The 71,573-nt window shown below is 45.4% G+C and overlaps 2 protein-coding genes and 1 pseudogene across 2 annotated transcripts; all 3 read right to left on the minus strand.

Moving 5' to 3' along the window:
- Positions 1-14,517: 14,517 nt before the first annotated feature.
- On the minus strand, positions 14,518-17,238 carry LOC116568242 (annotated as a pseudogene).
- Positions 17,239-35,209: 17,971 nt separating this feature from the next.
- Positions 35,210-46,945, minus strand: C10H1orf158 (chromosome 10 C1orf158 homolog). The gene is made up of 4 exons (XM_032303465.1): positions 46,620-46,945; positions 40,075-40,188; positions 36,720-36,897; positions 35,210-35,610 (listed from the first exon to the last, which is right to left on the minus strand). The coding sequence occupies exons 1-4, from the start codon at positions 46,731-46,733 to the stop codon at positions 35,429-35,431; spliced, it is 588 nt and encodes a 195-aa protein (XP_032159356.1). The 5' UTR covers positions 46,734-46,945; the 3' UTR covers positions 35,210-35,428.
- A 10,799-nt stretch (positions 46,946-57,744) lies between these two features.
- On the minus strand, positions 57,745-69,526 carry AADACL3 (arylacetamide deacetylase like 3). The gene is made up of 6 exons (XM_032303561.1): positions 69,467-69,526; positions 67,972-68,138; positions 67,172-67,369; positions 64,023-64,239; positions 62,415-62,478; positions 57,745-60,688 (listed from the first exon to the last, which is right to left on the minus strand). Exons 3-6 carry the CDS (start codon positions 67,337-67,339, stop codon positions 59,917-59,919), a joined length of 1,221 nt encoding a protein of 406 aa, XP_032159452.1. The 5' UTR covers positions 67,340-67,369; positions 67,972-68,138; positions 69,467-69,526; the 3' UTR covers positions 57,745-59,916.
- Positions 69,527-71,573: the final 2,047 nt, after the last annotated feature.

Here is a 71,573-nt window from a genome sequence, read left to right on the forward strand (position 1 = left end):
AAAAAATAGTGATGCGGAGGAGCAGAGGTGGTCAGGGAGGGCTTCTCTGAGGAGGCAGCAGTGCAGCTGAGACTTGGAGGACAAGAAGGAGCTGTTCTAGTAAAGGGGGGTAGGGCAGGAGAGGAGAAGTCCCTGCCTGTCTCCTTCCAGCCTCCAGAGCCAAGCTGCTGCAGCCGGTTAAGGCTCCCTGTACCAACTCCTTTCCCAATCTCTGGCTGTGGGAGGTTTTACCCTGAGAGGGAAGGGTCCCCTCTGCCTTGTCTGGAGGCCAGTTAACGTCCCTGCAATGTGCTGCTACGGAAGGTGACAGCTCTTTGATTTATCTCTCGCTGACATGCCTTCCAGTCCATGAGGAAGCAGCACCTAAATGGCCCTGAGCTGCGTTCAGGCGGGTCAGCTTGCCGCTCACGTGTCTGTTCAGGAGGCGGAAACTGCTCTGGACATGGAAGAAATGATTTAATAGCAGAAAGGATGGTTGAGAAATTGCACGGGTTTGGCCAAATCCATGTGCAGAAGATTTCGGGGTGGGGGACAAGTTGCTGACTTAATTACCTTATTTTTTTTTTTTAAAGATTTTATTTATTTATTTGACAGAGAGAAATCACAAGTAGGCAGAGAGGTAGAGAGAGGAGGAAGCAGGCTCCCTGCTGAGCAGAGAGCCTGATGTGGGGCTCGATCCCAGGACCCTGGGATCATGACCTGAGCCGAAGGCAGAGGCTTAACCTACTGAGCCACCCAGGCACCTCTAATTACCTTATTTTTCACACTTACCAGATCCTGTTCAAGAAAGTCCCAGCAAATAACAATGTGGAAAATCAATTTTGAGCTCCTCTGGAGGAAAAAAAAAAACAGTACTATTAGCTGTACTCTTCTGTAACGTTTCTTGATTATGCCAGAATATAGTCATGAGCTTCCAGCAATATCTGAATTAGGCTAAAGGAAATTTTTGGTTTTTTTACAAGTCTCGTTATAAAAGCATCAAACTAACAGGTGTTTACAATTTTGATTTTTCTCTCTGACCTTGGATGTGGCATTTGATTCCTCAAAGCTAATTTTTCCCTTTAACTTCCCTACGCATACCTGGCATATAAAAACCCCTAACACCTTCTCTGTCCCTTTTTTTTGTCTCACGCAGCATCTTGAACTTAATCTTGGTGCCAAAAAGAGGCAATCACACACACACACTCACACACACACACACACACACACACACACGGGTTCAAACCAGACAAGGTGAATGTGTAGGCTATGCTCTGTTTTAACCAAACAGTGAAAAATAATGCACGTCTGCTCGCTTAAGGCAAGAACAAAGGGAGAAAGGTAGTAAATCTTCAAGACATCCTATCCTCGTGGTGTCATTTCTTTTTCCTGAGGAATAAGGGGTCTTATGAGGCTTAAGACTTTCCAGAGAAGTACGGCGGGTAGGAGCCATCATTAAAGTGAGCCTGCGACGCTGCGCTAACTTTCTTCCTCAGGGGACCAAAGAGGGATTTGAATTTTCAAGGAGGTTGAGCCCTCCGTCTGTAACCACATCAAAGTGGGTCACGGATCTGCTCTAACAGATTTCACTGTCAAACAGGAAGCTGGCGCCTGGCCCAGCCTATGATGGAAAGTTAATAGAATATCTCTCATCCTGGAGCCTTTGGATCGTGTGGAGATGTGGAGTCATGAAGGCAGGCCACCGTGTTAAGTGGAAGAAAAATGCCACATTTTGACAGCAAGTTAACTTTCAGACAACCTCTTCCAATGCCTGCTCATGAATATGTATATGTTTAAAGAGCCATTCGCGCGAGCGGCGATTAACTCCCGCACATTGCTCATTTTTCTTTAAGTGTCTTCTTGAAATTCTATCTCCCTTTTGCACTTTGCTGCTCTCTCCAATGGGCTGAGTGCCCAGGTTCTAAATTCCTGGAGAATGTTGATGATTGCCATCATCTTTTGTCCAGGAAGCCTGGTGTCTACCTCCTGGCCACTCAGCAGTGCCCATACAGCTGTCTTCTTAGCTAAGTTTGACCAGGGGTAGTGAACCTCCAGTGACCCATCCAGGACCTGGGCACACCCATCTCCAGCTGCTGTGAGTGTTGATTGCTGACAGCTCCCAGCTCCTGCTTCTTCTAGAGAACTACCCCCTGCAGAAGTAGAGTTCCTTTGTCAGTCCTGACCCAGGCACCCCACAGCCATAACTCACTGACAAAGGAAAACAAAAGGAAGCCCCCCTGTCCTCCAGTTGGGACCCACGAACGGCACATTCTACATTCCAGAGCCCACATATGGTCAGCTGGAAGCGGGCTCCAGCTGGAACCATGTCCTTAGTTGGCTCCTTCCTCTGCCCTGTCCTATGTCCTTCACAATCTTCTCCTCCGTCAACCCTGTGCATTCTCACTCCTGTAGCAGGCTCTACTTCTAGGGAACCTGACCTAAAACATTTGGATGAGCTGGGGTGGAAAAATTTTCCTCTATCATTCAAAATTCTTCTGGCTGATCTAAGAATTAAACTGACATGAGACAGATTAACTGGAGAAAATAAAAATTTAATGTTGAATATATGGAATGAACATGCAAAAGAGGTTCAGAGACAGAAAGGTAAAATGAGGAAGATATGCCATCTTAAATTAAGGAGAAGAGAGTAGGAGTCTGGAACTTTGAAGGGAAGGAAATGATTCACAGGAAGACAGAAAAATAAAGGTTTGTTAAGTAAATGTTTGCTAGTCCACACAGAAACAATGTGACACAGAGGAATTTTAGCAACCAGACTTTGCTAAATCCCTCTGTGTTTACTATCCCTGTTCACATAACAATGTATTATCAATGGTGACAGATCTCTTCCTGGAAAATGTCCTCTCTAAATTCTTTTAAGCAGTTAGGGGGAAGATCAAAGTTTCTTCCTAAATCTTTTGAGCTTGATTGATTTCAGCCCAAAATAATCTGCTTGCCCAAGTGGCACATCTGTTCTGAACACTTACAGATTTACAGGTACCTAAGAAAGAGTCACACTGACCAACACAGATAAAATTCATCTCCATTATCTTTGCAGAACTCCTTTTTCATTTGAAAGCATAGGATCTGGCAATGAATAGTTGGGGCATTTTCTCATCACATGGGGTGGGAGGGTGGTAAAAAAACAAGTTCCAATGCTGTTCACATGGGGAATGAGTGAACTTTCTCATAAGGAAGGTCTTCTTCCAGCAGTGGCCATATGATAATATGAAACTGAGTGCGTCAGGGTTGGACATCTCCAGAGAACAGTGGTAAGGGCAACCAAGAACCCAGAGACGTGAAAAAGGTCAGCCTTGAAAGTGCTGGCACACTTTAGGGAAATAGATTCAACAGTGGTCTAAGACCTCAAAATATACCCAGTCCCTGATATCTTTGTGGAAATCTCTACAGAGTTGTTGTTCACATCTCTATGTCACATGTTATATGTAAAGTAGAAATTCTGGTTTACAATAGCTTTAGGGAGATTATTTAATATCACTAGAGATATTTAGTAAATGTTAAATATTACAACTTCAGAGATGTTTTGTTAGTAAAGGGCATGTTCCAGAAACCTATAGCGCATATCATAATAACTAGTGAACCAACAGCAGCATTGTAGGCTGTGTGCTATAATATGTCTGCTAACTTTGCTATGATTCAATATTGCCCTAGGGTTCTAAGCCAATTTTATAAGAAAAGGAAAAAGAATAATAGATATAAATACTTGAAATTAATAATGAAGATGGTATGATTGTCTATACAGAAAATGCAAGAGAATCCACCAATAAACATATTTGAACTAATATGCCAGTTCTACAAAATGAGCAAGTCCAAGATTAATGCACAAAAATCAGGACTTCTCAGACTTCCAAAGAGCAAGTCCAAGATTAACGCACAGAAATCAGGACTTCTCGGACTGTCAATTCTTGCACAAATACCTAACACTAAATTTAGGAATCCTAGAAAACTATAATATACACTGCTTTTAATGCCCAGCTGAACCCATGGGGTAGGGCGGGGAAAGGAAACATTTACATGTCAGAACAAAACAGAGCTTGAAACTAGGGTAGTAAGAATGTGACCCAATGTCATGACTGCCAGAGGCAAAGGAGGATGTAGCGCAGGGGTCATTAGCAGCCCTGGTAACCTAGCAGCCTGGGTTTGGAGACCCAGTGGGGGGTGAGTAGGAAACTAGCTTGCAGAGCACAGGGAACTGGAATTAATACCGCTACCACTACATAAAGCTGGGTCATCAAGATTTACCTTCAGTGAAAGGATGGGTTCTAAAAATCCACCTGCCAGAGCAGGGATGGTTCTGGGTAGGAAAAAAATAAATTCCCTCATAAATTCAATCCTGTTCTAAGGAACAGACTGGGACTAATTTTAGAACTGGGACCAATTTTACATTCCCTGTGTGGTCCAGGAAACTCCAAGATGAGAAATAACAAAATTACAACTTGTCCCATGCCACTGATGTCACTGAGACATTTGGAAAAAGCAAGGCTGCAAACTGACCTTGGGGGGTGATCCAATAACACAAGCTAGAGGACAGTCTCACAAATGAAGCCCCGGTGAAGATGATTCCCCAAACCAAAATGATAACACTCATTCTAAAATATCACACCGAGAGCTAGGATCAACCAGCCATAATAATCAGGAGGATTAGAATCCTGGAAATTTGAGGTAATAGAACAGTCCAGAGATGACTCTAATAATAAGATGTTAGAAATGAATAAAAACACAAAAGAATCAAACTCTTAAGAAAAGAAAAAGACAAATGTTAGAAGAAGAAGAAGAAGAAGAAGAAGATGATAATGATAGAGCTCTATGAAACTCTTTATCCAAGAGATTAAAGACTATAATTTTCCCAGAATTGGTGGAAGAGGCCAAACCTCAGATTCAGAAGGCAAATAAATCATAAACAGAATATTTATTTATTTATTTATTTATTTATTTATTTATAGACAGAGAGAGAGCACAAGTGGGGAGGGGCAGAGAGACAGGGAGAGGGAGAATCCTAAGCAGACTCTGCTCAGTGCAGAGCCTGATGCAGGGCTTGATCTCAAGACCCTGAGAGAATGACCTGAGCCAAAATCAAAAGTCAGGTGCTTACCCAACTGAGCTACCTGGGTGCCCCAATAAGTCCCAAGTAGAATAAAGGAAAAGAAGTCCATACTAGACAAACTATGTGAAATCCAGAACACCAAAGACAAAAAGCTTCCGTCCAGAGTATCCAAGAGAAAAAAACAAATAACTACATGGGAATGACATTTGCCTTTACTGCTGACTTCTCAGTCCCATCAATGGAAAGTAAAAGTCCTTCAAGTAGGAACAGGATCTTAAAATCACTAAGAATATAGTTGCCATCTTAGAACTCTAAATTCAGGAAAACTTCTCTGGAAGGACGTGGAACAAAAGCCTTTTAAGATACGTATTGAGCTCTATTGAATGAAAAAATAAATCACATCTATAAAAAGATCTGATGGTAAAAGAGAAACGTAAATAAAGATTTCAGAAAACATGCTGTTAACCTAAACCAATTTAACCCTGTGAAACAGAAATAACGACAAATTTGGGGTACAAAAGAGGGGGTAATTAAGTAATTAAAATCCCACTCAATAATGTAGTATAATGTAAAGTGGGAGAGGCATGGGTGCCATTGAAGTTTCTCTATTGTTTGGCAGAATGGAGACACTGACTTTGTATTTTACATCTTTCTTCCTCTTTCTTCTTTCTCTTTTATTTGCATTTTCCGTCCTCCATCTTTCTTCCCGACTCAAAAACAGAACTGGACTCTTCTAGATTCTTCATTCATAGCTCATTGGCGTAACTGGTCCATGAGAGCCCCCTCTCTTGAAAGGGTATAATTATACATCTACTTCTATTTCCTTTTATACTCATTGCCCATGTCCACTCCCCTCCCCACCATAGATAAGCACTCTACTATTTGACCTAATCTTGAATTTGCATGTGTCTTTATAAAACATGTAGTGTCATTTTGCTTGTATATATATATATATATTTTTTTTGACTCACATAAATGGTATAGAGTATAGTTTTACAGAGTAATCCTACAATTAATTGCCCAGTCCAGGACACTTGGTGGGTGAATAGAAGTGCTGTTATTAATATTTCCAGAACTGGGATACCCTGTTGGACTTATAATCACCATAACTACAGACTCTGTTCTCTTATTTAATTAAGTGAAGCCCTGGTGAAGATGATTCACCAAACCAAAATGATAACACTCATTCTAAAATATCACACCGAGAGCTAGGGTCAGCCAGCCATAATAATCAGGAGGATTAGAATCCACTTGGCAACATCTTTTTAAGATATAATAATAATAGTAATAATATTACTTGTTACATGGTAAACACTGTCAAACTCTGTAAGGTGGATCTTGTTACTATTCCCATTTTGTGGGTGAGTGAATTGAGGCACACAGAAATTAAGCAAGTTGTGTGAGGTCACACAGCCCATTAAGATGGAACCGGTTTTGAATCTGAATTAGTCAGTCTGGCTCTGGGGTCTCTGCTACTACTCAGAACACCATAGCTGCCCCTAATCCAAAGGTCATGAGGGTCTTTGGTGGCATTGGTGTTATAGTGGTGAGCATAGTTGCCTTCTGAAGACTTTGAGGGTCCTATCTTATTTCACAGCTCACTGGGAAGGTAGTTAAAGTTTCTCCATGGCATCTGATGTTTTAATATGCCATTTTATCTTCCAGGAATTTTATTTTGTTTTTAAATTTATATATATATATATATATATATATATATATATATATATATTTTTTTTTTTTTTTTAATAAGCTCTACTCCCAACATGAAGCTTAAATTCATGACCCCGAGATCATAAATCACAGGCTCTTCCAACTGAGCCAGCTAGACATCCCTATTTTCCAAAAATTTAAAGATCATAAATAAGAGTTGATTTCTATAAAATTCTTTTCTGAATTTTTGAGGGAAGTATACTTTTCCTTCATTCATCTCTCAATGTGGTGAATTACATTGGCAGATTTTCAGAGATTGTCTCACAATCCTGGAGTAAACCTCACTTGATCATGAAGTATTACTTTTTAATACTCTGTTGGATTCAGTTAGCTGAATAAAGAATTTTTGCCAAATGGACCTATAATTTACTTTCCTTTTAATGTCCTTATTCGTTTTTGAAATATGGGTTACAGCTTGCCTCATAAAATGAATTGCTCAGCTTTCTCTGTTAGTCTATTTTCTGGAACATCTTGTTTAAGACAGGAATTACCCGAAAGTGTGAGGAAAATCACATGGAGAGTGTCTGAGCCCAGAGATTTGGGGGAGGGCTGCAGGTCTCTCTGGTTACCATTTCAATGTCTTTGATTTGTCTATTCTCGTTTCTGTTTCTTTTTTCACCAATTTTTCCATTTCATAGTTTTCCAGGAATTCGCCCTTTGGGTTTGGGTTTTCAGATTTATTAGCATATAGTTGTTGATATTTTTACTTTAAGACAGTTGTATTATGAAATATACATTAAACACAAGGCTATATGTAACCTATACACACATATAGTATGTATACAGTAATAATAAATATTGTAAATAATAATAATACAGTGAAGACCCACGCCCATTGACCTTAGGGCTACTGTGGTCCCATCCCTTGCCTCTGCCAATTCCATCCCCCTAAACCTCTTTCAGTGATTTAATAACCCAGAGACCTGTATCCCAGGAATGGGACTCCTTTCCCACTTGAAAACCACACAATATAATTAACCATATCAATGGAACAAAAGCAAAAAATCCCATAAGTTCATCTCAATAAGTACAAAAAAATCATTTGCAGAATTCAATTATCCATTCATGATTTTTTAAAAATTCTCATTAAAATAGGAATAAAAGATAATTCTTCAATAAGATAAAGGCCATTCTAAAAAAAATGTATAGCTAAATTAATTCTTAATCATGAAGGACTGAATGCTTTCTCCTTAGATCAGGCACAAAGCAAGGATGTGTACACTCACATTTTTCATTCAACATTGTTCTCGTTTTTAAATTTTTTAAATAAAAAAAAAATCTTACTTATTTGACAGAGAAAGAGCATAAGCAGGCAAAGTAGCAGGCAGAGGGAGAGGCAGAAACAGGCTCCCCGCTGAGTAGAGAGCCCAACAAAGAGCTCGATTCCAGGACCCCGGAATCATGACCTGAGCTGAAGGCAGTTGCTTAACAAACTGAGCCACCCAGGCACCCCATTCAACATTGATGGTCCTAGCACTGCAACAAGGCAATGAAATGGAATGAATGAAAAGCCATATAATGTAAAAAGAAAGAAGTAATGGTCTTCATTTCCAAAAACTATGAACATTTGTATAGAAAACCTTATGGAATCCACAACAAAACTGCTAAAACTAAGTAAATTTAGTGAAGTCATAAGCTACAAAGTCAACATATAAAAATCAATTGTATCTTTATGCTAGCTACTAGCAACAAAGAGTTGGAAATTGGAAATAGAAATCCCCTTTGCAAAAGTATCCAAAAGCAAGAAATACTTAAAGATAACTTTAATAAAATATATTTGAGATCTGTACACTGAAAACTATAATACAGTGCTGGAAGAAATGAAAGATACCCAAGTAAATGGAGGGACACAGAATATTCATGCATTAAAAGACTTAATACTATTAAGATGTCAATTCTCCCCAAATTTATAAATTCAAAGGGATCCTAATAAAAATTCTATTGGGCTTTTTAGTAGAAGTTGATAGGCTTATTCTAAGATGTATACAGATACGCGAATGACATTGCATAGCCAAAACAATTTTATAAAAGAACATTTTGGAAGACTCAGTCTACCTGATTTCAAGACTTACTATAATGCTACAGTAATCATGCCAGCATGCAGATTAAGGGAACACAACAGAGAATCCATAAATAGACCCCATATATATGGCCAGTTTGGTAAGGTGCCAAGGTGACTCGATGGGAACAGAAAAGTCTTTTCAACAAGTAGTCTGGGAACAACTGGGTATCCACATGGGAACAAAATAAATATTAAAGCTCACCCTATACCATACATAAAAATTAATCTGAAATTTACATAGATCTACATATAAAACTTCTAGAGGAAAACTTAGCATAAAATCTTTGCAACCATAAGTGACTCTTAATCTCACAAAACAAACTGAGGGTTGCTGGGGGGAGGGGGTTTGGGAGAAGGGGGTGGGATTATGGACATTGGGGAGGGTATGTGCTTTGGTGAGTGCTGTGAAGTGTGTAAACCTGGTGATTCACAGACCTGTACCCCTGGGGATAAAAATATATGTTTATAAAAAATAAAAAATTAATTAAAAAAAAATCTTTACAACCTTGGGATGAACACAGATTTTTCAAATATGGCACAAAAACACAAATGATAAAGGAGAAAATAGACAAGTTTGACTTTATTAAAATTAAAAATGTTTTGATCTTCTGAAGATACCACTGAAAAAATAAAGACAAGGTACAGACTGGAAGAAAATAGCATATATATATATATATATATATATATATATATATATATATATACACACAAGGACTTGTGTTGGGAATATATTAAAAAACTCTTATAACTCAGTAGTAATCAGACCAAAGGAATTGGGTAAAACATTTGAACAGACACTTCACAAAAGAAGATATACGAACATCAGGTAAGCAGGTGAAAAGGTGTTCAACATCATTAATTTCCAGGGAAATTAGGTTTCTTATAAAGATAAGCGCAAACTCATTGTTCAAACCTGCACTCCCTTCCCCTAGATATTTATCCAAGACAAATATGTTCACACAAAGAATTGTATATAATTCATGCAACAGCTTTTTCCATAATAGCCCCAAACTGGAAACAGCACAAGTGTCCACCAAGAGGTGAGTAGATAAACATGTGGTTTGTCCATAAAATGGACTTTATCCAGTAGTAAAGAGGAAAGAATCACCAATACACAGTGGATAACGGTCCTCAAAGGATGATGTTTAAAGAAAGTAGACACAGAAGACAAGTAGCCTTCTGATTCGATTTATAGGACATTCTGGGAAATGCATCCCTATAGTGACCCAAAAAACTCCCAAAACATCTAGATGAAAAATCTCACAGGTCAGTTGTTACCAGGGCGAGGGCGGGGGTAACTGAGAGCAAAGAGCAGTGGGAACTTTTGGGGGTGAGGGATATACGCTCTTACTGTGGTACTGGTCCCACAGATGTACACGATTGTCAAAACTTAACCAACTGTAGACTTCAAATGTGTATAGTATCTTATCCTTACATCATAGCACCATAGAACTATTTTAAAATCTACATGAGTACATATTGAAAAATCTCAAAAACAAAATCTTAACCCCCCCCAAAAGAGGTTGTAGAAAGATCAAGTATGACATTTATGGATATTTTACAGACATCTGTAACAATATCTTCTATTCATGGATACATATGTATAAAAATGTTATTAAAACATGCAGTGACCATAAACAACAAAGTTAAGCTAGTGATCAGCTCTGGGAGGGAAAGAGAGAGAGGGATTTAGGATGATGGGGGGAGCGCTCCCCAGGGAGAGTCACCTGTGACTATAATAGGCTTAAAATAGCTGTAATAGGCTTAAAAAATTTGAAGCAAGCACGGCAAACTGTGAATATTGTAACCGTAAAGCTGGGTAGAGGTACCTATGTGTTTTGTATCTTACGCTATACTTTTCCATGTATTTGGAATGTCTCATAATAAAAACGACAGCGTGTGTCTATGAAATATGAAGGCAGAGACAGGGAATGCCAAGGACTTTTTAGAGAAGTTTTGTTACAAAGGAAAAGAAATGAAACAAGAGCTGCTTCTTCTTCTTCTTCTTTAAGTGAAAAGTAATGGGCAGCTTGTTCATCAGTTGATGAAAATAATCCAGCTGAGATGTTGAAATGGGAGGTTCAGGAAAGATGGGGCTAAATGTAGGGAGAAAACATTGAGAACCCAAAGAGAAGCTTTGTGTTGTGTGCAAGGATTTTTATTGTTCTGTGGTCGGTATTAGCAAAAATAAATAAATAAATAAATAAAAATTAAAAAAAATTTGGGCGACAGAGGGGAGGACAGCCTAAATTTACATAAATAGGCAAAGGGTTAAATTGTGGACCATTCATTTTATGGAATCCTATATGCCAGATAACAAGAAGAGCAAATCTTTAAGACCTATACTTCAACGAGAAAAAGAAAGATGATCAGAATCATGCCAAGACACTATTTCTATAAGGGAAACTGAGACCAGACCTTTCTCTATGCCCATATAAGTATATAGAAAGACAGAAAAGTCTGGAAGAAGGTGCATGACACTGAACCCTCTCGAAAGGGGCCTGGGATAAAGGGATAGTGCAGGGAGATGTCTGTTCTATCTGCAATCTTACATTGAGAATGTTGCCTGTCTTAGTTGGGCAAAACCATAAAAAGGATGGAAAACAATGGAAGCCCCCCTTCGTGCACCATTTACCTGTACAAATGTAGCAACCACAGAATCCCACCTGCTCTTCCTTCCGTATCCAACTCAGTTATATTTTTGGAATCCTGCTAATGTTGGCTTTCCCCCAAATTGGCACGTTAGTGGAAAATAACATTTAGCTATAAACTGATGATAAAGATTTCCATGCACCATATGCAGTTACAAGCATTTACAACCACCTGCCAGGCTCTGTGCTCTGCTGTGGGACCACAGGGTGACAGAGACACCGTCCCTGCCCTTTATGGGGCAGTCTCTAACAGGTGCAATTGTCAAAGGGGAAAAAAAAAGAATTTAATTCATATCCTTATCATATAATGTTCCTCCTTGCCACCTATCTGTCTAAATGAGGTGAGAACTTATGTCCACACCCAAACCGACACTCAGATGCTTAGGCCAGCTTCAGTCACAATTGCAAAAATCTGGAAGCAACCAAGATATGTGTATCCCTCTGCGGGAGGAGGCTGCGCATTGTGGGGGGCAGAGTGGGGATGGGGTATGAGTTAGATGGAAACTACTCTCTACCCAATTTACTGTGAACATAAAACTGCTCTGAAAGATGAAGTCTCTTTCTAAAAATTTAACTGTAACCTTCCAGCTCTAAAATTTTATGATTCTAGACATTTTTTTAACAGAGAAAACAATTCCTTGTTCTTTGATTTCTAAGCTGTTCTAAAGTCTCATTTGTTTACAGGCATCAGACGAAATTAAATATTTTTTAAATTACCTGGATGCGTCCTTTAAAAACATCGAATCACCTTTTATGATCTTTAAAAGCAATTTATATCTTCGATATTTATATATATCACAACACAAATATTTATATTTAAATAGTTCATGACAGGTTTCTTAAAATAGTCAACGACACTGTCCAGCTTGTATCACCCGGATCTACCAGCAGGTGGCGGACAAGTCCCGAGGCTTGGAAACGTCTACCTGAGCATCTCTAGAGGTAAATCCAGTCATTCCGAAGCCCTCCCTCTCCCTGCGCCTGCGCCTGCGGCTGAAGCTGCCTGCGTGGACCATGATTCCCTGGTGGCCACGTATGAAAGCTGAATCCTATGGCATGCCCTGTGCCCTGCTCTCCTGCAGTCAAAAGCAGAAAGGAAGATTGAAGAGTGAAGGGAAAGCCCCATTTATTGAGCTTACTGTACGCCAAGCCCTCCTCGGGGGTCATCTCGTTGGCCCCTACGAGAACTGGATAAGGTGGTTGGGTATGCATCATTATGCAGGGAAATCCCCATTTACAGGGAAACGGAGGCTCTTGCCTAAGGACCTCCCACCAGCAACACCAGCCCCTGAATCCTTCATTTGGGTGCCCTTGTTTGAGTCACTGTGATAATTTTTTGGGTTCACCTTGAGTAAGGGATGCCCAGGTAGCTGGTAAAACCTTAATCCTGGGTTATGTTGGTAAGGATGTTTCTGGAAGAGATCAGCGTTTAAATCAGTAGTCTGAGGTTAGAGATTCTTGGCGTCATTCAACCCGTTGGGAATCAGAATGGAACACAAAAGGGAAGAAAGGGCAAATTCTGTCTCTGCTTGCCCATGAACTCCCAGAGCTCCTGGCTCCAAAGTCTCCAGACTCTCCGGTTCTCAGGTCTTTGGCCTCCGACGAGGTGTTACACCATCTGCTTTTCCGGGTTTCAGGCCTTCAGTCTTGGGCTGAGACCTCCCACTGGCTTTGCTGGTCCTCCAGCTCACAGAAGACAGAGAGTGGGACTTCTGCCATGATCACGTGAGCCATTTCTAATGGGTCTGTATACATTCTATTGGTTAGTCAAGAAAACTAGGCCAAGACATTGTCTTAACCCAGGCAAGGAATTCACTCATTTGCCTACAGGTATTTTGTTACACATTGCAATATACTAATTTCAAACCATGTCATTCTGTTCTTTCCTGAGGCTTGTGTGTATGTGTGTGTGTGTGTGTGTGTGTGTGTGTGTGTGTGTGTAAAGAGAGATGTTAGGAGAATAAAGTCAGTCTCTTATTGACATGACCTAGCCCCGGAATATTTTTTTTTTTAACATGGTGTAGAAATACTAAGTTTCCATGCCTGTAGGATTTTAATACTTTTGCTGAAAGGAACTTGCATGTCTCTACTGTTGAATTCAAGGACTACCCACCCATGATAGACATGGTCTGGTGAGGTCCAGAGGCTCCAACTAATCTGTAGGGTGAACAACTCCTTCCAGGTTTGGCCTGCCTTGTGCAGTGAGGTCCTTTCTCAATACAAAGGCTGGGAACTGAGGTCCTGGGGTCCACCTGGAGAATGTGGGGAGGGTTCATGTCCAGGGTCATGGCATTGGGTCACCAGTGAGCATCCCAAGAGCCCTACATTCCAATGGCTCATCGGCCACTTAGTGTGTCCCAATTGTTGTATTAAACCACCAAATAGCCCCTGAAACAAGGAGTTAAGAGATGCCCCAGAGAGATTAAAGAACTGGAGGAAATCACAAATATACAGTGAGTTCCTGGGGCCTAATCCTACCACAGCAGTTTCTGTTCATGGACAGCTCAGTAGGGCTCTTCTCCATCAGTAACTGGGGCTTCCCGGAGCGTAACTTGAAAAAACCAGTTAACAGATCAGGACGAGCACCAGAGAGCTTACACTGGGTTTCTTTATTTCCTACCCTTTCTTTACAAGGGTCCACACAGAGATAACTCGCACATGTGAGTCTCAAGCTCAAATCCCCCTGCAGAAATTCAGATTCGTATTTCTGACTATAGGACACATGTCCCTGAAGGCCCCAGCAAGTCCCTGAGTCAAGGCTTCTATCTGTGATCCTGCCTTCCCTCTGGGTCACCTCCCCTCTCCCGTTCACACTGAACAGACATCTGAAACTGTGGGTCTGTGTTCCCCTTTTGCGTGATGTTCCCATGTCCTAGATTTCAGTCTCCAGATGCCCAGAAGACAGTTGTTGAGAGATGCACCCAACTAGGCAGGCATATAACAGGGGCATATAATGGGCTCTGAATCATAGAGCATCTTGCCGCCATAGCGAGGACGGGGCTGGTGCTAAGCCAGATGGTCCTGGGCCAATCCTACGTCCCTCAGGGTCTCTGTCAGCTCAGCCCAAACCTGGGCAGATCTCCCCAAATGGAGAGCTCCCTGAGGGCTATCACTGTCCAGAGGGACAAGAGAGACAGCTCCAGGTGCAGATGGCACAGCCGGGCGGTGTGACCCCACAGCCTCCCCATGATGGCCATGGAGAGGAGGTTCCCACAGACACTGAAGGTCCAGAGCTGGTGACAGCGGCTCAGGGTGGGCAGGATGGCCTCAAGGTGGGCTTTTGTGAGTCCACACAGATCTAAGTCCAGGTCCTGGAGGGGGGCTGCCACCTTCTCTAGCAGAACCTAGAGGGGCTCAAGGCTAAAACAGATCAGGCTGATGTCACTGAGATCCAGGTCCTTCCACTGGCTGATGTTCGGGCACTGGGAGAGGCGGGCCAAGTCCGATTCTGTGAGCTGACGGTTCGTTATGGAGAGATCTTCATTATGAAGATCCAAAGGGGTCTTCAGGCACTTGGGGGAAACCAAGCAGTTAGGCCTGAGGGAGTGGGGGTGTGGGTGGCCTTAAAGGGGAGGCAAATGACTTGCCCAAGTCCAATATGGCAATGACCATTTGATGAAGGTCTATCCCAGGATCCCAGACTCATTTTAGACTGGGGCCTTCCACCTGTCCTTGTGGGACTGGGTCAGGTTCACAAAATCTTTAAAGCTCCTTTTCTTTACCCGTCAGGCAGAGTACAACATACTCCAACTTTTGGAAATGAATGAAGGTTAACAGAATGCTCTAGAATAGGATCAGTCTGACACAGAGTCTCGATCAAGGGTAGGCATCACTGAATCTTAATATTGGGACATAAGACAAGAAATGCTGTCAGTCCAGGCTTCCTTTGGGCCATTGCTCAGGCCTTCGGCACCTGCATCTCTGGTGGGTGACAAAGGCTAGTGGGAGACAGAGAACAAATCTGGTCAAGATCCCCCAGCACCAGCGGGGAGTGCCAGTGTGCAGGGGCCCACTTAGAGCCCCGTAACCTCAGCACACTTTCTACCATTGTTCATGATTCTTTCTGCTCCCACTCCCTTACCTCCAGAATCATGCACCCCCCATATGCATTCCCGGACCTGGAGCACAAAACTTTTTACAGACAGGGGATCGAGACAGACTCGTGCATGTTCACGGAGCTGCTGAGGGCAGAGCTTCTCTTTGGAGAAGCTCAGATCTGCTGTGGATTCCTTCTCCCCTTTCTTATTTCCCTGAGTCATTTTAACTTGGACATCTCTTCCTAAGGAAGAATTCACAAACCCAGCCTCACTCTATCTGACCCCCCCGTGTGTCGCCTCCTGGCAAGGTGTCTCTTTCCATAGCCAACCTTGACGTGGGTGGTTGTGTGACAGCACACTCGGGAGAGAGCAACTCATGAGACAGTGCGCCTGACATCCCAGTCTCCCATTCACTGTGACACCATCCGGGGAGTGGAGGGACGCCTCTCACCTGAGCATCTGGTCCAGGCGGCCCTCGAGGAAGGAGGGACATTCCATAGAGAACTTCTGTAAACAGCACGGCCAGGGGAACGGAGAAATGAATCGGGTGACTTGCTGCTTCTCCTCCTTGGAGGGGGTCACGTGGACATGGGAGGGCCGGAGTCTCTGCACGTTACTCGTCCGGCCCAGGTAAGGTGTAAACATCCCCGGGACGGACAGCCTCCAAGTGCAGTTCTCGTCCAACTTCAGGATGCTGTCCACCTGCCCCATGTTCAGGACCTTCTCAATCTTTTGGATGGACACTGTAAAAGTCTTTAGCATCTTCCAGCACAGGTGGAGGGAACTTCTCTGTACCACCCTACCTAAAGACGTAGGTGAGACATTCATCCTGGGTCCTGTCCCCGAGGCAGAGGTCTCTGAACACCACCGATGGAACCAAGGGCTGCCTTGTCCTTATCCATCCTCTGTCACTGGTCCCATCGGTGGGCACCCATGGGCCCTGGCTCCAGACCACACACTCCAGAAGTCCGGTCAGTATTCTGTAAATCCAGCCCCTACAGTTTCCATCTGCCGTGGGGAAAAGGGGAGCTTGGCGGAGATGCTTTAAAATCCGTGTGGAATGACACCAGAGTCTCAATGTAGGCGATCGTTGGACTCCCCACCTGTGAGAAGCATCAGCTGCCCCCCCACCCTCTTCCCTCCCTGCCTCACTTTTCTCTACCTCCTTTTCCCTTGACATCGTCCCTTGGCTCTACTTCTGGAACCTGGAGGTATCCTGAGGAGGAGGCGGGGGGCCGTGTTCTCTCAGGGGCTTCTGCATCAGAAGCAGCCACACACCCCCAGAAGCCGTCTCCCACCGCGAGCTCAGCGATGGCCAAGGCCTCTGAGCGCCTTCGCTGGCATCATCGGAAGCCTCTCACTCACCCCTTGATCATCTACTTTCTGTACCCCCAGATGCCTTTTCCAGGATACCCAGGACCCTACTGGACTATGTGGCTGAGCCTCACCTGGGGGGGGGATCTTTCTGGGCAAGGAAGACATCAAGCCCACTGAGCACGGCTGGGCAGGTGCCCTGCTGAGGCGTCTGCATCAGGGCCCTCAGAGGGAGGCGGGCCGAGGGCCAGGCACACCCCGGCACATTCAGGGTCCTGTTGCAGCTCCCAGCCAAGGCCAGCACGAGCAGCAGCCTCCATGAGCTGAGGGACGGTACTCCAGAGCGACGATGGCCAAGGCCTTGTCCTTCAGCAGGCGCTTTCCCGCCGGTTCCAGGAGTCTGGGCGGGGGCTGGGCGCTCATCCTGAATCCCATCCGGAAGGAACCCCTCGGCTGTGGCAAGGGCTTGAGGCATCCTTCTCAGGCCACGCCTGAGAACGCCCGTCTTCTCCCCCATCCTCCAGAGCAGCCAGCTTGGGGCCAGAGTCACTTCTCTGGCCCTAGTAGGAGAGCCCCAGCTTACCCCAGGTCCACTCTGGGCTCCGTGGGCATCAAGCCATGGCTCGGCCCCTCCCCGAGCACCGAGGGGAGGCACGTGCAGCCGCCAGTCCGCTCGGCTCCGCCCACCACTTTGCCTGATTCCAGTGTCACTAGGAAGTGGGTACTGAGACGCCCGACAGCTGACTCCCACCTTTTTTTTTGGGGGGGGTGAATTTTTTGACCATCACTCAAGGCCCTAAAACAGCAGGCATGGGAGTGCCGCGAGGCCCTAAGGCAGCCTCAGTTCCCACCGTTAACCCGGCTGGGCAAGGTGAAGAAAACACCGCTAAAGCGTGTGGTATTCGCTTTCACTTGACCATTTTTATTTTATTTATTTAAAATATTTACTTATTTTAGGGGGCAGGCAGAGGGTGAGAGGCAAGAAGACTCCCCACGGAGCGGAGAGACTGACTCAGGACGTGATCCCCAGGACCCTGAGATCATGACCTGAGCCGAAGGCACATGCTTCACGGGCTAAGCCACCCAGGCGCCCCCTCCCTTGAATGAGAAATTGTAAAAGCCACAGAACAGTATTACATAGGATTTGGGAGCCGCGATGGAAAATACTGAAATGTACATTTGCACGTTCTATATCAGCATTGCTATTTTGGGAAGGGGTTCCAGGGAAGAAAGAGTTCAAGGTCAGAACAAAGGCTTTGCTCTTCAAAAATATCATGGGGGAGGGGTGCCTGGGTGGCTCAGTTGTTGGGCACCTGCCTTTGGTTCGGGTTGTGATCCAGGGTCCTGGGATCGAGCCCCGAGTGGGGCACCCTGCTCTGCGGGAAGCCTGCTTCCCCCTCCCCCGCACCCCCTGCTTGTGTTCCCTCCCTTGCTGTGTCTCTCTCTGTCAAATAAATAAACAAAATCCTTAAAAAATATATCCTATGGGATGTTTTTAGGATGGGACCAAGGACGCCTGGGTGGCTCAGTCAGTGAAGCGGCCGCTTTCAGCTCAGGTCACGATCTCCAGGTCCAGGGATTGAGCTCCAATCTGGACTTCGGCTCCTCGGGGAGTTTGTTTCTCTCTCTCCCTCTCCCCGTCGCTACTGTCCATTCTCTCTCTCTCTCTCTCTCTCTCAAATAAATAAATAAGATATGCTTTTAAAATGTGGAGAATGGGGGCCCTTCCAATGGCATCAGCAGAAATCAGGAAATTCTCAAGTCCTACCGGGCTATCTTGGAACATGTGACCAGCACAGGGCACAGATCCGAAGCAGCGCAGATGGAAGGAGTGCCCAGAAAACGCCGGAAAGTGGCCCCTTTGGGTTTACACAGGAGGACGCTGACTGTTCTGATCTTCCTAGAGGTGCCAGGCTGACGGAAGGCTCTGGGACCTAGGCCCAATGCAGCGGCTGTTCCCTCTGTGGTTCTCGTGGCCCAGCCCTCCAGCTGACTAAGTTCTCCTGTGATCCAGTAAATGTTCTTTCTCTCCCAAAGAAGATCTGTTCTTACCCTGAAGCGTCTTGCCTCCTGTGCCTTTTTGGAAGCCCAAATCTCTTTGACCCTACGTGCCCTCTCAGTTCCACTAATAAGTGACCCTAAACCAGGGGCGCCTGGGTGGCTCAGTGGGTTAAAGCCTCTGCCTTCAGCTCAGGTCATGATCTCAGGGTCCTGGGATCAAGCCCTGCATCAGGCTCTCTGCTCAGCGGAGAGTCTGCTTCCTCCTCTCTTTCTACCTGCCTCTCTGCCTGCTTGTGATCTGTCTGTCAAATAAACAAAATAAAATAAAATAAAATAAAGTTACCCTAAACCAGGGGCTGTTCTCTTTCTTCCTCACCATTAAGATTTGATGGCAAATCACCCTACGTGCAGACAGCCAAGCCCGAGGGGCGAGCTTGTAGAAGCACGGGGTGGGGAGGATGTCCGCGGGCTCCCTCCTGGTGGGGCCGGGCCAGAGGAACTGAGGGAAGGAAGAGAAACAAGAGAAGGAAAAGGTTGGAGGAGCTGGTCCAGAGCCCAGAATGAGAGAGAGGAGGGCAGGGTCTGCTGAGCAGGAGAACATGTCCTCTGGTCTCAGAGAACTGTGTCCCTTCAGGGTTGAGACCACTGCAAGACTACAGGCCTGGTTTTGGGGGCTGAGAGTTCCCAAAGGCCTGGCTTTGTTTGTATCCACTAGTGAGGTTCCTAAGGCAGCCCGTGCTCCAACGGCACAGAATCAGGCCAGGGGAGAGTCAGAGAGAGAGAAAGGCAAGCGTTTATTCTGGATGCAAAGCTGAGGGGTTGGTTGTGGGGGAGCCTGGCCTTGACATCTGGCCCAAAATGGACTGTTGGGTCTCCCTGCTCATTATGGTCTCTTGGGACTTGGACAGTTTGGCTTTCCAGGAGAAAATGAGACACCATGGGGTCTGGCACCATGTCCGTGTCAGCCAAGTGACCTCACATTTTCTGCAAGCCGAAGGAAGGCCATGGTAGAGGCTAGTAAAACCAAGGCCCAGCTGCCTGGGGTGAGAGAGAACCAAGCTGGAGCCCAGGGAGCTTCAGTGGTTGGGAGGCACTAGACGACCCCGGAGTGGGGATGATCCTCCAGTGTCTCGGGCTGAGAACGGCAGGACCCTGGGGGCAGGGGGTTCTGTGGATACACGCGCTGCAAAGTCTGGGCAGACGGGATGCCCCCCTCCAGGACCCAATATCCTATACCACCCCCTCACTCCACTCTCCTTGATTCGTTAAAAATATCTACTCCTTCTTCTAACTGAAAATGTGTACCCTTTGAGCTACATCATCCATTTCCCCTTCCTCCCAACTCTTGGCAACCACCATTCTATTCTCTGTTTCTGCAAAATTGGCTTTTTTTTTTTTGATTGCCCATATATGTGATACCATATAGTATCTGTCTTTTTCTGTCTGGCTATAGTTCACGGAGTATAATGCCCTCCAGGTTCATCCATACTGTCCCAAACGGCAGGACTTCCTTCTTGGTGATGACTGCATGATATTCCATTGTGGACATATCTCCCCCTCCTCCTTTTTTTTTTTTTTTTCCTTTATCCATTCATCCATCAGAGGACATTAGGTTGTTTCCAAATCTTGGCTCTTGCGATTAAAGCTGCCGTGAGTCTGGGGTGCTCACATCTCTTTGAGGAGCTAATGTGCAGCATGGCGATCCCAGTTACGAAGACAGGGTTGTATATTTGAAAGTTCCTGGGAGTAGGTCTTCTTTTTTCTTTTAGATTTTATTTATTTATTTGATGGAGACAGAGAGGGCACAAGGGGGGGGGGGGAGCGGCAGGCAGAGAGAGAGGGAGAAGCAGGCTCCCCGCTGAGCAGGGAGCCCGATGTGAGCCTCAATCCCAGGACCCTGGGATCATGACCTGAGTTGAAGGCAGACACTTAACCAACTGAGCCCCCCAGGTGCCCTGCTGGGAGTAGGTCTTCAGCATTTCTTACACATGCAGAGTTAACTGGGTGAGGGAACGGATGTGTTCATGACTAGATCTTGGTCATCGCTGCACATATTTCCTGTATCAATCATCACATTGTGCATTTTTTAAAAAAGATTTTATTTATTTGACAGACAGAGATCACAAGTAGGCAGAGTGGCAGGCAGAGAGAGGAAGGGAAGCAGGTTCCCTGCAGAGCAGAGAGCCGGATGCAGGGCTTGATCCCAGGACTCTGGGATCATGACCTGAGCTGAAGGCAGAGGCTTTAACCCACTAAGCCACCCAGGCGCCCCTACATTGTGCATTCTAAGTATATACAATCGTATTGGTCAATTGTTCCTCAATGAAAAAAAAAAGTTTTTCCTGGATGTCAAGGGCACGCCAACTGCTATTCTGGGTGACAGGGAAACAGCCAACAAACACGACCCGGTCCAGCTCTCAACGTTATCTCCTATGTGCAGACTTTACTTTCCATCGAGGCAGACAAAACACTCATCAGCTGAACAGTAAATTAAATGCAGGTGCACCCCAGTCGCAGCAGCACAAGATGGTAAAAATGAGTGCGTGCTCAAAGTACAAAGCGATCCTAATAAGCAATGGGGAAAATTATGATTATCCCTTGACCTTCAAAAATTTTTAAGAACTCTCCTATTGTGGTTGTAAATGTAAAAAATGTAAATGTAAAAAAAATGAAAAAAAAACAGTAAAATTAATATTTATTTAGTACAATGTCATTTAAAACATTGAGCATTAGAGAGCTTTATTTCCTTGTAAAAAAAATGTATCAAGAGTAGTGTGACCAGTGATTCCCTCCTCACGGCTTCACTGGGGACAGGGAGCAAACATCTTCTCCAAGCTTTGGTGATTGTTACACTCCTGACTTTGGCTCAGCGCCCCCCCCCCCGCTTCTTTCCTGCTTCCAATGTCATGAAATATCCCCCAAGAGTTCGGTTCATGTGAAGTTTCTTGCCACGCCCCTTCTCCTGGACATCTTCATCCCTTTGTTCCCATACTTTCCACAGTTACGCATCTCTGGGAGATGGGAATGTGAGCTGGAGACCAACAGTGGCCCGGGAGAGAGGGGCACCCTTGACTGGTCCAAGGTCACTCTTCAGGAAAATGGAGGGAGCAGGTCTGCGTTTACATGTGTTTTATCCAAACACCGCACCACGCTTTTCCTCCCTGCGCATTGACTCTATTAAGAGAAAGGGCGCCCATCAGCGAGTCCTTAGAAGAGCGGGAGGGAAGCATTCCTACCAGTGTCAGCGTGCTTTCTCCGACCAAACCTGGTTTCTGTGTCCTTTGGGGTGGAAACTCACAGGACCCCGCAGATCATGGATCATGAGTTGGGGATGGACCAGGGAGTCCAAGAGGAGTTTGTTCTTGGGCCGGGAAGGGAGCTCTGTGGGGATCCCAGAGGGGTGGGGGTGAGGCCAGGACCCACCGCAGGGGATCTGAGCTGTGGGAAACCTCTTTCTCTCCACCTACTCGGGGGTACAGGGGCGGGCCCTGGGTCCTCTCCCATCCTGTGTCCGTCTTCCCCAGAGGACGCGCCTGGAGGATCACTGTGGTAGCCTTCAAGGTACCCTAGACCCCAAGAGGGTATGATATCCCCAGCCCCAGCCTCAAGGCACTTGGCAAGGAGAAAGGTCCCTATGGTTCCTTTCCTTCCCCCGAGCAGGTTTCCTGCCTCCCTTGCTCTCCTGGGATTCTTCCTTCCAGGCGTCAGGCCAGGCTCAGCCAAGGTCCTGGGAGGAGGGAGAGGAGTGCCAGCCAGCCCTCATGGTCTCAAGTTCAATGTTTGACATCATCTCCAAATGACGGCTTTTGCCCATTGGTCTCCTATTCTCCGAGGTCTTTCTGTTGGATTCCTCAGTGGCACTGGCTGTCCAGGAAGATGGGGACTTTTTGCTTGTCTCTGCCCTGGGACCCACTGCATCCTGGAGGCATGATTGCTTCTAGGCAGGTCTATGTACCCACACAGGGTCCCCTCCAATGGACACAGCTTCCCACAGAGAGTCACTGGTACCCTCCATCTTCCTCACCTGGGGACTGCAGACCCCAGCCTCCTTCTGGCTAATTCTCTTTCTAATTCTCCTTGAATCACTCAACAAACACTTGTCCCTGGGTGACTTCTCCCATGGTGACACAGTGCCCAGTGAGACGGACAGTGTCCTACTCACAGGCTGTCACAAGACCACGGTTGTAAATTGGCAGGTTGTAACTGGTTCTCTGAAAAGAACACAGAGGCTGAGATAGAAAACTACAAAGGAGGGGGCGGTGTCTCACTTGGGTTATGGGAAAGCACTGTTCCTGCACTTTCTCTCACAGAACGAGCTGTGGGAATTGTGTCCAAGAAAACCAGAGACGGACAAGGGTTAGAGGGAAGGCAGATTTTATTCAGGACTGTTGCAGTAAGACCGAACAGGACTCTACTCCTAATACAACAGGGACAAAGGGAGATTAACAGCCAAGGAGTGGGGGAGGCAGGTCATGGGACGTGGGGACCTAACAGGATTCCTGCTGGAGGCAGCCCCGGGGTGGGGGGTGATCAGGTATCAGGTGGGGTGGGGGATTCTTGCTGAACCAACGTAGCAGGAGTCTTGCTAAGACTGGATTTTACAAGGAAGTGCACAGATGGGCCGAGGAGAAGGTTCTGGAGCCTGGCTAAGGGTTGGTCAAGCAAAGAATGTTTGTCGGTAGAAGGGATCATGCTGAGTCACTAGGCAGACTGCAGATGTTGTCAAGGTGGTGGCCAACTGGAAAAGAGAAACAAAGACGCTGAGTCCCGGCGGGGGCATCGGCAGACCACGTGGGACTGGGAACAAAGAGAGGCTCCGTGGAAAGATTTCCATGGTCTGATTAATGCTTTCACGCTCACCAGGAAGGATGTGTGGAGAGTAAAGCTGTAGGGGAGCACACTGGTCTGAGCACAGACCTATCAAGCCGCTGCAGAGAGACTCAGAGGTAGACACATGCGGACACCATAGCAATGGACTTCTATCCTTTAAATGGGTGAATTGTGTGGTGTGTAGATTATATCCCAATACAGCTGCCATTTTTTTAAAATGCCATGCTTCACTGTAAATTTTTTTTTCTGAGTTTTGGAAGACATGACTGCTTTCGATAAAAATGTGGCATTTATAGTTCATGCCACAGGTTGGGCACCGTGTATGTAAAATGGCGTCAATAAACACGCTCTTAGCATTTCTCCATTTTGATTAATACGGTTCATATTAATAGACATAATCCCCCTAAACCAAAGCTCTTTGGGATCTTTGATATATTTTAAGGATCTAAAAGGGTCTTGAGACTCAAACTTTGTGAACGGCTGATCTAGGGACAAAATTTACCCAAAAGGAAAGCAGTGGTTTCGTGATGGAGTTTCGTGATGATTCTTTTCTCCTTGTATTGTTGGTTAGTCCTGTCCACGCCCTCCAAGCACAGTCAGTGCGACCTGACAGGGAGGGGTCCGTCCCCACACCAGGTCACCCTCTCGCTGCCGCTTCTCACTTGGCTTAGTTCAGACAGCTAAATGGCTCCTAAGTGCAAATACTTGCTTTCATCTCTTCCATTGTAAAATGCTATCCCTTTTACTTCTCTTTTCTGTCTTGTTTTGGGCATAATTTCTCAGAATAATTGTCGTATGAATCGTGAGGTCAGGAACACACAGTGCCTTACAGTGCCTTGTCTAAATGGGGTGTGGGGGAAATACAGAGTGCGAGGCAAGCAGGCAGATGACGTGGGGCCTGGGGGGCAGGGTAGGTCTCTCTAGAGCCTCGTGGTGGTGGGACCCGAGGAGCTGGGTTCCATGCCCTGGTCCCCCCACACCCCAGACCCACAGGGCCAGACACCTGGACTGGTCACCTGTGCAGTTTGTTTGTTTTTTTTCTCCTTACAATGGCCTGTGCTTGGAAGAGGCACCACCAGATAATCAAGTCAGCAAAAGTCACAGGGACCTTGAAAAGTAAAGGCTGCCCCCTGATCTTCCAAGTGGAAAGCCAAGGTCCATGTCGCATATAGCTGGCTTTTCCACAGAGACCTCGTGCCGGGTCTCGGCCGGTGGGAGAGCCATTCTGGAGGGAGCGAGGTGACTCAGAGCCCACATTTCCAGGAAGTTCCTTGAGAGCTGACCCGGACACAGCCCAGTGCTCTCTCCTGCACAGACGTGGGCACTGGCCTGATGAGAGGCCCCAGAGGTGAGCTTTCCACCCATCCTGATGCCACCTGCTCTCCTGTTCCAGCCCCATTTCCAAAACCCAGTGAGTAGGCACCATCCCAGCCAAGACTGTTAGACACTCCTATCTCCCACTAACACTCTGGGTCTTCTAAGCCTTTGTTCTTCCAAAATCTTTTCCAAACCTTAAGTGCCAGGTCCTTGCTCACCTACCTCCTCCCTGGTCTCTCTGTCGAGACGGTCCCTCGGTCCTGTCTCTCCGGCCACCAGGGAGCACTGTGGGGTCAGAGTTAGCTGCGGTCGAGGGTCCCCTGCAAGGCGCAATGGTCTCACCTTGAACTACTGGGAAGCACAGGGAGAGGCTAGGAAGGTAGAACATAACCTCGAGGGCAGAGGCTGGCTAGGGGATCACTGGAAGTTTGTAAGTAGGGGTGTGAGATGACCTGATGCATGTTTTCCTGGTGGCCTCCCCTCACCGCTGCTGGACTATGTTCCACGGTGGAGTAAACAGAGAAACAGAGACACCAGCCAGGAAGCTCTGAGCTCTGGATGGGGGATCCTGGCTTGCACTTGAGCAGCTGCCGGGATGGCTTTGCGCATGCCCTGGAGGTGAAATCAGCAGGATTTGCTTAGTGCAAGAGACTCTCCAGAGCTTGGTGCAAATGACCTTCTTTGCTTAGTGCAAGAGACCCTCTAGAGCTTGGTCTTGACTTTCTGAGATTGAGAGGAAGGGGAAGGAGCATCTATCTAATAAAAAGTAAGAAGTCTGCTGGGCCATGTTAAATCGCAGACGATTACATCATTGGATGAAAATAAAATCAAGTACAGAACAGCATATGCAATAGAATTCTATTCATATTATACTCATTCAACAGCTATTTGCAAGGGACTCCCACTGATTTTGTTATTTTATACCTGGTGGACGAGGGTTGGAGGGGCAAGGGGATTCCAGCCCCAGCATGTTCCGAGCCCAGGCCCCTAACCAGGGTTAGTTTCAGGTCTGGAAGAACAACTAGGTAACCACAGTTCCCCCACAGTCTCTCCAGAGACCTCAGAGACGTCCTGTTTGTCAGCTGGCTGGAATTGGGACCTGGAAGGGAGCTCCACAGGCTGGGAGGCCAACAAGGGTGTGCCTTCAGATTCATGCCTGGATCCTCTTCCCCCACCGTGGAAGCACCCGAATACATAAGACAGCTAGTAACAAACATAAAGGAATTAATCAAAAATAATACAGTAGGGCACCTGGGTGGCTCAGTGGGTTAAGCCTCTGCCTTCAGCTCAGGTCATGATCTCAGGGTCCTGGGATCGAGTCCCGCATTGGGCTCTCTACTCAGCGGGGAGCCTGCTTCCTCTTCTCTCTCTCTGCCTGCCTCTCTGCCTACTTGTGATCTCTCTCTGTCAAATAAATAAATAAATAAAATCTTTAAAAAAAATAATACAGTAATAGTAGGGGACATTAACACCCTGCTTACAGCAATGGACAGATCATCTAAAAGGAAATCAGCAAGGAAACACTGGCTTTGAATGACACACTGGACTAGACAGGTCTAACAGATATATTCAGAATAACCCATCCTTAAACATCAGATACACAACTTTTCAGGTGTTCCTGAAACATTCTCCAAAATAGATCAGATATTAGGCCCCAAAGAGGCCTCAGTAAACACAAAAAGACTGAAGTCATACCATGCACCTTTTCTGACCACAATACTATGATGAAGCTGGAAGTCAGCCACAAGAAAAAAAATCTGGAAAGACCACAGTTACTTGGAGGTTAAGCAACGTTCTGCTAAACGATGAATGGCTCAACCAGGAAATAAATGAAGAAATTAGAGAAGTACATGGAAACAGATGAAAACACAACACTCCAGAACCTTTGGGATACAGCAAAGATGGTCCTAAGAGGGAGGCATATAGCAACATAGGGCTACCTCAAGAAGCAAGAAAAAGTGGTGCCTGGGTGGCTCAGTGCGTTAAGCCTCTGCCTTCGGCTCAGGTCATGATCTCAGTGTCGTGGGATCGAACCCCGCATCGGGCTCTCTGCTCAGTGGGGAGCCTGCTTCCCCCACCGCCACCTGCTTGTGACCTCTCTTTCTGTCAAATAAATAAATAAAATCTTTTAAAAAAAAAAAAAAGAAGCAAGAAAAGTCTGGAGTGTCTGGGTGGCTTAGTTGGTTGAGCATCTGCCTTCAGCTCAGGTCATGATCCCGGGGTCTTGGGATCAAGCCCCACATTCAAGCTCTCCGCTCAGCAGGGGAGTCTGCTTCTCCCTCTGATCCTCCCCCATCTCGTGCTCTCTCTTTCTCTCTCAAGTAAATAAATAAAGTCTTAACAAAAAAAGAAGGAAGAAAAATCTTAAACAACCAAGTCTTGCATCTAAAGGTGTTAGAAAAAAACACAACAAAAGAAGCCAAAAACCATCAGAAGAAGGGAAGTAATAAAGATTCGAGCAGAAATAAATGATACAAAAACTAAAAAACCAATAGAGCACAATAATGAAAACAGAAGCTGGTTCTTTGAAAAAATTAATAAAATCGACAAACCCCTAGCCGGACTTAACAAAAAGAAAAGAGAAAGGACCAAAATAAAATCACAGATGAGAGAGGAGAAATAAAAATAAACACCACAAAAATACAAATAATTATAGGAGAATATTATGAAAAACTGTAAGCTAACACATGGGACAACCGAAAGAAATGGATAAATTCCCAGAAACATGTAACCTACCAAACCTGAAACATGAATTACTGGCAAAAAAATTGCATCAGTCATCAAAACATTCCCAACAAGCAAGTGTTCAGGGCCAGATAGCTTCACAGGAAAATTCTACCAAACGTTTAAAGAAGAGTTAATACCTATTCTTCTCAAACTATTCCCCCAAAATAGGAAAGGATGAAAAACTTCAATATTCATTCTATGAGACCAGCATTACCCTAATACCAAAACCAGATAAAGACACCACAAAAGGGAGAATTACAGGCCAATGTCTCTGATGAACATGGAGGCAAAAATCCTCAACAAAATACTAGCAACCAAATCCAACAATGTATTTTTTTAAATTTTTTTTTAAGATTTTATTTATTTATTTGACAGAGATCACAAGTAGGCAGAGAGGCAGGCAGAGAGAGAGAGAGGAGGAAGCAGGCTCTCCGCGGAGCAGACAGCCCGATGCGGGGCTCGATCCCAGGACCCTGGGATCATGACCTGAGCCGAAGGCAGAGGCTTTAACCCACTGAGCCACCCAGGTGCCCCCAACAATGTATTTTTAAAACGTCATTCACCATGATCAAGTTGGACTTATTCCTAGGATGCAAGTGAGGTTAAATATTTGCAAATTAATCAGTGTGATACATCACATCAGTAAAAGAAAGGATAAAAAAAAGTATATATGATCATTTCAATAGATGCAGAAAAAACAATTGACAAAGTACAACATCCATTCATGATAAGAACCCTCAACAAAGTAGATTCAGAGGGAACATATCGCAGTGTAATAAAAGTCATATACGAAAACCCACAGCTAAAATCATCCTCAATGGGGAAAAACTGAGAGCTTCCCACTCTAAGGTCAGAAGTAAGACACCACTCTCAGCACTTTTATTCAATATAGCGCTGGGAGTCCTAGCCACAGCAATCAGACAACAAAAAGAAATAAATGCATCCAACGTGGTAGGAAGAAGTAAAGCTTTTGCGATTTATATAGGACATGAAAAACCAAAAGGCTATATAGTCTACAAAGAAAACTCTGAAGACTCCACCAAAAATCTGCTAGAACTGATGAGTGAATTCAGTAAAGTTGCAGGACCAAAAAAGCTATCTACAGAAATCTGTTGTATCTTTATACGCTAATAATGGAGCAACAGGAAGAGAAATTAAAGCATCAATCCCATCTGTAATTGCAGCAAAAATAATAAAATACCTAGGGATAACACTAACAAAGAAGGTGAAAGGCATGTACTCTAAAAACCATAAAATACTGGTGAAAGAAGTTGAAGACAACACAGTATGGAGGATCCTCAAAAACTTAAAAATAGAACCACCCTATGACCTACTCATTGTACTACTGGGTGTTTAAGCAAAGAATACAAAAACACTAATGTAAAGGGGTTCGTGTATGTCTATGTTTATAGCAGTGTTATGTACAAGAGCCAAATTATGGAAGCAACCCAAGTGTCCCTCGATTGATGAATGGATAAAGATGTTGTGTATATACATTCCAATAGTGGAATATTATTCAGCCATTTAAAGCAATGAAATCTTGCCATTTACAATGACAGGGATGGAGCTAGAGAGTATTACGCTAAGTGAAATAGGACAGAGAAAGACAAATACCGTATGATTTCACTCAGATGTGGAATTTAAGAAACAAAACAAATAAGCAAAGGGAAAAAAGAGAGAGAGGGGAAACCAAGAAACAGACTCTGAACTATAGAAAACAAACTGATGGTTACCAGAGGGGAGGTGGGTGGGTGGGGGAAGTGGGATGGGGATTAAGGAGGGCACTTTTTGTGATGAGCACCAGGTGATTAAAATAAAAACTTTAACAAAAATTCATGCCTGAATTCTCTAAGCATCAGTACACCCAGGCTCACCACCAGCTGTCAGATGTTTTCCAAGAACAATCAGAAAATCTGGTTTTGAATTGTTTTCACATCTGAGGTTAGAACCAATCTCAGAGACCCTGAATTTGAAACCACAGCTGCCTGTATGTTGGTGTCAAATCGGCCAGCAGGAGGCAGGCTTGTCCCAACCAGCAGGACAGCACCGGGGTTGCACGGGGGCTTGGCTCCTGAAGTGCCTGGTTCCGAGGTAAAAAGTATCCTGTCTCAGTGGAGGCAATGGCTGGCACAGGAGTAGACTCTACCTCAGGTCTCAACTGTCCTCCATGGCCTTGGCTGTTTTCTTGACTTTATTTTATTTTATTTTATTTTTTCAGTGTTCCAACATTCATTGTTTATGACCCACACCCAGTGTTCCATGCAATACGTGCCCTCCTGAATACCCACCACCAAGCTCACCCAACCCCCCCAGCCCCTGCCCTCCAAAACCCTCAGTTTGTCTCTCAGAGTCCACAGTCTCTCATGGTTCATCTCCCCCTCCGATTTCCCCCAACTCGCTTCTCTCCTTCTCCCAATGTCCTCCATGTTATTCCTTATGCTCCACAAGTAAGTGAAACCGTATGATAATTGACTCTCTCTGCTTGACTTATTTCACTCAGCATAATCTCCTCCAGTCCCGTCCATGTTGCTACAAAAGTTGGGTATCAACCCTTTCTGATGGAGGCATAATACTCCATAGTGTATATGGACCACATCGTCCTTATCCATTCGTCCATTGAAGGGCATCTTGGTGCTTTCCACAGTATGGCAACTGGTCATTGCTGTTATGAACACTGGGGTACAGATGGCCCTTCTTTTCACTGTATCTGTATCTTTGGGGGTAAATACCCAGTAGTGCTAGGGATAAAGAGAACATTCCTCAACTTCATAAGATCTATCTATGAAAAACCCACAGCGAATATCATTCTCAAAGGGGAAAAACTGACAGCCTTCCCTTTGAGATCAGGAACACGACAAGGATGGCCACTCTCACCACTGTTGTTCAACATAGTACTAGAAGTCCTAGCAACAGCAATCAGACAACAAAAAGAAATAAAATGTATTCAGACTGGCAAGGAAGAAGTCAACTTTCTCTCTCCTCTTTATATGGAAAACCCAAAACACTCCATCCCCAAAACTACTAGGACTCATACAACAATTCAGTAATGTGGCAGGATACAAAATCAATGCACAGAAATCAGTTGCTTTCTTATACACTCACAGTGAAAATACAGAAAGGGAAATTAGAGAATTGATTCCATTTACTATAGCATCAAGAACCATAAGATACCTGGGAATAAATCTAACCAAAGAGGTAAAGGATCTGTACTCAAGGAAATACAGAACACTCATGAAAGAAACTGAAGAAGACACAAAAAGATGGAAGACTATTCCATGCTCTTGGATTGGAAGAATAAAAATTGTTAAAATGTCTATACTGCCTAGAGCAATCTATATTTTCAATGCCATCCCATTCAAAACTTCACCGGCATTTTTCAAAGAGCTGGAACAAACAATCCTAAAATGTATATGGAATCAGAAGAGACCCCGAATTGCTAAGAAAATGTTGAAAAAGAAAAACAAAACTGGGGGCATCCCGTTGCCTGATTTCAAGCTTTACTACAAAGCTGTGATCACCAAGACAGCACGGCACTGGCACAAAAACAGACACATACACCAGGGGAACAGAGTAGAAAAGCCAGACATGGACCGTCAACTCTATGGTCAACTAATCTTCGACAAAGCAGAACAAAATATACAGTGGAAAAAAGACAGTCTCTTCAATAAATGGTGCTGGGAAAATTTGTCCATTGTTTTTGTTGAGCAATAGTTGCCACCATTTAGAGAGGATTTGTTATGTACCAAGCTCTGGGCTCAGTATTTCTCTCTGCATTAGAGATAGTTATGGTACCCATTGCTAGAGGAAGAGGGATTCAGAGAGGGGCTGTAACTTCTTCAAGGTCACACAGCCTGTCCCCAGTGAAACTGGCATTCTAAGGCACCGCAGTCGGTGCTCTGGAAATTTTCACTGTGTTGTCCCAGCATCTGGCAACACATTACTCACTTCATACTTTGTAATACATCCCAGAGACATAGGCTCCCACTGTTGCTGGGAAGCCTTAGAGAAAGTCCGGTCCAGGTGTTTGCAATACTGTTTTCACGGCAGAATCTGGTATTCCAAAGAGATGGCACAAATAAAATAAGAGGGCAGCCTCCTGGAGCGGTTCCCAAGGTACGTTCCCCAGACCAGCAGGAACAGCATCACCTGAGAACTTGCCAGGAATGTGACTTCTCGGCCCCACCCCACACCCCACTTGTCCACAAACTCAAAGGGCAAGAACCCCACCCCTGCCCAGCCACGCTGATGCTGCTCAGGCTTGAGAAGCGAGTTGAAGCAGGGGTGTGGAGAAGAGACCCTCACTCTCCTTTTCACTCCTTCGAAAAAGACAGGGCGCTCCTCCCCCGCCTGGTTTCACTGGGGCCACTGCTGTGGGTTGCGCGGTCTGATTTGTTAATCTGGTTACAGTGTTTCTATCTGATTTTCAATTTTTTAATAATCTGATGCCAGTACTTCAGGCGACGGTAGTGTTTATTCTATCTATCTATCTATCTATCTATCTATCTATGTGGGGAGGGGGCTTGGGAAGAGAGAGAATCTCAAGCAGACTCCATGCTGAGCGCAGAGCCGGACACGGGGCTCGATCCCACAACTCTGAGATCATGACCTAAGCCAAAATCAAGAGTCAGATGCTTAACGAACTGAGCCACCCAGGTGCCCCTAGAGCTACTTTTTAATCTGTGTGTGTGGAAGGCCGAGGAGTGCTGACCCGTGCACGCAGCCACAGTCCTGGGGCTCATTGCCCCACCGCATGGCCCCTCCACCTTCCCAGTCGCCTGGAAAGGACTAGATACGTCTCAGGGGTTACACGATGGAACACACACGCTCAGTGCACTGGACTCCTGCCTTGCATCCAGGCTCCAGATGAATCACACACCCCCTCTCCTCCAGCCAGTGTCCACAACCTCATCCCCCGAAACTCTGAATATGTTAGACTATATTCCAAAAGAATTTTGCAGACGTGACTGAGGATACGAGATGGGGGGATTATCCTGGATGATCCGGCATCCCATTTAATGACGAGGGTCCTCCCAGGACGGGGAGAGAGAGAGAAAATGCTACACTGCTTGCTGGTCTGCAAAGAGCGAGGGGGCCATGAGTCAGGGAGTGTAGGTATCCCCTCGAAGCAGGAAAAGGCAAGGAACCCCTTCACCCCTAGAGCCTCCTGAAGAACCCACTGTGGACTTTGCACCCCCGGAACTGTAGGAGAATAAGCTTGTGTTCCTTTCAGCCACTAAGTTTGTGGTATTTGTTACAGCAGCAGTAAGAAGCCCATACACTATCTTTGAGGCTTTTAACAAACCTCCTAAGTTCCTTCCCAACACGGAGCCTCATACATGCTGTTCCTGCGACCTAAGCCACTCTCTCCACCCTCCCCACCTGCCCTTTCACCTGGTTAGTACCCCCCATCCCCCCACCCCATTCTGGCCTCTGTCTAAATACCCCTTCTTTCAGGAAGGCTTCCCTGCTAGGTCATGTCTCCGTTCCCCTATTATTGCTTTCAGTACCCCCGCACCGATCTCCCTCATGATGCACTGGCCACCTAGATCCCGAATTCTGTAAACTGGTCCCCAACATCACTCTGTCCTGTCCTGTCCTGTATTTGTTTAGATCCCTGTCCTCTACCTAATGGAAGCCTCTGTGATGTCAGTGCCCTGTTCGATTGTGGCTCAAAGGATGTTTATGGGATCGCTGAGCAGCCGCCGGAGGAGCGAGCAGGGCCAGCGGGGTGCCAGTCCCCCCGCAACCACTTGGGTCTCTCCTCGCGGCCCAGCGTCCATTATCCCCCTTCCTCTTCCTGCCCACCGCTCTTCCTGCAAACACGACTCAGCGCCTCGTGGGTGCCCAGCTCTAACTTCAGGGAAATTGGAGTGTGGTAGGGAAGACAGGGTCAGTGAACAGACTTTTGGAAGAATGAGCGATGGCTCTAGAGTGTGCCAAGGTTGACCTAGAGGAGGCCTGGGGTCAGCAGGTGTCCTTGACAGGGACGGCCCAAAGCCAGTCTTCCTCTGCTTTGAGTCACCTTATTTCTGGACCAGAATCACAGCCAACTACACACATGTGTCCCTGAGCCAAGCGCACAGCCGACTGATGCAACCAGCTGGTCTCAAGGCTTTCATTTCTTTGAAAAGACAGTTTCGCACAAGAGCTAAGCATGCCTGCTCTGTGACCAGCCCACCTAGGTTCAAATCCCAGCTCTAGGATTCACTCCCTGTGCAATCTTGGTCCTGCTGGTTAATCTTCATTGTGTCTGCACTTTATTCCCGTTTCTGTAAATAGAAATGACATTTATAATTCCTGCCTGGGGGTACCTACCATGGAGGGTGGTAAAGACAGTCAATGAGATAATCTCATTTACACCTAGATCCTGGCTTTTGTTGTACTGCCTGTTTAACCCCAAATAAATATTAGATCATGTTTTCCCTTCCTTTCCCCCCACACCTTGATTATTTGCTAGAGCAGGTGCCAAAAACGTTAAGGAAAAGATCCATGGAAAAATACTTCTAGTCATTTCTTTTTCTCCAAAGCAGAAAAAACACCCATTGGTAGTGTTAGATGTGAGATGGGCTGGCAGGGCGTCAGAATTGTACTATTTCCCTGCCCTGGTGGACAGCCAGATTCTGAAGGATGGAGCTACAGAGGGTGACCTCCTTTCCGACGCTAGCAGGAGGATTGCGGCTAGGGGGAGGGCAGGGCTCACTTGTCTCTGACTCGGAAGTGGGAGTGGCTGAGTTCTGGGAAGAATAAGGGTCTTTGGGCATCCAGATGGGCTGGGGTCTGGACAGAGGTCCACCTTGGGGCAGGGGTGTAGGGAAGCAGCTAGATGGGGCCCAGAGTGGGGAACAGGACTGGGTCATGGTGAGTGGGGGGCAGCGTGGGTTCAGAGAGGAGCCCTAGAAGAGACAATGGCTCATTCATTCATCCAGCCAAAGACAATACACCTAGCGTCCCACCTCCAGTAATGAACGCAGCCAGGCAGGGTGGAGGCAGAAGGCAGAGAAGCCCATTCTGGGCAGACACGGGCCATCGTGCTTCTCCAGAGGTTGGACGCCACGTCTGGTGGCAGAACGTGCCCCAGGGGACTCCATCCTGGGCAACGACGATCGCACCCAGTCCCTGAGCCAGGACACAGCCCCGGATCTTCTGTCCGGGGGTCCATCCTCCTTCTGAAACACTTGCTGAAAAATTCCCCATCCTCAAACCCGGAAAAGGATTTGAGAGCTCAGAGGTGGGAGGGAGATGCCGTGTGTCTCGCTTCCTCTGAGCCCTGGGTTCAGCACGCCCCTGGGGAGGCAATGACGTGCTGGACCCCTCCCCGAAGGCCAGCTCCTGCGGGGTGCCCTCCCATAACCACATTATACTACTCCGTGGGGTTCTCATGTTCGGATCCCCTTCTGTATGGACCAGACCCTCCTTCCTGGAACATGTTACCTCTCTGGGCCTCAGTTTCCCCTCATGGGAAATGAGGGAGAGGGTCTTCTGCTCCTCTGAAGAATTCTGCATATACATGGCACTCCATTGTGTCAAAGAGCTTTAATTGTGAGATGGAAAAGAAAGGAACCTGAGGGTTTGGAGGAGGGGAGGGATCCGTGAAACACAGACCATGAGTCTAGGGGACCCTTGGCGGGGCCAGATCGAAAACTCGGAGTGTGTCTGCCGCCGCCTGCTGCCTGACAGGTCCAACTGCACAGCGGGTCTCCGGTGGGCTCTGCCCACATTGCCCATGGAGTGGCCGCGCTCAGAAGCGCGGGACAGGGTGCAGACGAGGGGGAGGGACAGGGATGGCATGCTCGCGCCGGGACAAAGCATGCCGTGGTGGTCTGGGGTAGGACGAGGTGTAAATGCTCTCCCTCGGGGCAGCCTTGGGTGCCAGCCATCTCCACCGCAGCTGCTCATAGAGTCCGTAGTTCGTAGGGGGAGCTGCAAGAGAAAGCTGCGTCTGGGTGAACGGGCCATGGACCGGCCAGGGGGATGTGTGGTATGAGGCCCTGGAGGCTTTTCGGGGCTGCAGAGCTCCCGAGGGAAGAAGGGCTTGCAGGAGTGTTGGCTCAGGGTGGGGCCCGCTCTCAGCGTACTCAGGAGGAACAGGAGCTGGTACGTAGGCCTTGGAAAACGCAGCCCCACGAGTGGTGGACGGTGAACCTGCCAGCTCCTGGGGGACTGTCCTACCCTAGCAGGGAAGGGAGCAGTGCAGTCTTGTGAGACTCATCCCAGGGAGAAACCCTTGCAGAAGTCATGAGGAGTGACAGGCACCTCACCATCGGACCCAGGTCCCTTGGCATCGAAGTGTAGGGAGTACAAAAAGTTGCGTGCAAAGAATGAGGGTAGCTTGAAATGTCCATCAGGTCGAGGCGCTCTCTTACAAAATGCCCTCAAAGTTCTCTTGCTGTTGGAAGGACAAAACCCACACTCCGTGTGGTGGCCTGGGAGCCCCGAAGCGGTCTTCCTGCTGTGGAGTGTCTCCACTCACTATTTCCTCTTCTGGGGTTCTCTCCCCCCGAAATTCCTATCAACTCGGCTCTCTCTTCCAGAAAGACCATCCCTTCCCCTTCCACCCAAAGGAGAGTCACAGGTAACTGCCTCACTTTGTGGCCCTTACTGGGTACCTTCCCCTCGTGGCACATACCCCAGTCCAGAATGATCTTTTTTTGCCAGACTTTAAGTCATCCATGAACAGTGTCCGATCCCAGACCATCTGGGATGACACTCCCCAGGGGCAGGGATTCCTCCCCATCTGTCACTCCTGTGTCCCCCAGGTGCTAAGTCAGGGCAGGGCACCGGGGACCTGGTCGTCACTGTCTCTGCAAAGATGATGGATCTGAGTTCAGTGTTCTTACTCCTGCCACCCGCGCTCCCGGTAAACGGAGGCCACCACGGTGCGCAGGGGAGGGCGCCACCCCACAGCCAGCATCACCTCCGTGGCAAGAAGCAGCCCCGAGGGTCAATAAGGTTCGCCCCCTCTTGTGTCATTCTAACCCTCTCTGGGTGAGTCTTTTGGCACGGGGCGGAATCCCGAATTATACGAATACCAAGAAGGGGGAAGTCTGATTTCTCTGGGAGCCACAGCAGCTTGTGTCCACTCCAGGAGCGACGTGGGGGCAGGCCCGGGTTGTAACTGTGCCGGCTGTAGTGGTCGTCGTAGGTGCTGATCAGATGGCGGTGGGGGGGCTCCTGGTGGTGCGTGATCAGGTGTTTGTACGGGAGGCCCTGGAGGGACAGACGCGGGGTGGGGGGGGTCGGGTATGTTAACCGATCGGAGCAAGGCAGACGCTGCTGCAAGGGAGGTGTGCGGCGCTGGTGGCGAGTGCTGCTGCCTGAGCCCTGGGGGCCGCCACCTCTGAGGACCCCCCTGTGTATGTCCAGTCAATTCATCCCGAGAATGGGCTATGGGGACACATTAAAATGAAAGGCAGGCCAAATAGGAAGCTGCAGAGCCCTCTCACAGCTGCCCTTGTGATCTGAAATTACATCCCCCGATGGGTCTCTAGGCTCCCCTATCCAAGCGCCTATTTCCATGGCCAGGGAAAGACGTTGAATACCAGGCCTGACATACGCACCTTCTATTTCAATCAGTTACTATGGGAAGAGTCAGAGAACGCCCCATAAATTGCCTTCTCCCGCTGAGGATTTACGGCTCCCTCAGCTGGAAACGCGGGGAGGGATTTCTTTGGTGGGAGTTATTTACAAGGAGAAGAAAGCCATGTCCTCCTGATTCTGGGACCTTTGCCTGCATCAGTGTCTGTCCCCAGAAAATCCTCTCGGCCCTGGAAGGAGATCTTGGGGGGACTGGACTGATTTACAGGGGAGGATAATGTGGCTTTCCATGCCTGTCCTCTTGTCTGGAGCAGTCAGGGAGATCTGTGTCTGCTCTGGTCTGGAAATGCCGGCTGCACATAATAAATAAGTCAGATCACAATGCTGCATGGAGATGGGGGACGGGCACAGACACAGGGGATCCCAAGGTCTGCCTCACCAGGTGCCCGGAGTACATTTCCAATGCCAGGGAAAGCAAGTTGGAGGGGTTCCCAGGAAAATGATGAGGATGTATCACAGCAGGGAAAGGAGAAAGAGATTTTCTTGCCATTCTTCTTGGTTTGGGGCATGGCCCAACTGTCTTGATGATACACCTGGGATCTTTGTTTTGATCAGGGATGGTCAGGTGACAGAGAGACAAGTGCCTCGGAAAGAAATTATTTGGAAAGTTCATTACTTTCTTCCCGAGAGGAGGGGGCACCACCACCCAGGATCACGTAGGGGTGCCCCGGGGTCACAGAAGGAGAGAGCATGGCCCAGGACCTCCAGGTAGTTTCCAAGGGAAGGAACAGGTGAGGCAGGGTTAGCAAGTTTGAGAAGTTTAGGGATGCAGAGGTCAAATAACTTCAGCCGGCTCTGGGCTAAAGGAGTGCCTCCGGTTTTTGGAGTCTGGCCCTGGAGTGATTTAAGGCAAAGGGATATCAGCTTGGCATGGGAGCATTATGTCAAAGAGACGGTTCGAGTATGGGATCTGGGTCGGTTGGTTTGTATCCCAAAGGCGTGCTTGCAGGCAAGCTGCTTACTGTCCTAAGGAACTAGCCTGTCCTGGGAGGGCAGTCTGTCCAGGGTTAGCACAGCCCCTAAGATGTCAAACCCTCTAAAACACAGAACATAAAAATTGTGATTAATAGACCTGCCTAGTGGAAAAGCACAGGAAGGGGGTCCTCCGTGGTGGAGGCTAACCCCATCAATCCATACATAGTTGATTGAAAGAGCAGATGCGCCTTTGCCCGAGGAGGAGGCAGAGTGATGTGGGGATGGGAGGGGCTGTCCGCGGAGAAAGAGCAGGATGAAGCCCGGGAAGAGCCGATGGGCTGAAACAGCTGTGCAGGGGCCGAGCTCTGTCCTAGGTCCACGCCCACAAGCAGGAGATCTGAACAGAGTCCTTGGAGATATGTTATCTGATTGCTTGGGTCTATTCTGTGTGTATGTTGGCAGGGGGCTTCTTAATTTTAATCAGATTATATAAAGACTTATTTATTTATTATTTTTGAGGGTGAGAGAGCAGGGGGAGAGGCAGAGGAAGAGAGAGGATTCCCAAGCAGACGCTCCGCCAACCACGGAAAGCCCAGCGTAGGGCTCGCTCTCATGGCCTTGAGATCAGGATCTGAGCCAAAAATCAAGAGTCCGATGCTTAAGCGACTGAGCCACCCAGGTGCCGCTTAAACAGATTCCAAAGAAGTGTGTGTGTGTGTGGTTATCTCCTCATCAGGGTTCGTCATGAGTCCAAAAGTCTTTAAGAGAGGGCACGGATGTGTATCAAGAACTAGGCTAAGTACCTCTTCTATATGGATGACTGGGGAAAAGGAGCCCCAGATCACGGGTTCTTACTTCGACTTGCTTCTATGAGCACGCACTTGGGTCTTCGGCGCACACTCATGGTAAAGATCAGCAGCCCCAGAGCCCCAGCACGGTCTGCGGATGCCAGCGTGCTCCGGGGATATCAGCGCAACCCAGGCACGCCAGGACGGAGCTGAGAACGTGGTGCTGTTTATACGGATGTGACCCCAAACGCAGGCAGCAGAGAGTCCACTCCGGCAGACAGTGAAGAGGGACTCGAGGATACTTCTTGTTTGATTTGCAGATCAGCCACCTGCTTAGTCCCTTACCAACCAGCTATGCTATTTCGGACAAGACCTTCACCACACCCTGGGCACCTTTTATCTGAAAATGAGGGTGCTGAGCTGAACAATCTCTCGGGTCCCTTCCAGCTCCAAAATGTTCCCGTGCTGGCCATGCCCACCCCTCACTCCATGTCCCCGCCCTGAGCTTAGGCAGGTATGGGGTTGGGAGGTGGGGTCAGAGTAGGGGACATGCCCTGAGGTCATAGTGCCCTGGTTCCTTCTCCAGGGAACTGCAGCACAAGGGCACGCACCAGCACTCAATGAGCAAGAGAGGGCAGAACGGCCCCTGACTTTTTATACAAAAGAACAGAAAGCTGGGGGATAGATGATTAAAATCCTGTCATCCAAGCATCCCCGCTACTCGCTTTTGGAGGACCCTACGTGATTTCTCATGATGTGCCCCTGAACTCAGTATTTACCTTGTTCGTTGGTTGGTTTGTTTCCCACACCCTTTACCTACAGCCTGTTAGGAAAGTGTGGAGGAATTGGGAAACGATCCAGAAGAGCGCTGGGATACAGGGCAGGGAGAATGCTACCAGCTGGAGACTTGGCAGGTTGTAAATAAAGGTGGATGCCATCTGCAGGCCCCGAGGTTGGGGAAGGAGCTCAAGAGATCACTCCTGTGTCCCCCGAGGGGGAACTGAGCTTCGAAGAAGCTGGCAGGTGGGGACTCCCGAGTGCTGGCGGGAGAGCCCAGCCGGAGTGTGGGGCCGCCGCTCCCTCTTACCTCAATTCTCCTCTTGCCGGACCACCTGGAGATCTGGTCTGGTCTGTGGTCCGGGAAGGGGACATATTCTTTTCTGTAAATGCACTGAGGTGTTTTCTCAGTGGCTTTGGTGAACTGGAACAGGATGAAACAGTCAAGATAACATCTCTGGTAGACCTTCTCACATTTCCCGCAGCATCCCCGTCCCTCCTGGGCTAGGGGAAGCTGGGCAGAGAAAGGCTAACCTTGGAGCCCAAGGCGTCCTGCGTGAGGCAGGCTTAACCTTGCCCCTTCCCTCCAGAGCTTAGAAAGGACCATGGTCAGGCACTTGGCACCCTATGCCTCAGGACAAGTTCTTGTGTCCCGGGACCACTTCTCATGGTCTGAACCTGCTCCCTCATCTTCTCGCTCCCTGTTCTCCCCTCCTGCTGGCCTCTTTCTTCTCTTTTTCTTCTTTGTTTTGCCTCTTCCCAGTTCCACTCTTCCCCCCTCCCATTATATTGTGTTTCCTGGTTCATTTTTTAAAAAATTTATTGTAGAAAAATATACATAACAAAATTTACCTTTTTGACCATTTTTGCTCAGACAGTCCGGGAGCATTAAGTACACTCATATGGTTGTGCAACCATCAGTCATCACCTGTCCCCAGAACTTCTTCCTCTTCCCAAACTAAAACTCTGAACCGATTAAACAGCTCCCTCTCTCCCTCTGCCCCCAGCACCCACCATTCTGTTTTCTGTCTCCATGAACTAGACTCTTCTAGGTACTTCACACAAGTGGACTCATACAGTGTCTTTCCACGCCTGACTTCTTTCACTTAGCTTGTCTTCGAGGTTCATCTACATTGTAGTATGTGTAAGAATTTTCTTCCATTTGAAGGCTGAGTAGAATTTCGTTGCATACATACCCTACATTTGGTTTATCCATTCTACCTTTTGGCTACTGTGAATAACACTGCTATGAATATGAATGTAGGAATATCTCTTTTCAAAATCCTGCTTTCAGTTCTTTTGGGTATAAACCCAGAAATGGAATTGCTGGGTCATATGGCCCTTCTATGTTTAATGTTTTTAGCATTAGCATTTAGTAGTAGTTATACTGTCTACAAGCAGCTACACTATTATGCATTCCCACTAAGCATTCCAGTTTCTCCATATTCTCACCAACACCGGCTACTTCCTTTTCTTTCTCTCTCTCTCTTTTTTTTTTTTTTATCATGGCCTTCCTAATGGGTGTAAAGTGGTATCTTATGATTTTGATTTGCTTTTCCCTTATGACTAGTGATGTTAGGCATCTTTTCATGTGCTTATTAGCCATCTGCATAACTTGGAGGAATATCTATTCAATTTTTCCCCCCATTTTTAATTGTGGTTTGTTGTTGAGTTGTAGGTGTTCTTTGTATATTTGGATATTAAGCCTTTATCATAGATAAGATTTGCAAACATTTTCTCTCATTCCAGGAGTTATCCTTTCACTCTGTTGATAGTGTTCTTCGATGCATAAAAAGTCTTCAATTTTGATGAAAGTCCAATTTATCTATTTTTTCTTCTGTTATCTGTGACTTCGGTGTCCTACACACAAAAATTATTGCAAACTCAATGTCATGAAGCTTTTCTCCTATGTTTTCTTCTAAGAGTTTTACAACTTACATCTAGGTTTTTTGACCCATTTTGAATTAATTTTTGTATCTAGTGTGAGGTAAGGGTCCACATTCATTCTTTCACATTTAGATATGCAGTTTTTGTAGAAAAGATTGTCCTTTCACCATTGAATGATCTTGCCAGTCCTTTTGAAGTCATTTGACCAGACATGTGAGGACTTACTTCTGAGTTCTTTTTCTTTAATCCCATCTGTTCATACGTCTACCTTTATGTCAGTATCCCAGTATTTGGTTACTGTAGCTTTGTAGTAATTTTTGAAATCAGAGCATGTGAGTCCTCCAACTTTGTACTTGTCTTCTTTTCAAGATTAATTTGGCGGGACACCTGGGTGGCTCAGTGGGTTAAAGCCTCTGCCTTCGGATCAGGTCATGATCTCAGCATCCTGGGATCGAGCCCCGCATCGGGCTCTCTCTCTCTGCCTGCCTCTCTGCCTTCTTATGATCTCTGTCTGTCAAATAAATGAATAAAATCTTTAAAAAAAAAAGATTAATTTGGCTATTCAATTTCTTGAGATTTCAAATGAATTTTAGGGTGGATTTTTTAATTTCTGCAAAAAAAAAATCATAAAGATTGCACTGATGCTGTTGCCGGTTTTAGGTAGTGTTGACATCTTAATAAGATTGTGTCTTCCAGTCCATAAACATTGGCTTTCTTTCCATCTATTAACATTGTGTTTTATTTCTTTTGACAATATTTTATAGTTTTTATTATGTAAATCTTTTGCCTCTGTGGTTAAGTTTGTTCCTAAGTATTTTTGTGTGTGTGTGTATGTATGTGTTCTTATAAATAGAATTTTCTTTAGTGCCCCTTTTATTTATTTATTTTTATTTATTTATTTGACAGACAGAGATCACAAGCAGGCAGAGAGGCAGGCAGAGAGAGAGGCAGAAGCAGGTCCCCTGCCAAACAGAGAGCCCGACACGGGGCTCAATCCCAGGACCCTGGGATCATGACCTGAGCTGAAGGCAGAGGCTTTAATCCACTGAGCCACCCAGGTGCCCCTGGTCCCCCTTTTAGATCATTCATTGTTAGTGTATAGAAATGCAACTGGTCTTTGTATCTTGCTACTTTGCTGAATTCATTTATCGGTTTTGACAGAATTTTTTCTGGGTTTTTTGTTTTGTTTGTTATGTGGTCTCTAAGCTTTGGTACATAGAAGATCCTGTCACCTGCAAACAGAGATAATTTTACTTCTTCCTTTCCAATTTCTATGCATTTTACTTCTTTTTCTTGCCTAATTGCTCTGGCTTAAACTTTTAATACTATATTGAATAGAACTGGCAAAACAGACATCCTTGTCTTAGTCCTGATCTTAGAGGAGAAGTTTTTTTGGTCTTTTACCATTGAGTATGATGTTAGCTGTGGCTTTTCATATATGGCCTTTGTTATGCCATGGTAATCAAACACTAAGTAGAATTCACCAGTAACACCATCTAGTCATGGATTTGTATTTTGGAGATATGTTTGTTTCTTTCTCATTATAAATCTATTCAGATTTTCTATTTCTTCATGATCCTTTCTTCGATATACATTGTCCTTCTTTGGCTCTTATACCAATTTTTGACTTAGAGTCTATTTTTTTTTTTAATGATATCGGTATACCCAACCCACTCTCTTTTGATTGCTATTTGGATGGATAACTTCTTCTGTCCTTTCCTTTTCAACCATGCATGCCCTATGCCCTTAGATCTAAAGACAGTCTGAGAGGTGGCATATAGTTGCATCCTAGGTTTTGAATACCCCCCCATTTTGCCAATCTATGTCTTTTGATTGAAAGTTTAATTGATTTACATTTAAAATAATTACTGTCAGGGGAGGGCTTACTTTTGCCATTTTGTTATTTGTTTTCTTAGAGGATTTTTTTGGTCCCTCATTTCCTCCATTACTTCTTTTGTGTGTGTTTAGTTGATCATTTTCAGTGACATGTTTTTATTTCCTACTCATTTCCTTTTGCGTATATCCTAGAGATATTTTCTTTGTAGTTATCATGGGTTGTGTATACCATCCTAAAGTTATAATGATCTTTTTAACAACCTATTTTAAATGGACACCAACTTGACCGAGCTCATACATAAAAACTCTGCTTCATTACAGCTCTGCCACCTCCCATTTTGTGTTACTGATGTCATAAACTTCATCTTGATACATTTTGTACCCATTAACATAGATTTATAATTATTTTTATATTTATGTATTTATTATTATTTTTATTTTAAATCCTATAAATATAGGGGAGTTACAAACTAAAATTACAATAACCGTGGTTTTCATATGTGTCCATGTGTTTCTCTTTACCAGAGGTCTTCATTTCATATGGCTTTGAGTTACTGTCTAATATTGCTCCATTTCTTGTAGGGTAGGCCTAGTGGTCATGAACTGCTTCAGTTTTTATTTACCTGGCGATGTTTTAATTTCTCCTTCATTTTTGAAGGATGGTTTTGCTAGCTATATTATTCTCAGTGGATAAATGTTATGAATTTTTTTGTTTGTTTTGCTTTTTTTTTTTTTTTTTAGCACTTTAAATACATCACCCCATCTCTTTTTGGCCTGCAGGTTTCTGCTGAGAAGTCTACTGATAATGTTATAAATGTTACTTTGTACGTGATGTATCATTTTGATTTTGTTGCTTTTAAATTCTTTTGTCCTTGACTTTTAACAGGTTGAGTATACTATGTCTTTGTGTGGGTGTTTTGGATGTTTCCTTTTGGAGTTCACTGAGATTCATGGATTTGTAGATACATGTCTTATCTTCAAATTTAGGAAGTTTTCAGCCATTATTTCTTCAAATATTGTTTCTGCCCCTTTCCCTTCTTTCTCCCATAATGTGTATACTGGTCTGCATGATGGTGACCCATAAGTCCCTAGACTCTGATCTCATTTATTTTTTCTTTTGTCTCCTCAGACTCAAGAATTTTGAATGATTTCTCCTTAAGTTCTCTGATTCTTTCTTTGCTTTTTCAAGTCCACTTTCAGATACCTCTAATGATTTTTTTTCAATAAAGTTAATATATTTTTCTGCTTCATAATTTCTGTTTGTTTTTTTGTAATTTCTATTTTTATTTTGTTCAAATATTATTTTCCTGATTTCCTTTAGTTCTTTGTTCATGTTTTCTTTTAGCTCTTTATGCATATTTAAAGTGGTTGTTGTAAGGTTTTTGTCCAGTCCATTTAAGGGAAGATTGCCACTAACAGGATGTGTTCCAGGATGAATGAAGTCTTGAGTTCTTAGGAGCTTTCTGAACATTCATCTTGCCTGAACCTGTGTATGTGTGTATGTGTGTTTGTGTGTGTTGATTTTTTTATTTGGTTTATATACACAGCTACTTTAAAATCCACACACTGGGTATGGTGCATAAACAATGAATCTTGGAACACCAAAAAAAAAAAAATATTAATTAAATAAAAAATAAAAATAAAATCCTGAATTTCCCAAAGAGTGTCTCCCCTGGTTCTTCTCAATGCCTTTTATATTCTGTTGCATTCCTCCACCTGTAATCCCCGGCCTCAGACTTTCACAGGTTTGTAGTCCCCTAGCAGCTTTCACCTGCTGCAACTACCCTTGCTTTCAACAGTTTTCTTAGCCTGAAAGATGAACTATGACATGTTTTCCCTATCTGAGCTCTGAGTTAAGCAAAGCAAGGGTACCAATCCCTCAAGCAGCCTCCAGACAGATTAAAATGTTGCTCCACTCTCTCTGGGTTCAAGGGAAGGAACTAGGAACTGAGCCACTGTTTCTCTTACACTCTACCCTACTGTTCTAAGGAGAAAATGAGAAAAGAGCAAGATAAAATATGATGACATTTCCTACCATCTTGAATGTGACTTTCTAAATTGGGCATTTGCTATGGACCTTTGACTGCTTTTCAGAGCTCTTCTGTAATTATTCTGGATAGGTTATAGTTGTTTCTTCAGTGTCTCTTTGAGAGAGTAAGGAGCTAGATCTTCTTAGTCTGCCATGTTTTTTATATCACTCCAACTCTGCTCTCTTTATGCAATCTCTTCCAGGTGTAGGACCAGCCCATAGTATCCTTGGGTACTATCGCGCCCACAGGAGCCTAGACGGATTGCTCAGCCAGTTCTCCTTGCCCTTGAGCCTTCTCTTACACACAACTGCCCCCCAAATAAGGCCAAGTGCAATGAGAACTAACAATGGCCACAGGCCACATCTAGCCGGAGGGGTGATGAATGCAAATGTTCTCCCTGAAAACAGCTTTTTCCAGTTCTCAGACCAACAACCAACAACCTTCCCCACACTAACACCAAAGCTGCTAATTGTATCTTGTTCTCTTTTCCTTGTCCACTTCCCAAGAAGACATGAGGGGATCTCCTTGTCTCTGCAGAAATTTAAGTGGCTCAGTCTTCACTACCACCACAAATACAGATACCCAATTTCAAGTAGGCCGATTGAGGCCAAGAATTTTTGTGTTGGCCTTTAAAGTACACTGGGAAAGTAAAAACTGAAATGCACAGGCAGGGCAAGATTGTGGAACAGGTGTCAGAGAGCCCACAGCTCATCCCTGGACATCAGTGCAAGCAGTGACAAGCCTGCCTTGGCATGTACCACACTCTGGGAAGGGCCAGACCAGGAAGAGCCTGTGTTCTTCAAATCAAGGTTCAGGGGAATTAGGGACAGGGAACACCAGATACCTAGAAACACTCCACTGTAAATAATGCTGGGAGGCTTAACTATACTGACACCTCTGTTACGACATTTTCAAGATATAATAGGGATCTTGATGATGGCTTGAATGTAACTCCCCTATGAAGAGCACAGAGATCCTAAAGTCACATTCTTAAGATGTAACCACCTATGACCCTTAATTGGAAATAATAATGACCTCGTATCCTTCCTCTGCCTGCCAGGTCTTCCCCGGAGCCCTCGGTCCAGTTTCTCCCCTTGCTTACCTCCCTCCTCTCTTCCACCCAGTTTCCAGTGAGCACTCGGGTTGAGTACTTGGTCTCGACCTTCCAGCTCGGGGTAGAGAATGACTGTGGACTTACTGCAGTCAAAAACTGCATGGTAAGTGTCCGCCCCGAGGCTTTGGACTTGACACAGTTCCAGGTCTCGGGCGTGGGGAGATGTTATGTAGTTGCTGAGTTCAGGGTATCTTTTTCATCTTCCCAGCTACCCTTCTGAGTGGGTACAGATGATGACACCCTGCCAATTTCACAAAGTAAACAGGCCCGAGGGACTATTTTCAGCCTCCAGGGAGAGGTGCTGTGATCTTGGATTCCCTACTGTTGACTGTCTCCATGGTGATAGGCTCTGCAGATAAATAGTCTCCTTAAGGGGGAAGCTGATTCTTCAGGAGCCAAACTAACCCCACAGAAGCAAATCAAACCAACAATAACCACCACAAATGCAAGGCCAGAAGGACCTTATTTTCGTGTTGTCGCCCTGTGAGAGGCATCATCGTTAGGGTTATTTAACAAGGGTGAGTTGAGATGATTACATTCTAGGACTAATTCTATTACTCTAGTGCTGATGGGCTAGGCCCATGCAGAGATATTTGCATGTAGTCACTCATTTAATTCTCACAGCAGCCCTTTGAAACAGAGACCACTGTTACACCCATTTTATAGATGAGAACAATGAAGCAAGGAGAGGTTAAGTAGCTGTTTAACGTTGCCCACGTGGGAGAGCTGGGATTTGAATCCACTCTGATTTTGGCCTAGACCCCTGGGCTCCAGTTAGTGCTTGTCTGCCCCTTTGCCCAAGGGGTTTCCACAAAAAATCCTATCTTTGTGCTCAAACTGATACCATGTGGTTTTTTCAGTTGGTCTTCATTCACCCCTCCCCAATCATTTTATTGAGCAAATGCTACATCTTGAGCACTGAGCTGTGGGTGTAGTGCGCAGAATGTAACTAGACCAGGACCCCATCCCCACAGAGGGACCCCACTGAGGTCCAATGGGAAAAAGGCCATTATTTTCTTTATTCACAACACAAAACAAAAAAAAATTAGAAACTACCTCTCTATCAAGGGAGGGCAGATTCAATAAATTATGGCACATCCACATAATGAAATACTTTGTAGCTGTTTAAAAAAAATGCTAACAGAGAATGGTACCTCCGCTACGGTTGACTTAAAGAAGCAGAACCCTGTAGTCTCACTTGCCACAAATGAAAACATCCAGCTTCAAGTAGGTAATTCAGAGATCGTATTTTCCAACAGCCTTTAAACAAAAGAAGAGGAACCCCAAGAAACTATTTGTTCCCTCTTGAAACTAACCATGTGACGGAGAGAAGACCTGAAGACACACCACAGGGCATGGCAAACCTCTATTTGGTAGGGACAACTGCCTGGACAGGCTAGAGCTGTGAAGAAGGGATGTCCTTCTGATCCAAGTACAGGGGAGTCATGCATTCTGTATCATTCCATTTTTTAAAACTTTTAATTATAAAATAACACAATATGAACAAATACATTAAAAATAAATGTACAGGGGCACCTGGAGGGCTCAGTGGGTTAAGCCTCTGCCTTCAGCTCAGGTCATGATCCCACGATCCTGGGATCGAGGCCCGAATCTGGCTCTCTGCTCAGCAAGGATCCTGATTTCACCCTCCGCCGCACCTGCCTCTCTGCCTACTTGTGACCTCTCTCTCTGTTAAATAAATAAATAAAAGCTTTTAAGATAAATAAATAAATGTACAGATAAATGAATTACAGTACAGCACACCCCCACAAAACAGCACGGAGGTCAAGAAACAGAACAGACCCAGCAGCCCAGGGTCACACACTCACCGTCCTTTCCAATCTGACTTCTGTATCTGTCACGTCCTTGCCTTTTTTTTTTTTTTTTTAAATATGCTGAGCGCCAAAGGATGCATTCCTATAGCTAATGCTGAGCCTTGCCTGTTTGTAGAGTTGGTATAAATGGAACTGTATAGCATGTATTCATTTGAGTCTGGTTTCTTTTCCTAAATATAGTTAATATTTTTTTAAGATTTTATGTGTTTATTTGAGAGAGAGAGAGAGAGACAGAGCACAAGCAGAGGGGAGGAGGCAGAGGGAGAGAGAGAGAAGCAGACTCTCCACTGAACAGGGAGCCCGACTCCGGGTTGGATCGCAGGACCCTGGGATCATGACCTGAGCCGAAGGCAGATGCTTACTTGACTGAGCCACCCCAGTGCCTCTATAGTTAATATTTTTAAGATTCACTCACGTTGCATGGAGCTGTGGTTGCTATATGACTCTTTTGTACTCGTTCTCTGGGGCCAAGACACAGCCATTTATCTAGGGCAGTGGCTCTCAAATTTCTAGTTTCTTAAAAATTATTGAGGGGGCACCTGGGTGGCTCAGTTGGTTAAACATCTGCCTTCATCTCAGGTCATGATCTCAGAGTCCTTGGATCGAGCCCCACATCTGGCTCCCTTCTTGACGGGAAGCCTGCTTCTCCCCCTGCCCACTCTCCCTGCTTGTGCTCTCTCTCTTTCTCTGTCAAATAAAGAAATAAATAAAATTATGGAGAGAAGGGAGTTGGGGGAAATTGGAAGGGAAGGTGAACCATGAGAGACTATGGACTCTGAAAAACAATCTGAGGGGTTTGAAGCAGCGGGGGGTGGGAGGTTGGGGGAACCGGGTGGTGGGTATTAGGGAGGGCATGGATTGCGTGGAGCACTGGGTGTGGTGCAAAAACAATGAACACTGTCATGCTGAAAATAAATAAATAAATAAATAAATAAATAAATAAATAAATAAAATTATTGAGGACCCAGAAGGCATTATAAAATATGGGTTCTATTAGTGGTCTGGAACCAGGTCATAGAGCTCATGAGCGCCCCCCAGTGCATCTCTCGCCCCAATTCCACCTTCTGTAAAATCACACTGGGAGCTCAAAATCCTTCATGGTGGGAATATTTATACCACAGGATGGGCAAACCCGATAGATTAAGGTAAATATGTTGGTTATTATGTATTGATTTTAAAAAATTCCATCTGTTGTGTGATATTGTTTGGTGTAAAGGAGGAAATCTAACCTCATATAGATATGTAGTTAGAAGGGAGAGAAACATTTTCATAGGCTTTGCAGCTAACTGTGCTATTCTTGGATGCTAAAGGAAAGCTCAGTGAGTGGTACTTTCTTGCTGGTTAGTTACCATGTGGAATCTGAAACTGTGCGGACACCCCTTTGAGCTCTGTTCCATTAACATCCACTGACTGAGCTTGTGCTGTGAGTAGATCTAACACTTTTTTGTCATTTGTAACATCATGGTGGTCATTTGGAATCCATGGGTATGCTGAAACTTGCAGATCTTCCAAATGTTGGCAGAGTATATGATGTTGTAAGAATTGCATCTGCTAATACCACCAGTGATCTCATCAGAAAAACACTTAAACACGAGGAAGTTGACCAGCTCACAGTGATGGATACAAGGTTTCCAAAATTCTAGTTTTAGTTTGAAAGTTCAAAACTCTGTCACAGACAATAACTAATACCCACTGTTTTCCCTAAAGGGTCAGATGTACTTCATTCATTTTTAAGAAAATATCACCCAGATGTTTAGTTTGAATAATCACGGTTTGACTAGCCATCATGTCTTCAAGTCAAAATGGTATTTGATTAAAAACAAAACAAAACAAAAAAAAAGCCCACATAATTCTGCTTACAACTTCAGTGTTCTCTTTCAAGAGAATATCATTCTTGGGTATGCAACAGTAGAGTTTTACACACACCTACCTTCTGTTTCATCACACAGCAGTTGGAAAGGTATCTGCTCAAAGGTCAAAGATTTAATAGAATTAATGATTTGGGGGCACCTGGGTGGCTCAGTCATTAAGCGTCTGACTTTGGCTCAGGTCATGATCCCAAGGTCCTGGGATCGAGCCCCACATCGGCCTCCCTGCTCATCGGGAAACCTGCTTCTCCCCCTCCCACTCCCCCTGCTTGTGTTTCCTCTGTTTCTCTCTCTGTCAAATAAATACATAAATCCTTTTAAAAATTAGGAACTTTTACTTCTTCATCAAGGACAACCTTAAGTGAAACTAACATCATCATCATTATCATCATCATCATTATTAATTATTTTATTGCAAGTGTGTAGTGGTGGAGAACATGACTGCCAGCACCGCTGGTCTCCTGCTTTGATTCCTGCATAGGTATTAGCTGGTTTACCCACGACTCCGTCTGCACTGTCAGTACCAACGTCGACATGGTGAAAAGGTGCAAATGACCTCTCAGTATTACTAAGAAAATAGTTTAGCCCTTGTAGGTCCCCTGAAGGAAGTTTGAGGATCTCCAGGGATCTTGCTTGGAAACTTCTGCTCTAAGATATATACCTACAGCAAGGGAATTGCTGGGTCATAGGATATGTGGTCTTCAACATTGCTACATAGTGTCAAATATGTTGTGCAATATATCAGTTTTTATTTCCCCCATCAGTATGTATGTTTGTTTCCATTACTCCATACCTCTAGAGCTTTATCATCATTCTAAACAGAAACTCTGTACTCATTAAGCAATAGCTCCCCATTTCTACTTCCCCCAGGCCCTGGTAATCTCCGTTCTACTTTTCATCTCCATAAATTTTCCTTTTCCACGTACCTCATATAAATGAGAGCATAAGGAGGGTTTTGTTTTGTTTGGTTGGGTTGGGTTTGGTCTTGCTTATTTCACTTAGCCTAATGTTTTCAAGGCTCACCATGGTATAGTACATGTCAGAATTTCATTCTGAATTTCTTTTTTGGACAAATAATGGCTGAATAATATTTATATATAATATATATGTTTATATATATTATATATCTATAGACCACACTGTGTTTATCCAATCATCTTTTGGACATTTGGATCATTTCCACCTTTTGGCTTTTGCAAATAGTGCTTCTATGACCATAGGTGTACAGATATCTGAGTTTTTCCCCTTCCAATCTTTGAAAATATCTAGGGCAGGAACTGGCAACACAAAACTCTTTTTCCCAGGGTTCATACCAGTTCACTTTCCCACCAGCAGTCAGCAGGGGGTCCCATTTCTCCACATCTTTGCCAACCCTTGTTACATTTCATTTCTGTTAAAATAATATTATTATTTATAGGTATTTTTTGTCGATGCCATTTATTGGGTTAAAGAAATTTTCTTCTATTCTAAAGAACTGGCAGTTTTTTTCATAAATGTTTAAGGTTTGCATCTCTTAAGATAATCACAGTTTCCCTCACTTAATACATCAATGTGATAAATTACATTGAGTTTGTGATATTAACAAATTCTCCAATGTGAAATGGATCTCACAGTCTGGTATAAACTCAACTTGGTCATGATACATTATCCTTAGTATATACCGATGCATTCAATTTGCTAAATACTTTTTAGAAATATTTATATCCATGAGCAAAATTTCACAACCTATCATGTTCACTTCCATTATCATTGTGGAATTTTATTACTAAGTCTCACAGAAAAAGCGTATCTGCTTTTTATATTCTCTATGCCAGTTTATGTTGGATTAATATCATTTCCCCTTAACATAAGAAAATCAAGGCATCTGGGTCAAGAGATTTACATTTTGTATCTGTTTGCTTTGTTGGAAGGCTTCCATTTGGATTCAGTATTTTTTATGATAAAAACACATCAGATTTTCTCTTTTTAGTTTGGTAAATTGTGCTTTTCTAGGAATTTACACATTGCATGTAAATTCTCAATTGTTGGGGCACTTTGGTGGCTCAGTGGGTTGAGCCTCTGCCTTCGACCCAGGTCATGATCCCGGGATCCTGGGATTGAGTCCCGCATCAGGTTCTCTGGTCATCTGGGAGTCTGCTTCCTCCTCTCTCTCTGCCTGCCTCTCTGCCTACTTGTGATCTCTGTCTTTCAGATAAATAAATAAAATCTTTAAGAAAATTAATTCTCGGGGCGCCTGGGTGGCTCAGTGGGTTAAGCCGCTGCCTTCGGCTCAGGTCATGATCTCAGAGTCCTGGGATCGAGTCCCGCATCGGGCTCTCTGCTCGGCAGGGAGCCTGCTTCCTCCTCTCTCTCTCTCTGCCTGCCTCTCTGCCTACTTGTGATCTCTCTCTGTCAAATAAATAAATAAAATCTTTTAAAAAAAAAAAGAAAAGAAAAGAAAATTAATTCTCAATTGTTTAGCATATACTGCATAACCTCCTCTCATCATCTTCTTAATACCTCTAGGATCTGTACTAAAGTCCCTTTCTATTCCTGTTAGTCACTATTTCTGCTCTCCCTTTTCTTTATTGGTCTTACCAGATGCTTATCAATTTTCTTTTTTTTTTTTAAGATTCTATTTATTTATTTGACAGACAGAGATCACAAGTAGGCAGAGAGGCAGGCAGAGAGAGAGGTAGAAGCAGACTCCCTGCTGAGCAGAGAGCCCGATGCGGGGCTTGTGGGATCATAACCTGAGCTGAAGGCAGAGGCTTTAATCCATTGAGCCACCCAGGTGCCCCATTTTTCTTAGTGTTTTCAAAGAGCCCCAACATGGCATTAACGATCATCTCTACTGTGTGATTATTTTACATTTTAGAAATTTTACCCTGAAGATATAAGAACGCATATAAAGATAAAATATATTGAAAACTAGAAATTACTTTTTAATGCTTAATCTTTCACTCACTTTAGGAAATTCTCAGCCACCCTGTTCAAATATTGTTTCTGGTTCATTTCTTTCCCCTTGCTTTCTGGGACACCAGTTACATACTGGTGACACCTTCTCACTGCGCCCTCAATGACTCTTGTCGGCTCCTCTGTGTTTTCTATCCTTTTGTCTCTTTGCGCTTGATTCTGAGTCATTTATTCTGACCTGCTTTCCAGCTCACATATCTTCTCTCTTCAAGGGTGCAGTCACCCAGGGGATTTTAGATCTGTTGCATTTTTCAGTTCTAAAATTTCTGTTCGAGGGGTGGCTGGGTGGTTCAGTCAATTAAGCTTCTGCCTTCAGCTCAGGTCATGATCCCAGGGTCCTAGGATCAAGCCCCATGGCGGGGTCCCTGCTCAGTGGGACCTGAGCCCTGCCCCCTGCTTGTGCTTGCTCTCTTTCTCTCTCCCATGCTCTCTTTCTAATAAATGATAAAATCTTTTAAAAAATAAATAGAATACAATTTCTGTGTGATTCATAGATACATCACATTTTATAGTTCCAAGTTTTAAATTTTTCTACCTTTTGAATTTAAAAAAATTAGTTATTTCAAAGAGACAGAATGTAGGGGGCAGGAGGGAGAGAGAATCTCAAGCAGAATCCCTGCTGAGCACAAAGCCCAACACAGGGTTTGATCTCATGACCCCAAGATCATGACCTGTGCCGAAACCAAGAGCTGGATGCCCAACCAACTGAGCCACCTAGGCACCCTTCTACCTTTTGAACTTTTAAATTACCACTCTTTGTCTTCCAAATTTTTCAAATCTATAGATTTCTAGATTATACTTATATATTTTAAATGTGTAGAGTATACTCATAGGCTATATACATATTTACCTCTTCTATTTATTCAGATTATATGAATAAATATATTGACACAGATTTCATCTCCTTGGACAGAATAAGCAGAACCATTCTACAGTATGCGACTCTTTTTTTTTATGTTTTATTTAATTTCCACAACCAACGTGGGGTTCAAACTCACAACCCCAAGATCAAAATCGCATACTCCTCCAGCTAAGCCAGCCAGGTGCCCTCTTTCTTTTTCTTTTTAGCTGTTGTTTCTGGGACTTCTTTTTGCTAGCTCTTCTTTTCTCATGTACCTGGTACCTGAAAAATTATTTGCAAAAGTAATGTAGGTCTAAGATGACGTTATCCTTCTGCAGAGGTGACTGTCATTTGCTTCTCTAATCACCTGTTGATGTTAGAATTTAGGGATCACTTGCATCCAGTTTAGGGGCAGGCATCTTGGATCATTGTATGATCCCAATGCTGTGTGCTCAGCACTGTGTTAGAGGAATGACAGCATGCTCTGCCAATTCACAGAAGGACCTAACCCTGCTTGGCTTTCCAGAGAAAGCAGAACCTAAGACGGGACCTGAGAGCTAGATCATGGATTGACTTCTGCCCTCCTCCTGGTCCAGCATGACCTAGAAACACTTCTTAAAGATGACCAAACTGCCTCGGGGCATTTTGCATGGAACAAAGTCGTAGGGGGTGGTAGACTTGGAACTCAGACTCACTTGGCTTGAGCTTCAAGATTGCCCAAGTCAACCTTGGTTTCCTAATCTAAAAATTGGGAATAAATACCATGAGGTGATGAGAATTCAATGAAATGTCACCGATAAAACACCTCACAAGATGTCTGTCACCTATAAGGGGTAGATAAATATTCAATCCCTTCTTCCCTTCAGGCCTAAACCAAGTTTATCTTAGGGACAAAATCCACTCCTTTCCCTACAGGAGAGGAGCATATTTGGGAAATTGGGAAATAGGAGGGCTTTTTCCTATGACTAGAAATGCTTTGAAACTGAACCCCAGGCACTGCCTTATCTGATTCAACTTTGTGCAGTAATTTGCAAGACAACCAGCTACAATATTGGGGTGGAGATAGCCAGGGAAAAGAGCAAGCCATGGCAACCATGGGAATGAGGAGGCAGTCTGCTGGCTCTAGCATCATTTGTTTTCTTCTGTAGGAAGCATCAATGTTGGAGGCAACAAACTAATAATGTTACAGCTTGCCCCGACCCCTCAACTGATCCTTGGAGAGTTTCATTTGAATGAAGGAACTTTCCTTTTAAAAATATGGCCATGCCATGCCAACTTGGTCCCACTCTACTAATTGTCAAGCCAATCCATTTTCTTTTTGCCTTTGGGATTGATGGTTATGATCCAATGATTTCCCTCCCAGTTGAGATCTGCTGGGAAACAGGACAGTCATCTTGGGACCATCTACCATTTAAAATATTGCCAGTTAACAGTTCTCCTTGACCTCACCACAGAATCATGCATGCAGAAGTGGATGTGTGCAGACACATTCACTATGGATTTGTTGGTCTGTGAAAAACTAGAAAGAGACCAAATGTGTCCACTGCTTGGGAATGGCTAAGAACTGTAATATAGCCACAGTGGGGAATACTGTGTAGTAGCTAGAGAGAGTATGGTAAATCTATGTTGTTTACTAGGCTAGATTTCGAAGATATAGCATTGATTGAAAACACTCAAGTGTTACAACATGTACAGAATAATACCTTTTATGTACTAATATATGGCAAAGTCATTCCACAAAATATGGCTCCTATATTTTCCATGGATACACATTTGTGTATGTGAAAGTATAGAAATAGGCTTTAAAGGATTGGAAGACCACCCCCTGCCAACAAGGCAACAGGATAGAGTGAAGGAAGGGTGGTCAAAAAGGATGTTAGCCTTATCTCCAGTATTTGAAGGTTTTACTTAAAAAGACAATATCAGGGTCCCTGGGTGGGTCAGTTGGTTAAGCATCTGATTCTTCATTTCAGGTCAGGTCATGATCTCAGGGCTGTGAGATCAAGCCCCACATACGGCTCCTTGCTCAGTGCAGACTCTGCTTGAGATTCTCTCTCTCTCTCTTCCCCTCCCCCATTCACATGCACTCTCTCTCTAAAATAAAAAAATAAATCTTTCAAAAAAATTAAAAATAAAAGGACAATATATTTGTGTATCACTTTTTATAATTTACAATTAATGTTTTGAAGGTAGAATGGAAATATTGTGATTGTGAGCATGGTAAGCTGTAATATTATCCAAAAAAATATCTGCCACTTGGGGAGGATGATGCTTCTCTATTGAGTCGATGTCAGGTGCGGCTGCATGACTTGCTCTGGTCAACGAAAGGTCAAAGGAAGCTTGGGGAGCCCATGTGTGATTTGCCATGGTCTTTTCTCCTCTGTCATGAGACTGGAGAACTTCTCACAGAGAGGCTTCTCCATCAGCCTGGTTTGCTGGAGCAGACAGATGTGGAGCAGAGCTCCAGCCAAGCTGAGAAGACCACGTAATCTATAATGTAAGCAAGAAATAGTCCAGTGCTGTCCTAAGCCATTAAGACTGTGGGGCTACTTGTCATTGCAGCAGAACCTAACCTAGACTGACTATAGTAGCCTAGGGATAACAGAGAGCAATAGGTCACTCTGGAGCAGAGGGTGCAGGCAGAGAGGAGACAAGGTTTGGGGTCAGAAAGGCAGGGAGGTCCTGGATGGGGGTGAGGAGTACCATGAGGAAGACAATGAAAGGGAAGTGGAGGGAAGAGCAGTAGAGACTAGTTTTGCCCATTTTTCCAACTTTGTCTTAGGACCTTGTCCTCAATTGCCATCTGACCAACGAGAACAATTTGGGATTCAACACGTTTTCCTTTATCAGCTGGCCCTGGACTAACTGGAAGATCTTTTCAGGGGAGTCCTGGGAATTTACTGAGAAAACACTTGCACCATGTCAGGGCTTAATGGTATGCAGGTGTCCATCAACCTTGAGCTGGTATTAGCTGGGCATCTCAGCTATAATGACCAATTCTAAAGTCACTCAGACTTTGAGAGAGCTGCAGTCAAACAACAAAGGAAACCAGATGGGCAAAAAGTTACTTGGCTCCATCAACCTGACTCAGATCAAACAGCAGCTGACACCTAGGTGGATGGCAAATGACTCAAATAAGGTCATGTGGCTCAGTCGTGTCTTTTAATTCTAAATGATGGAAAAGGAAAGGGCTAATGGGCCATGGGACATGGCAGAAAGGGGGTGTTGTCAGGTGGGTCAGAGGTTCAATGCACAGCACCTGACCAACTATGTGGTCTTGAGCCTGACTGGAAAGAGATGGGAAATGAGCATTGTTATTAACAACTCTGGGCCTCTGTTTCCTCATCTGTAAAATGGGTTTAAGAATACCTACTTTGTAGAATTCATGTGATGAACAAATGAGTGTGTTGTGGGGGGGGGGAAGTGCATAGCTGGTGGATTAAATAAAAATATGCAGATCATGACCTGCTGAATGAGGAGACATGAGGCACCCACATGGGATAGGCAGACAGCTCCTTCCGCATCCCAGCTCCCACCCTGGGGAAGTGGAGACCCGGGGTCATTTCAATACGCTCACACGGAGGTAATAAACTCATGAGATTTATTGCTCACAGATCCCAGAAACGTATTGGGGGTGTGTAATGAAATGAGGGAAGGGCAGTTCTCTGTCTCAGGTCTCAAGCAAACAGGAGAGAGAGCAGGGTAGCAAGTACCAGCTTCTGATAAGGTGGTTGAGGCAAAGGTCAATTACATCTTGTGGGCTTTTAAAAAGGTGCCCTGCGAAAAGTGAAGTGGGAACTTATGGCTGGAAATCCTAGGCTTGAGGTTCTTATCTGCATGTCCATGGGTGTGAGCAGGATTGCCAGGCTGCAAATTGCCTGGGTAGCAACTTGAAAGAGCTCTTTTCTCATCAGAGGGGGATGGAAATTTAAATCCAGAGGCTCTTCCAGTCCTGAAAATGCAACCAACACATCTCCTCTGGGCATGGTCCTCCAGTTGCTCCCACACTCCTCACCACCCCACAGTAGAAAAGCTAACCTCCTAAGTTCCCACACGGTCAGCTCAGTCCCACTTACCTATGTCTAGAGGCAGGGTGAAACAATGAAGACCACACTCCAGGAGAGGAGCCTACCCAGACTCAACTGAGAGACCTAGTCTAGAAGAGACCATGCTCCTCAGATCTCATCCTGCCCAACAGCTGAGTGGTCACCAGACCAGTCCCTTTCAGTGAATGGTTCCTATCTTTCCAACAAAGACACCTGCTGGTCTTCTGCTGTGAATGGATCCAGAAGCCACGAAGTGGGATTCCTCTCTGCCCCATGTTTCAGAATAAACATTCAACGAAAGCAAGTCAAGGACATGCATGGGGGCCTCTGTGAAGTAGACTTGGATCTTGGCCTATAAAAGCTGTTAGCCAACCAGGAGCAGAGCTTCCTGAAGACCAGGTAGGACCACCCTGGGAATCTGGGCCTCTCTTTCATGGAAATGTCCTCAGGACAGGTGGTCAACTGACCTAGTGGTCCTTGACATCTCTTGTCCCTTCCAAATACTCTGATTCAGGGTTCATTTAGCTTCTGTAGTAGTGTAAGCATTGATGTCCACCAACAGAGTAAGCATTGATATCTACAGTAGAGTAGTAAGCGTTGATTAGAGGAAAGTACTCCCTCCCTCCCTCACGCTCAGTCCAAGCCCCCAGTGGAACGGATCCCACCCTCCACCCCAAGGTTGACATGGAACGTAGTCCTGGTTGGTCAAAGCGTTCCACTCTCTAGGTTGTGGCAACTAGACACACTACTCAGCAAGCCCACAGAGCCATTGAGCTACAGTGTGGTTTCTGCTGGGATGGCTGAGAATGAGGCACGGGACTCTGGAGAGTGTGAATATGGAGCTGCTCAGGGCCACCATATGCAGAGCGGAAGGGGCCATCCATGCAGCAGAGCACAGAATGGAAGAAAGAAGAGAAGGCAACTCACCAGCTTGTTTGAGTTCCTGGATCAAACGATACCTGATTTATCCCTAGAATTCATAGCTATCAATACATTGTTTCTCTGATTTAGGCAAATTTGAGCTGATTCTGTGTCTTACAACGGAAACAGTTCTTGCAAAAACACATCTTCAGCCCCCTTTGGCCCCTTGACTCCAAGAGCTCCAGAGCTCCCCCATCAGGTGGCTCTGGGCTGTCTTCATCTGCCAGAGGTTCCAACCACTACTACGCAAAACCTATCCTGTCCTAACTCTTCCAGTCTAAAGAGTTGAAACTCTGAGTTCAGAGGCAGAGGAACAGAGGGGGAAACATCACTGTGTACCCAAAGGAGAAGGACAACAGGTTCTCCACCTCCACCCAGAAGTCTGGAACATCAGAACCACATCCTTTGAGCTAGATTTGAGAGCCCATGGGATTGCACAGGATGTGTCCCTCTTTCGTTCCAAGGCCAGCCAAGTGGACACTCCGGCTACCCACAGCCTAGACCAGCCTGAACTCTCCCTCAGGGAAGCCAGAGGCACCCTTCACATGATCATTCACTCTCAGATGACTGCTGCAGATCATCAGCTCATGTTTTCCCAATGGTGAACAGGAACAGAGCGCCACCCTCCCCCCAAACCTGTCTCTCCTACTGCTCTCCCTCCAGACATCAGAAGCATGCATTCTACATTTCTGGAACCTGAAGCAAGAAGGACATGGCAACCTCGACCCAGCCCCACTCAACATCACCTCCATCACAACAGAGAGCCCTGCTGGGGAACCAGATAGTGGTGGAATGCATTAGTCTTGGAAGGAAAAATGGTCACAACCCCTTTAGAAAATGAACCATGGCGTCCAGAATCCTTGTAGAGCAGGGAAAGTGCAAACAGCCCATATCTAAGGTACTAAGCACTCCATGGAAACCATCCTCCATGTGGTGCCAAGTCACTGGGACCCCCAGGTCCTCCAGCCGCTTCTTATACAACAGCGAGTCATCCCGGAGAAGGTCAAACTCACAGCTCACAATGAACGTTTCGGGGAGCTGGGACACGACTTCATCTTCTGCAATCAGGGGTGAGTTCATGAAATCCAGCGCGAGGCTTGTCTCCAGATAGGCAGCCTCATTCAAGGGCACAGAGGTTGGCTGGTAGGTTCCCTTCTTAAACCTCTCTGGGATATTTTCTGTACCCAACCACTTTCTATATTTTTCCCAGAATTCAGCAGGCAAATGGGCACCTTTTAGGACAGTGCTTTTCCAGGAGGGGTTGATGTCCAGGAAAGTGCTCCAACAGTAGAAGGCAAAGTCTTGGCTGGCCATGGGGACATTCTTGTTCTGTTGATGGGAGGGGAACTGGAAGTGCACAGCCTGGAGACTGGCGTAGATCAGCATCTGAGCACGGATCTTGGGGAGATCTGGACAGCCCAGAAACCTTTGACAGATAGCTGTTGCCATCCCCCCTCCCACACTGTCCCCACAGAGCACGACCCGACCTGGGTCCACGCCGTACATGTTCAGGGACTTTAGGAAGTGGGTCGTAGCTGCAGTGCAGTCTCTTAGCGCCACAGGGAACTTATGGTGGGGCAACTTGCGGTATCTAGAAAAGAATCAAGGAACACGGTTTACACCCAGCTCCCTAGCAAAACCAAACCTGTGTCTAGCATCCTTTAGGCCAAATTTCTTCCATTACGTTCTCTTTCTGAAGCCCGAGCAGGTGAAGTGAAGGTATGTGGCTTGAAAGACGTGATGGACATGCAGTCCACCGTGTCTGGCGTATCGGCTCAGTGAGTGGTGGCTGCTATTCCCTCTGTCTCAGTGCCCCTTTGGTGGACAGACAATGACCACAAGAGCCCTCATCAATTTATCAATTACCAACACAAACCCCATCTTTCTGTACCAACCTGCTGGTGCATCCTTGACTCACACTTGTCCCCTCATCTTATATTCCTTTATGAGCATCTCCAGATTTGCCTGGGTTTCTATTCTAAGGAATCCTGCCAAGCTCACAGGTTTTGTGGGAGGATCTTGTAGCTGTAAATACCGCCTGAGACCAGCAGTTAACCTGTGGGTCTCCTCCAGGTCAGCCGTGTCCACTCTGGGCCATTCCTGGCCTGCAGGTGAGCCACACGAGTCCCTGGTCTCCATGCTCAGGTTGCTGTCATGCAAGCACACCTGCCCAGCATGCTAGACTTCCCCATTTTTCAAGAGATTCCAGAAATCTGGGTGTTCTGAGAAATGTTACCACTTCAAACGTTAAAAATATACAACTCTTCTATGGGATCAACGAATTTTTGCCATGCATTTCCATTCCGATGCCTCCTATTTTTAAGCTGTCCTGAGTTCAGGCTAGGACAGCAATGTTTCAACTCTAAAACCTTATCTTCCTTGGATTCATAAACTAATTTTCTTGTAGAGAGTTGCTGGTATTATAGACCGGCGATGTCTTTGTTCAGCATGACCAGAGCTCTAAGGAGTATCGTGGCCAACGGCTGAATCGAGAATTCCCCAAGGCAGAATAGATCTCACAGTTGAGAATTATAAAATGACTGGTTTCTCTGGATTCCCCTTTCTTCATCCAGGACCGATTTTTCACTCTCAGTCAACCAGTTGTGCTGCACGGAAGCCGGGGAATTTTTTCTTGCTAAGACCCCAGCAAATGGCATTTCTTTATGGCTCGTGCATTTAAACAAAGCTGCAGGAAAGATTAGTCAGGAGAAACCACGGCGCTCCCGTGGGATGTTGTGTCAGGCGGTGGGGGCGGGAGGTCTCGCCTGCCCCATGTCCATCAAGCCCTCTTTGAGGTTCCAGACTAGGAGGTCGACTCTCCAAGATCAGGTAGGAGAGAGTGGCTTTTTAATCCTTCTCAGTTCCTGTGACAGATCTCACCCGGGTGAACCCCTCCCCCCCCCACTTCGGGAGTGCTTGGGAATGCCATGGCGATGTCTGCCCTCATCTGGTTTACCACGTGGGGCACCGTGGCATTGCATGGAAGGAGGTGCTGAGTGTCTGGAACATGCCGGGCTCTTCGGCCCAGTGAAGCACTTTCCACCCAACGGGGCTCATGTGCACAAAGCCCTGCACCTGATCTGCTCGACAAAGACCCCTCCCCACACAGCTTCCAGGTGACAGCCTGCACGGATGCCGGAGGGCCGCCCGCAGGAAGGAGTGCCGCTCTCTGCCTCTCTCTCTCTGTCTCCTTCGTTTCCTCCGCTCAGGGTTGCTCACAGCCCATCCCGTGCCCCAGTGTCCTGGAATCCCAGCATCTTTTGTCTCCCTGCCTCCCACGCCACCACCCAGCACCACCTCCACATTCCCGTGCTCACCCAACTGCGAGAACCACTGAGTCACTTTCCTTGGACAAACGACAGCATATGGCATAGTGGGTTCCTAGAAAATAAAAGGTTTTTAACATTCACTAGGACGGTTAGTGGCTTCCGTTGGCAGCCCTCACCACAGGCTGCCCCTTCCCTCTGACAACCACCATGGACAGAGAGTTGGGGTTGATCCTAATGGGACTTTGCAGACTTTCTTCCAACTGCGGAGAAGCCTTCCTCCTCCGCTTGCTAGAATTTCTCCTTGGACGTCCTGTCTGAACAACTTCCTCTAAGATCCCCTCTTTCCCCGTGGATTCTGCAACTCATTCAAAACATCTGAGATGCTGGGGCACCTGGGTGGCTCAGTGGGTTAAAGCCTCTGCCAGGGTCCTGGGATCGAGCCCCGCATCGGGCTCTCTGCTCAGCGGGGAGCCTGCTTCCCTTCCTCTCTCTCTCTGCCTACTTGTAATCTCTGTCTGTCAAATAAGTAGATAAAATCTTTTTTAAAAAAAAGTTTTAAAAAAATGGGCACAATGATAACAACAGGGCTGTGCGGGGGTTAATGAGATGACGCGCATGAAGGGTCTTTACAGTGCCTGCCGTGTAAATATTAATTACTAATAATATTATTTAATACCCATTGACTGTTAATGCCATTCATTACACAGACGGAACCCAAACCACGGCTCCAGAAATCCCTTATTTTCTCGAGGCTACCACTGTGGGCTTCTGTCTTTCCACAGTTTAGAAGGCAGGGCTGAAACCAAATAAAATTGTTTTTCCCCTTAAATTCTTGGGGCACCTGTGTGGGGGAGGTTAAGATAATAAAACTGTCTCAATTTTGAGGTTTTTTCCTCTTATTAATTCTCCTCAAATTTTTGATTCTCCTGTCTGTACCGGAATTTGTCTCAGGAAATATCTGGCCCGAAACAAAAGGTTGTGTCTCTGGGTTTTTTGTTTGTTTGTTTGTTTTTTCACTTTTTAAAAAACTCCTTATTTCCAACTAAATAGAGGTGGTAGTTGTAGAACATTGTTAGTGTAGTAAATGCCACTGAATCGTACAGTTGAAAGCAGCTAATTTGGGGAGCCTGGATGGCTCAGTGGGTTAAGCATCTGCCTTTGGCTCAGATCACGATCCCAGGGTCCTGGGATCAAGTCCTGAATCAGGATCCCCGCTGAGCAGGGAGTCTGCTTGTCACTCTGCCTCTGCCCTTCCCCCTCCCCTGCTTGTGCTCTATCAAATAAATTAATAAGATCTTAACAATTAAAGTGGGTAATTTTATGTTGTGTGAATTTCATGTATATACATATATATACATAGATTATACAAATAAATACATAAATATGTATGTGTGTGTATGTGTGTATATATATTTCCCCCTCCCATATTTGGGTCTCCTCACTTCCAGAAAGAGATCCAAACATTCCATATCTTTGCTGCCAGCCCGATCTGGGCCCCACTACCTCTCTGGCCGTGCTCTGTCCTGTAGCAGCTTACACACTGGACTCCAGGACAGTGATGGGAGATCCCCGTCTTGCTGGAAGGCAGGTGCCCCCCCCCCACTCTGCTCTGAGGCTTTCCCACTACAGATGGGGTTCTGAGCGAAGGACTCTTACTTAGGCTCCCCATGACTGCCCCACCGCCGTGGTAGAACACGATGCCAGGCCTGAGGGCGCAGGAGGACACCTTGGGCTGGTATAGCTTCACAGGGATCGTCCCGTAGTAGAGATCTGTGACCATGACATCTGGATCCTCCTTGAGTGGCACTAGATCATGCACGAAACGGACAAACTGAGGCATAGAGCAGATTCTCAGTTTCTCAAAAATCATCCCCTGTTGGTGAGAGAAGAGGAAATGAGGTGGGAAGGGTTTCCGCTCACACAGTGGAGTCCTGCCACTGCCCGTGGCCCCCAGCAGGGTGGCTCGAGGGCAGGCTGAGTCACAGTCCTGCTCCACCGCATGTGCCCCCATGACCCTGCCGTAGATCCAGCCCACCTCGGTCCACCCACACTGCCCCTTCCTCCTCTCTCCCCAGGCACCTGATACCCAGCCTCATAAACCAGGCTTCTGGCCACCCCATGAGGTCCCTCTAACCCAGAACACTCACCCCCCGTTGCCTGGACATGACCTCTCATCCCAAAGATGCCGTCCCAGACCAGCCTAGCCAACATGGCCATTCCAAACATTAGTTGCTATTAGGACCTGATAATGACATTGTGGTTATGTTTTTTAAAAGGTGGGGGGTAAAGATACAAATTTAGTGATCCAAAGGGGCACCTACACCCTGATGTTTATAACAGCAATGTCCACAATAGCCAAACTGTAGGAAGAGCCCAGATGTCCACTGACAGGTGAATGGATAAAGAAGATGTGGCCCATACACACAATGGAATACTATGCAGCCATCAAAAAATGAAATCTTGCCATTTGCAACCACATGGCAACCACAACTAGAGGGTATTATGCTGAGCAAAATAAGTCTGTCTGAGAATTCTCAAACGATCTCACTCACATGCAAAATTTAAGAAACAAAACAGAAGATCATAGGGAAAGGGAGAAAAAAAAAAAAAAGACGAAATCAGAGAGGAAGACAAACCATAAGAGACTCTTAATCATAGGAAACAAACTGAGGGTTGCTGGTGAGGGGGGATGGGGTAACAGGGTAACATTAAGCAGGGCACTGGGTACGATATAAGACTGATGAATCATGGACCTCTATCTCTGAAATTGATAATACCACTATATGGCCAATAATCGAACTTACATTTTTAAAAGGATACAAAGTAAAATAATAAAACAAAAATAAATAAAAGGTCAGGGGTTCTTGTCTTTTAGAGATACCTACTGAAGCTTTTTGGATAAATATAATACCCAAGATCTGCTTCCTAGGAAACAGGAAGTGGGAAAAGTTAGGGTCACGGGTGCAACCAGGTTGGCCGGGAGTCGGCTGTCAGGGCCGGGGGGCTGGGGTGAGGGACCATCTTTATGGTATTCTGTCTCCTATGTCTGGGAGTCAGCATAACAAGCCATAAAAGTAAACAAAGTGGGCTCTTCCCCGGGCACCCTCTTTCGAGCGGCTCTGCCCCAAGGTCCTTTTGGCTTTCAGTGATGCCTGTGGACCTTGAGACAGAACATTTCCAACACATAAAGTAAAATACATGGGATTACCAAGGAAACCAATTTCTTTTCAATTATAGTTATCAAAACAGGGAGGTGCATGGGCCAAGTAATAATGCACGTGTTTTCTTATTAGCACACCAAGTAGCAAGACCTACTGGCTGGATTAACACTATCATAACTTCAGAGAAACAAGGCCCGCACACAGGTTTTTGCAATGTCTGCAAGAAATGTCATCTGCTCTGAAAACAGCTGGCATGCGCCTTGGTGACAAACCCCGGGTTCTGCTGTCACAACTGTGGTTTGTCCTCTTCATTCCTAATGGAAGGAAATATCACTTTTCCTTTAGAGGCGAGGGGAAATGGAGTGGTTTTCCCTTCCCCCAAATTCAGGGACTCTGCCTTCTGTCGCCGTTGCAGATTCAGGGAACCCCGGACTTAGAAGCCCTGTGGTTCCCTCCTGCCCTGTTCCACTTTCTTCGTATCACTTGTCACTGCGTAAATCAATTAATTTCTAGTGAATTTGCTTGTTTCTCACTGTCTCCCCATGGACATTTCCGTGACAGTTTGAGCATCCTGAAGGCAGACGCTCTCTGGGAATTCCTTTCTCTCTCCCATCAGTGATCCCAGAGCTAGGAACTGGTGGGTGACATACAAGAGTCACAAGACACCTCTTCGTAGAAAAAAAAAAAAACAAATCAGCAAATAGCAGTAAGGCTAATACTTAACAAGGGTTTCCTCTGCCCCAGGCATCATCAGCCGCACTCAGGATGGCTTACCTCCTGAGAGCCCATGCTCCAAAGTCTAGACTGTTATTCCCCCTCTTTTGCAGATGAGGAAAAGGAGTCACCATATTTGGGAACCAGGACTACCAGACTGTGAGAGTCAAGGGCAGGAAAGACACAGGAGAAATCACTGGGTTTTGTGAAAGCTGAACTTGAAGGTAGGAAACCTTCAGCCTGAGGGTGCTTCTCCAGGACGGATCCCTCATGAGAACAGGTGTTTGCAATTAACTTTCCATTATGTAAGAGACTCAACACTTTTGTGTGTTTAATTCATCATCCCTCTGGAAAAGCACCACCGATCCGCATGCACAACCTGGTCTCCCCGTGACCCATTTATACCTGTTTTATTAAACTCACACACCAGGAATAACGAGCAAAATCTGATTATATTCCATAAATAGTTTTCCATCTCTCAAAAGTAACAAAATATACCTCTAAAGTCACATTCTGTAGTTTTGCTAATTTACTAAATTAGCACTAATTTACTAATTGGCCGCATATCTCTTTATTGTTGGCTGCTGCTACCTAACAGGTAGGTAGTGATGGGGGCTCATTCCTCACTTCACAGCATCACGCCGTGCGCCGTGAAGAAATTAGGTTGGAAGGCAGGAAAGCGGGACTAGAGCAGGGCTTTATCCCCCCCATTAACGGAGGATGTAAGTCATTTTATCATTTCGTGGCTACGAGCCCACTGCTGCTTGAGCAACACCAGGAAGGGGTTGGGAACCTCATGACTAATATGTTACGTATTAGCCTCCACGCCTGTGATAGTAGCATTAATGCAACCACAATCTTCCGAAGGGTGTTTTCCCAACTCCCTCCTGCAGCCTCCAGAAGACAGGACAAAGAAAACACACCACTCACCCATGTCACCAACAGCTCGAAAATACAGTGCAGGACCCGCAGTTTCATGGGGTGGCCGATGGCGGCAGGGATTTCTGCAGTGAGGAAATGTTTGCAGACAACCCACAGCCCAACCCCCATGGAGAACACGCAGGCCGCCTGGAGGAGAAGCAGGACCGGGACTGCCATCGTGCTGTTTTCAACACGGAAGAGAGAGTGCTGTTTCAACACAGAAGAAAGAGAGGAGGCTGTGCTCCGGGCGGGCCACTCAGGACAGGGTTTGGAGCCAGTCACCCTCCTCCACTTATATACCACACCCTGCCCTCCCCATCTCCCCATCTCCCCAGCACTGGCCAGGTCAGGTGAGTCACAGACTCAGGTGAGGACGCAGTTCTAGGACAGCGCCCATGCACAGGAGAAAGAGGTTCATGCAGCCAGCCTCAGCTAGAAATGAGGGCTCCAAACTTCCAGCTTATATCCTGGGGCACTGCTACTAGAAATGGCCCTGGAGACGTCCCCATGGGCATCACAAACACCATTTCCTCCCACTGCGCTTGGGACAACCCCCCAGTTCCACTCTGGCCACACTCACCATTCCTTAGTCTGCCAAGGAGGCCCCAGGGCCTTTGCACTTGCTATTCTCTGTGCAACCTTGTTCCCCCAGACAATGACTGAGCTCAACCCCTCCCCTACTGCAGGTCTCTTCAAATGTTACCTTCTGAGTGAGGCTGTGCCAGGCCACCTTATTTTAAAGTATAACTCCCCACCAGGATCCCTATGCTCATCCCAGCCCTACACCCCTACCCCTGACACTTGCTTACTTTGTCTTCTTGGCCTTTATTATCACTGGAAAGACCACACACTTTACTTATTTTTTTATTGTCTGTGACATGTCACCTCTGTGAGCACTGAATTTTTGGTTTGTTCCTTGTTTTATCCTCAGAGGCTAAGACCAGGGTCTGGTACTTCACAGGGGCTCAGCAAATGTCTGTTGAATGAAGGAACGAATGAATAGATGAGCTTTGTCCTTTTCATCAAAAAGCAGGAAACATTGAGCTTACCTGCCTTTTCAGGTAAGGTCAGAGATTGATGTCAGTGTTCAAAATCTTCCCTAATGACAAAGTCTCACATCTGGGGTAAGAATGATGATGTCTGTCATCTCTCCCACCTTCCCTGCGGTGGTGCCAGAACAGCGGTCCTCAACAGGGAGAATCCACCCCCGGGAGATCTCTAGCAACACCTAGAGGAAATCTTTTGTTGTCACAACCCGGCGAGGAGTGGGGGCTGGGACTGGTGTCTCAAGGGCAGGTGTCAGCAATGTTGCTCAAGGTCCTGCAAGGCACACAAGGCCCCCACAATGAGAAGGTACCTGGTCCAACAGGTCAAGAGTGCCCACGATGAAAGCCCTGCATTAGTAAGACTTGGATTTGAATCCAGGCTCTGCCCAAGCCAGTGTTCTCATCATGAACGAGCTACTTACATTTGCTGAAACTCAGCTCCCAAGATTGTAAGATTGGGATGATAATAATCTTCCCTCCATGTAGTTTCAGGGTGTGGCTCTTTGAGCCCAATGAAGTAGAACATATGTATTGGCTTTTGGGGTTTTTTAATTTATTTATTGTATAAATAAATATATGTATATTGTATAAATAAATAATATATATTATAAATAAGTATTATAAAATAAATATTATATTAGAAACAAATATTATTGTATAAATAAATATTATATTATTGTATAAATATTACATTATATAAACAAATATAAATAAATAATATTATGTAAATAGACAAATAAATTGCTGATGGGGAGTTTTTTTATTTACTTATTGCTTAGATAGATACATTTTTAATTTATTTATTTTAATATATTTATTTAATTTTAATATAATTTTATATTCTACTATAATTTATATTTTAATATTAATATTTATTTATTTTAATTTTTTATTGCATAAATATATAAATATATTATATTAAAATTTATATAAATAAATATTTTAAAATAAATATTGTATGACTAAATAAATATCATATAAATACATATATAATATTATATAAATATGATATGTAATAAATATTATGTATAAATAAATATTTATTTATTGTATAAATAAATATTATAGTATATATATTTATATACACATATATAAAAATATATAATTTATTTATTGGCTCATTGGTTTTTTTTCCTTTATGGACTCTTGGGAATTTGTGTGTTGATGCCCATTATCTATTTTGCTATTTTTGTCATCTTGCGATGACCTAAAAGATACTTGTCGTGATCATGTTCTGACAGATGGGGACAACACTCACCGTGGCGAGCACTGAGTCATGTGTAGAATTGCTGAGTCACTCTGCTTTACTCCTAGAACTAACAGAACACTGCATGTCAATTACACTTCAACGAAACACTTTTAAAAATATTTTTAAGGACTTTTTTCTATTGTCCTTTCAACTTGGTTAGTGCTGTTTTTCCGTGTTGATGTTTATCATTTTTATGCAGTGAACTCTCTCACCCATTCTCACATCATGCTTAAAAAGATCCTTTCTATGGTACGTGAAAGCCGACGGCAATGATTTTGAACATGAAGAATTTCTGGGTCAAAATTTAAATATCTGAATTTCACCCAAGAAATGGAAAGCACAGACTGATTATTAGGAGAGGGATTGGAGTCTGTCACCACTGAGGTTTACAAACACCTACGCTGGAAATCATGCAGAAGCGCAGGGAGAATGAGGGAACGCATGTGTATAAACACCAAACCATTTTTTATTTCCTGGACAGATTAGGATCTGTAATGGTACCTCTTCTAACAAACAGCCCCTGTATCTCAGATTTTAAGGGAATAAAAACCTATTTCCCTCTCCCAACACAGACATTTGCATGTTTGGTAAAGAACCACAGCACTTGGCGACTATGGGATCCATGCTTCTCTCCATCTGATGCGCTTTCATCCCCTGGGACCTGTACCCATTCTCTGATGGTCTCTGACAGGACCATCCTCTGTACCTTGCCAGGAGCCTGACAAACCGTTCCCTCCTGGAGGAACCCATGGGCTAGGCCAGGAAATACATCCCACTGGCCAGAACGCATTCACATGGCTTCACCCAAATGCATGGGACCCTGGGGAAGGCACATCTTCTGCCCGCACAGGATGAAAATGAAAATGAAATGGAGTTTGGTGAATTCACAGGATCCTTCTGCCATGTAACGTTTTGTCCCCCAAGCAAGAGGAGATTTAATACAGGGAATATGGAAACTGCTGGGAGGGTGGAGGGAGCAAGAGTCAAGGGAGGGCAGGCTTTCAAGGAAAAGGGACCTGCAGATGTCACAGGGAACCAAAGCTACTGGCTGATCTCTGTGTCTCAGCAGAGGACACCTGGAAGTGTGGGCGAAATGTGGAACCTTTCCATCTGCTGGTGCTTACGAGCCCGTGCTCTGGGGCTGCCAGAGAAGGATGACTCCTGCTTCTAGCTGCCTTCCAAAGCTCATAGGGCTGATCCTCCTGGGCCAGCTGGAGCACTGTGGGCAGGAGAGCCTAGGAAATGCCATTGTCCTGCATCGGGTCCCCGGAAACAGGAGAGAGTTTAGAATGACGAGGGGGGTGCCAAGTGCCAGCATCTGACCCCTGAAATAAACACTAGGGTGATTGTGACGTTCAGACCCCTTGAAGCCCAACCACGGACTGCCGAGGAGCCCCCGGGCCGAGGTCAGGTCTCCCTATTCTGTACCCTTGCAGTGTTGGTGCTCCTCTGTGCCCCTTGGGGGATTGCCAGCAGTCTTTTCCTTCGTGTGTTCTGCTGCAATGCTATTTGGCACAGAATTACACATTTACTGTGCAAGTCGCCTGTATCAGTTTGCTGGGGGCTGCCCTAACCCAGGACCTCAGGCTGGGGGACTTAGCTAACAGAAGTGTATAGTCTCGCAGTTCTGGGTGTTGGAAGTTCAAGATGTCTGCAGAGCAGGTTTGTTCTGCGGGCTGTGCAGGAAGGGTCTGTTCCGGGCTCCTTTCGTTGGCTTTTGGAAGGCTGTCATCTCCCTGTGTCTCCACATCATCTTCCCCTACTCACATCTCTGTGGCCAGAGCTTCCCCTTTTGGTGAGGACACCAGGCATCTTGCATTGGGGCCCACTCTGATGACCTCAGTTCAGGGATCTCTGCAAAGTTTTGTGGAGATCATTTTGCAATATCTACGCATACATATACTGAATCATTATGTAATACACCTAAAACTAATGCGATGCTGTATATCCATTATATCTCAATTAAAAATATATACTTGCCTGCGTGTGGCACGTTGTTGGCCCTTTAGGGGGCAGGCTTGTCTCTGTCTCTGTCTCTCCCTTCCTTCTGCCTCCCGACTTCCGTCTGCCCACATCTGGGCCCATTTTACTTTGCCTTCCTTGCACATGCTTTCGC

Source organism: Mustela erminea, chromosome 10 (genome assembly GCF_009829155.1).
Source record: "Mustela erminea isolate mMusErm1 chromosome 10, mMusErm1.Pri, whole genome shotgun sequence".
NCBI classification, from domain to species: domain Eukaryota; kingdom Metazoa; phylum Chordata; class Mammalia; order Carnivora; family Mustelidae; genus Mustela; species Mustela erminea.

Coding starts and splice junctions, on each gene's coding strand:
- AADACL3 (XM_032303561.1), bottom strand. CDS start 67,339: ATGGCAGTCCCGGTCCTGCTTCTCCTCCAGGCGGCCTGCGTGTTCTCC. Junction 64,240..67,171: donor TCGAGCTGTTGGTGACATGG/GTGAGTGGTGTG, acceptor TCTCACCAACAG/GGGATGATTTTTGAGAAACT. Junction 60,689..62,414: donor TCAGTGGTTCTCGCAGTTGG/GTGAGCACGGGA, acceptor ATTCTTTTCTAG/ATACCGCAAGTTGCCCCACC.
- C10H1orf158 (XM_032303465.1), bottom strand. CDS start 46,733: ATGCAGTTTTTGACTGCAGTAAGTCCACAGTCATTCTCTACCCCGAGC. Junction 36,898..40,074: donor CCGGCAAGAGGAGAATTGAG/GTAAGAGGGAGC, acceptor CTGTCCCTCCAG/GGCCTCCCGTACAAACACCT. Junction 35,611..36,719: donor ATCAGACTTCCCCCTTCTTG/GTATTCGTATAA, acceptor TTTCTCTTGCAG/CTCCCCCTACGAACTACGGA.